The 53809-nt window shown below is 43.7% G+C and overlaps 2 protein-coding genes across 12 annotated transcripts; one reads left to right on the top strand and one right to left on the bottom strand.

The window, feature by feature from the left end:
• Window positions 1-712: 712 nt before the first annotated feature.
• Window positions 713-10837, top strand: LOC139368673 (bile acid receptor-like). 5 transcript variants are annotated; one of them, XM_071107858.1, is made up of 12 exons: window positions 717-758; window positions 3678-3741; window positions 3888-4029; window positions 5636-6004; window positions 6199-6339; window positions 6642-6772; window positions 7687-7785; window positions 7900-7999; window positions 8413-8529; window positions 9547-9639; window positions 10007-10120; window positions 10334-10837. In XM_071107858.1, exons 3-12 carry the CDS (start codon window positions 3933-3935, stop codon window positions 10549-10551), a joined length of 1479 nt encoding a protein of 492 aa, XP_070963959.1. In that variant the 5' UTR covers window positions 717-758; window positions 3678-3741; window positions 3888-3932; the 3' UTR covers window positions 10552-10837. The 5 variants fall into 5 exon arrangements, with proteins under 5 accessions (XP_070963957.1, XP_070963959.1, XP_070963956.1 ...); XM_071107855.1 differs by having other exon boundaries at window positions 723-758; window positions 3672-3741; XM_071107859.1 differs by having other exon boundaries at window positions 723-758; window positions 3672-3741; window positions 10337-10837.
• An 870-nt stretch (window positions 10838-11707) lies between these two features.
• On the bottom strand, window positions 11708-52170 carry LOC139368672 (plasma membrane calcium-transporting ATPase 3-like). Of its 7 annotated transcripts, none has more exons than XM_071107847.1 (23): window positions 51734-52170; window positions 48989-49639; window positions 47160-47357; window positions 46590-46847; window positions 46172-46297; window positions 41586-41717; window positions 38782-38832; window positions 38431-38469; window positions 37865-38026; window positions 37465-37679; window positions 36909-37151; window positions 36336-36577; window positions 35661-35895; window positions 34917-35096; window positions 34678-34765; window positions 34468-34574; window positions 33962-34153; window positions 27464-27677; window positions 23911-24122; window positions 23402-23509; window positions 22444-22626; window positions 19548-19634; window positions 12393-12951 (listed from the first exon to the last, which is right to left on the bottom strand). In XM_071107847.1, the coding sequence occupies exons 2-23, from the start codon at window positions 49203-49205 to the stop codon at window positions 12520-12522; spliced, it is 3921 nt and encodes a 1306-aa protein (XP_070963948.1). In that variant the 5' UTR covers window positions 49206-49639; window positions 51734-52170; the 3' UTR covers window positions 12393-12519. The 7 variants fall into 7 exon arrangements, with proteins under 7 accessions (XP_070963949.1, XP_070963948.1, XP_070963951.1 ...); XM_071107853.1 differs by having other exon boundaries at window positions 12783-12951; window positions 19493-19634; XM_071107852.1 differs by having other exon boundaries at window positions 12783-12951; window positions 19481-19634.
• Window positions 52171-53809: the final 1639 nt, after the last annotated feature.

Here is a 53809-nt window from a genome sequence, read left to right on the forward strand (position 1 = left end):
TAGTTTAACATAATGCAATTCATTGAGGGATGTATCAACTATTGTTTAAGATTTCACCTTATGGAGTAGGCCAAAGCAAGGTGTGCATTTTCTCAGGAAAGTGATGCTTTCACTTGAGCTAAATTGTAAGGTTTGCCTACTGTGACCTTTGAAGAAGTGCATAGTGGTAGTTGCGTATATATTTTTTCAGGCATTACTCCTTTCTATAAATAATTGCATACATTACACAGTTTAATAATAACCTTTTGCCATTTAGCAGACTCTTTTATCCAAAGCGAAATTTTACGTATGAATGGTCCCGGGAATCAAACCCACTACCCTGCCGTTACAAGTGCCATGCTCTACCAACTGAGCTACAAAGGACCATTATAATAACATATTGCATAGATACCTGTGCAAAATCTACTTTGAGTGCCCCTTGTCTTCTTGAAAGACATCCATGGTATCTAAAATCCTTATCCACCTCATACAATGTTTCTGATATTGGGTCCTAAGCAAGGTAATGTGCATAAATGAGTGACTGTCTCTTGATTGAGAGAGAAAGTTTGTGTGTGTGTATGTGTGTGTGTGTGTGTGTGTGTGTGTGTGTGTGTGTGTGTGTGTGTGGGCCCGCGCGCGCGCGGGTGCGTGATTGTGATTGTGTACGAGTGCGTGTTTGGCAAGTGTAGAGGCTGAACTACAGTCAACATTACAAATGTAAGTGGAGGAAAAATCAGGAGGCTATCAGAAGTCAGCACACGAGGAGAAGACCACCACTGGTGAGCTCATATCACTCTTTTTAATACATTTTAGTCGATGAAGAGTATATTTATAATTTTATTTCAATTTGATCCGTTATTCAAACTCTACTATGGACTGTGTATTTGAAAACCGGAGTTTTACTATCATGTTCCTTGTTGATTGTTGCTGTGAAGTTGTCTTGTTGATGTGAAGAGGCTTAGCTGTCCTACTTCTCCTGAGGAACCTGCTACCTGATAGATGAAGTGCCAAGGTGCCATAGTGCATCTTATCTTACAGACTTACAGAGAGATTTAAGAAGTTTTAACAGTGTGCTTTGGAAGGGTAATTTACTCCAACTAAGTCTTAATTTAAAAAAAGACATTATTGATGCACGCATTAAGGAACTGACATTGGATAGGTTCGAGAGGTTTGGTGCTTACACTTGGACTTTTACAAATATTCTTGCCACAATGTCGAGCCAGTGTTTTGACTTGACTCTGTGTCCGTTTAGTCATGACAACAGTATCCTAACTCGTTTGTAAATGTTTTTAAGACCTGCTGTTACAAACAAGTAATGGATAAGGAAAATTAAGTTGGTAGGCTTGCATCTACAGTACAGTAGGGGGGAAAAACAAAAATCTTGATTCTATGGAATCCATTTGAGAGAGAAACATTTTCTGAAAACTGCATTTGTACTACGCTCAAGCGTTCTAAAGCAACAACAGATAAGCTGAAATCAAAGACTTTCATTGTGTATATTATGTTAGTATGTTCAGTAGGTTCAGAGTTCCGGCGCCGACAGAGATGGCCGCCTCGCTTCGCGTTCCTAGAATGTATTTCTAAAACAGATTATAAACTGTTTGGATCTAGTTAGGGCGATAACTTCAAGAGGTGAAAATGTGATGTACTAAGCAAGCATTTATGTTCCTTTTCACATTTCACAACAACGGTCTAGTCAATTCGCATTAACTGTAGTAACATTTAGAGTATTTACAAGTATTTACAAATCATGTGATCTATTTTAGCACTGGACTTTAACCACAAATCCAGCCCCTGGCCCTCCCTGCAAGGCCACTCTAATCTAAGCGTCAGTTTCCTGTTTAAATCAGTAAACACTGTGCTATCTGAGTCAGGCTACCAGCAAACAGTGTGCAGTGATAAAGAGCCAAGCTGGGAAGACGTACTAGAGGTTTAGAGAAAGAGAGATATTTATTGTGTGCTTACAGCCTTCAGTCCAAACGTTGAGTGAATCAAGGGTCATGTGTTTATCCCACCCTTACCCTCCTCCTCCAGAATGATTCCCTTGGGGATGTACATGCTCAGGCCCTTGTCCAACAGTGACAACTGGGCCACACTAGAAGATCCATGGCCACATGTATACACTCCAAGAAATTGTCCCCATCACTCATTATGAAAAGGGAAATGAATGAATGCGCAGCCACATCCACTGTAGTGTATGCGTTCCCTCCGTTATCATGCTCTCTCACTCTCTTGGAGAGTACAGTATAAGGGGTAGCAAGCTTTGTGAAGACATGACTAATGCAACAGTACACGTGACAGGGGAATATGACAACAGAAGCCTCTCCTGGGATTTGTTAAGGTACAATGACAAAGAAATTCAAACAAATGTAATAATGACATTAGTGTATTTGGGATTTCTTTCAATCGGGGACCTACCTAGTTGTGCCTAGGTACCAGATGGAGTGAGATTAGTTGGATCCAAAGACGACACAATGTTAATTTGAGGTTGGAATGACCCATTAGAGATGAACAGAGGACTGCATGTCCGATCATGAATTAATGGTTTTAAATATTTGTGGGCCTTCCTGGCTTGGAATGGCCCATTAGAGATGAACAGAGGACTGCATGTCCGATCATGAATTAATGAAACATAACTAAATAGTCACCATAACTATTATCACTGTTAATACTCAATGTTATGCATGTGTGATACTGTAAGCATCCTACCTACGGTGTACCTTCTCCTTTGCACTGCTTGCTCAGCACAGACGCTCAGCACGTGGGGTAGATCATTGAATGAAATGCTGCTCGTTGGTCGGCTTGGTTCACAGACAGGCCAGTGTAATTTGACAGTTGAGGAATGGGGTCAGGGTGGGAAGGACACCATTAGTTTGCTAGAATCATGCTACATGTCAAACCCCATCAGGGAGAGGTTAGGGCAAATCTAGGGTCTTCTCTCTTTCGTCAGGGCTCGACATGACCCAGTCAACTTTGGAGGGGGGGGGGCGAGTTTCCTAAACTCAAAACCTGACTAGTGTCAAATATTAACTGCAACACAAACAGAGCAAACAGAATCCGAGTAAACACTCCCTGGGGGCCGCAAAGATGAGCTTTCACATACACTCTTACAACACACATTCTTACAACACACACACATACACATGTACACACATATCCACGTACATTTACTCTCAGACACATACACAACACACTCAGTCATTCACATGAACGCATACACACTATTGTGTTCACATGCACACACGTACAACAAGCATGCAAACGACCGTGCATGCACACCCACACACACACTACTTACCCAGGAAGAGTAACTACAGCATACTAATAGTATATAGTGTAGATGGGGAAGAGTATTAAAGGTATCAAGATGTTTCTGGAAAAAATAATAAATATTTTAAAGATTGACCACTGGTCATGTCCAGTTATGTTGGTACAGAGACAAGATTGGGGTGAGTTGCCAGCTCCAGCTAACTCATTGATCCCACTCTGTGAACTCCTGGTCCGTGGTGGGGTGGGATCCATCCACCCATGCCAAACCTAAGCTCCCCACCAGGGACAGGCCCCCATATGACATGACCTCTCTCTTTCCTCTGAACTCCAAGCCAGGACAGCTGTTTGGACTTGAGTCCAATCTCTCTCTTCTTCTCACACTCTCCTCTCTGTCCCTCGTCTCCCCCTGATGCCTCCCAAAGGAGCAGAGATCCATCGCACTGCCACAGACTTCAGCTGCACGCCTTCACTGTGGACAACAGTAACCTTTAGGTTTGCATCTCAGAGCGCAGCTTAAAATAGGCAATGATATCACAGCTAGGAGACTGAGGAGACCTGTCGTCAAGCATTGATATAAAGAAATGTTTGGAGAGTTGCAGATTCCTCAGGTGTGTGGTTCCCCGTATGTGTGTTGATAGATTAAGCGGGTGTTCCCAGAGACTGACTGTGGATCAGCTGTCCAGATGAGAGAGTGGAGTGAGTCGGAGATGACCATGTCTGCCGGTGGTTACCTCTCTGCCTCTGATGGGTATGGCATCACCGAGCCTCTGCAGTACTACGGTGAGGGACTCTTTTTATCTGGACTCTGCAATTATACTAAAGCAATCTAGTCCGATTTGATGGTGTGCTTATCCAAACACAATGTATCCTGATACATACTTTGTAATTGTGTGGTGATGACCTAATCAAATCAAAATGTCATGATTATACATTTATATTTCATTTATAATATATGTTTATGCTGTTATCATTTTCTGTTATCATCATTTGTAGTGCCATATGCCTGTAGATTCGAGGGGGAGACTTGCAAGAATACATAAAGTCTGGGCGTAACCTTATACATTTAGAAACAACTGTTTTTATTAAATAAATCTGAATGGAAAATACTTACAGGATAGCCTGCCACATTTCCAGTACACAGGATGTTAGCTAACAAAGAATTTGCATTGGATCTAGGGCCTATTTATAATGGTTGCAGTGGAGTGTTGTGACCTAACCCTAATTATGTGGCTTCTTCACATTGTGGTCCTCTCCTCTCCTGGCTGAGGGGTGGATATGATATGGCTAAATAATGGGGGGTAGCGTTAGTGTGCGTGGGACAGAGGGAGGGAGGCCTGGGTGTTTACATAGTGCTGAAACGGTTTACAAACAGAGATCACCACAGCGTTGTCACGCAAGCACATACTCAATACTGGCCTCCATCCTCGCCAGGACAGGAAACATCTGTGAGACGTAGAGGAAAGACGGGATGCGTGAGGAAAGTGGTGATGAAGACAAAGAGAGAGAGAAGGATAGAGGGGAGGAAAAATAGAGAGAGTCATGGTTCTAAAAGAGAAGGGGTGAGGCGGGTTGTGGCTGAGGATAGGGTGAGTGTTGTTGTTCAGAAAGGAAGGGTCATAGGTTGGATTCTAGAGGTCACTGTGGTGTTCAGTACATGTCAGGACATCTTATAAGAGCTCATAGCTATGGATGAATATCCAGGCTGATATGGTATGAAGACACTTGATGTGCACCTGAGTACAATGTAACTTATACATCCAGTAGTATTGATGCATTTTGAGAAGGGATGGACATTAATCATTCCATTTTTTTTGTGCTTAAAAGAAATAACCTCTCATTATTTAAGTTCTTATCTGAACTAATAAAACGCTAAGAGACTCAACTTATGGAAGTGGATCCTTCTGATCAGAGTGACTGATTTAGGGCTGATCTGTGACCAGTGGTGACACATGTTCCCTCTGTGGAGACGGGACTTGAATTTGCTAAATGCTTCACAGCTCCACCGCCCCTCCCCCCGCTACGCTCATAAGACATCATCAGACACCGATCTACGCGGCAATAAAATACTGAATAAAACTCTATAAAAATATGTAAATGGTAAAATGCCCCTGTAACCTCTCAGCTGCATCCTGTTTCCACAGTCCAAACTGGTTCACAAGGTCTCGCTCTGACGTTGTTTTATTAAGTCCCATAGGACCAATAAAATACATTAAGTCATGCATGAATCCCGTAAGATGGTGGACAACGATCACATTCTTGTGATGCACTTTGACTTGAAACCAGTGTGACTGGTTTCAAGTTTAAGTGCCCCTGTGGGCACTTAACCGGTGGGTTCAGGATGAAAGCACCAAATCCATTTATTTTGTGTCATTTCCTCATCACACAGATGTGCTGGGGGACCCTTTGGGCTACCCTTTCCAGGAGCCAGACCTACAGGGTCTAGCCTTCAGCCAGCAGCAGTACAGCCCCATCAATGTGCAGTTCTCTGTCTACGGACCGCCGTCCTCCCAGCCCTTCCACCCACCTTCCACCCACGCCTACAGCCCCCACTGCCTGGACACTCCCTGTGAGCCCAGCCCGGAGCCCCAGTGTGGAAGCCTGGGGAAGGGGCGAGGTGGGGGAGGTTTGTCCCTGGTCAAGAGGACCAGGCTGGGTCCAGGAGGAAGGGTGAGGGGCCAGGATGAGCTGTGTGTGGTGTGTGGGGACAAAGCCTCTGGCTACCACTACAACGCCCTCACCTGTGAAGGCTGCAAAGGTAGGGGAGGCAGTGTTTTCGTCAATGTTTACAACAACATTTGGGTGGTCAACCTGAAAGTTTATCATAGAGCCCGTCACTTCCGGTATCTGTCTGAATATGGGGTTTGAATTTAAATGAAAAAACGTCTTTATCTGGATTGACTTGAATTGAAATGGACCCCAACTAGAGGTGGTGATACTCCTGTGTTTCAGGTTTCTTCCGAAGGAGTGTGACGAAGAAAGCAGTGTACCGGTGTAAAAGTGGCGGAGGCTGTGAGATGGACATGTACATGCGGAGAAAGTGCCAGGACTGCCGCCTGCAGAAATGTCGTGCTGTGGGCATGCTGGCTGAATGTGAGGGGAACATACCATATCAAAAAGGCTGTAGGGATATTTGAAACTGTATTTAGCTGAAAGCAATGTCAATCATTTGAAGAGAGGCAGAATAAGCTAACAATAATATCTTGAATCTTGAATCTTCATATCTCCAATTTATAGCCAGGCGGACATAATTTAATTGCGAAGACAACCAAAATACCTTGTACAGGGATCCCTTGGAAAAATGTGTATGATCTCAATACCCTTGTGTAAATAAACAATAAGTAAATAAAATATATTTGCCTATGTGAGTCTGACAGAGGCAATTGTGTTGCCAGGTCTGCTGACGGAGGTGCAGTGCCAGTCCAAGAGGCTGAGGAAGGGGACCAAACACAGAGGAGGAGGGCCTGAGGAGGAGGAGAACATGGGGAGCAGGAGAGTCAGCTCCACCAGCAGGCTATCAGGACAGGTACATCACTTTCTCTTTTCCTCCTACATTCAAACCTTCTCATCTAGTTTTCTGACCTTTCGCCATTGTGTTACATTTCTTGGATATTCTGAACGGCAAGGACATTGTAGCTTGACACTTTTTGAAAGATACCCCAAGATCAAATATCGAAGGGTCTAGATAGTTACAGACCCTTGGATGATCATCTTGTCAGATGGATTGTATCAATGGAGAACCACAGATCTGTTCCTTACTTTTGTTCAAAGGTGGCCCTCTCCCAGATCACTTTCTTAGATTTCCTGTTTAAGTTCTGGGACCGTCAGGGGGATGTCCCAGATCAATTTATTTTAACATTGCATAGGTCTTTGGAATGGCCTCTTAATAGTAGGATGGACCAGCAACCTGTAACACTTTTGACTGATTTCTAATTGGGGTGCCCTGTAATACGACGCTGCTTATACTCCAAGTCTGTGTCAGAATGGTCCCACTGGACAAACAATGGTTGAATCAAGGTTGTTTTTTCTTAATTTCAACCAAAACATTCAATGTGATGATGATAAATCAGCGTGGAAAACTGGGGCATATTTATTACGGAAACAGTTTACCGTTAAGAACCCAACAGAAGCCAATAGAGCAAAACAAGAGTTTATATTAGACAATTCAGGTAGGTCCCTCTCCGTTTCGTTCCTTTTGCTTCTGTTTAAGAAACGTTTTGCAACAGACTCGGCATAATGTATACGCCCCAGATTGGATTTGCCAAAGTTCCTCAGCGTAAGGGAATTTCCTAAATCCAATGACATGGTGACGTATTTTTTTTTACAACTCATCCAAATGTAAATCAAAACTAGACGTTGAACTAACGTCTGTGCCCCGTGTGTTGTAATTTCACTCAGCCATCAAATGATCTGTTTGTAATGAATTTTTTCCTGTAACAGGTAGTGTCTGCAAATTTGTCAGTAGAACAGAAGCATGTGCTGGACAGGATGGTGGAGGCTCATCTGCAGTACAGTGCGCAGGACACTACACACTGTAGGGTGGGTCGCTGATAAGAATAGTAATTCTGTTGTCTGGTGATTGAGATTTTAAAGATATGTTGTAATTTTTCTACTAATCTCATTCAGAGCTTATTCAGGCAGTTTTTTCTGCAGGTGTTTGAGTGGACTTGTACGGAGGTTGGTGGAGACAGACTAACAGACATGGCATGCCCTCCCTCTCAGAGGCTGCTGCAGTTCGCCAAGAGTGTACCTGGTGAGTTGGGCCACACCTCATACATAAGCTTTCTCTCCTTTCTTGTTTCTGCAGTGATATGGAAAGCATATACCTGCTAAGCTTACACCATGTTGCTGCACCAAAACCAAAATCAGAAGGGTTCCCGAGTGGCGTGGCGGTCTAAGGCACTGCAGCTCAGTGCTAGAGTCGTCACTACAGACCCTGGTTCAATTCCAGGCTGTGTCACAACCGGCAGTGATAGGGAGTCCCATAGGGCGGTGCACAATTTGACCAGCGTTGTTAGGGTTTGGCCGAGGTAGGCCGTCATTGTAAATAAGAATTTGTTCATAACTGACTGGCCTAATTAAATAAATAAAAAATTAATTCTCTCTCTGAGGCCACTCTGATACCTCCTGATGTGTAAACTAATCTAGTGTCTGGTGTCCATGTAGGCTTTGAGCTCTTGGACTGCTCGGACCAGACCACCCTCCTCTCTAGTTCATCTGTGGAAGTCATGTTTCTGCTATCAGCTCAGCAGTTCACCCAGAACCCAGCAGCCTCTAGCCCAGGTATTGACACCACCACACCAACGTGAGGCTTGTGGGTGTCTGACTCATTTGTCCTGGCTCCATTTCAGCACGCTACACAGTACAATTACAAGAGTTCATTTAACTCCCATTCAACACCATTTGGGGGTTAATGGGTCCAACCAGATTTTTTGTTAAAACCAACCTGGTCATGGGGTAGATTACATTTTTTTTTGTACATATCCACTAAATAGAGTACATATCCAATCACATTAAACTCTCAGAGTTGATTAAATGTAACTACATGCCATTTCACACTTTTATGTGTTTTAAATTAACAATCAACTCCATCAGAGTACATTACTCTAGCAGTTCACTACCTTTTACTGTAGGGTGTAAAGCCTTATTTGCATATTTCCCAGTGTGCCTTTTGAGTAAATGATTACGTTATGCTGGCTTGCTAAGTGATGTCTAGTGATCTCTAGGGAGGCTATCCAACAATTTGATATTTTCATCACCCGCAACCTGCATTCAGAATGATTATCAGAGTAAAGACTGAGTATATTGAGAACACCTACATCACCTAAACTGGAATAACCATCTCAGTAACCTCTTACGGATTAGATTTGTTTAGAAAAATGTAAGTTAAATATCTTTGTGTAGCATAAGATCAATAACAATCAAAGTACATGTGAAAACACAGATATTGAAACAAATAATTCTAAAAATCCCCCCCTGTGAGAGTTAAAACTTTAACACAGTGAATAAAGCACTTCTTGCACTGTACTCCGAAGCAATGTAAGGGGGCTGTGGATCCTCCATAGATATCAATCCATCTCTCTGGTTACTCTTAAGGAAGTTAAAAGTACACATCCAAATGAACACCAGTTATCACTCCAGGGAGCCAAATCACTCTGTTGAGGGTTAAGATAACTCCAGTGAACACTATGATTCCAACTCTCCTTGATTTACTGTGTACTGAAAAGGTAGGAGCTAGGGAAAGAAATGGAACCGGGCCGATTATGCCAGAGAGCTCATTGTTTTATTTTATTTTACAAGCACTACAACCTTTCAACATCTCAACTCATCCTTGGATGAAAACCTTAGAGTCCAAGGAAAACATTCATAGTGGGACCGGCCCTGTAAACTCAGGTAAGGCACACTGTCCTTCTAAATAGTGTACTCACCACCATAGTATCCCATCTTATGAGCTTTATTTACAGTACTATTTGAAGAGAGGTTCAAGTTAAAGGGATAGTTTATTTGACATGTTATCTTATTTTCCACTAGTATTGTTACAGGCTTTAAAAATCCTAGTCCGAGAATCTGGACTTTGATAAATAACAGGCAAAAAAACTAAAAACTGTTTGGATAAAACCACAACACCCCAGGTGTGTCGAAAATATGCTAAAACTTCAAAATAGTGAACTATCCCTTTAAAGATATTAAAATGAAGCAAGCGTACAGTGAAAAATAAGGGAAATTGGGTTTTGTACTGTTTCCATGCATCTGTGTGCAGGAGTCAATGAGGACTTGCTAGGACCGGTGCTCAACTTCTTCCACAGCATGGCTGCATTGGGGGTGACGGAGGCTGAATATGCCCTGCTCACTGCTACAGCACTGCTATGCTCAGGTGACTGGCTCTCTATGCCTGACACACTACTGTATGAAAGGCTAAATGTATTTGTTAATTTATTTTGAAATACTATAACACAAGATGTTTAGTTGATAAAGACACACTCTTTATTGACTTATCATTTTCCTCCAAGCGTGTCTGAATATCTCCTCTAGCTTGGCCAGATAGTGACGACCAACTCTATGTCGTTCTGTCATCTGGATCTGTTAGCAGACGAAGCGTCGCTGCGGGCGGTGGTGTGTGTGGAGAGCTTACAGGAGCTGACCATGGAGCTGCTGTCCAGGGTGTGCGGAGCCCGGTATGGAGCCCAGGGCCCTCAGGGAGCCCAGCGCTTCGCTCGCCTGCTGGGGAGACTCACAGAGCTGCGCACGCTACGACACAACCACCTCACCCTGCTCCGACAGCAGCTCTGGGACAGTCAGCCTTGAGACAGACACTGAGTACGAAGAACAGAGATAGAACAGAGAGACAGAGACACAAACAAATGGTTTAAATAATCTACATTTTGCTTAATGTTCAATGATTTATCAAGTTTGTACCAAACAATTTAAGGTAACAAACACTATGTTATGTTTATAAGGAAAAATACCAATACCATTCTTCTAAGTGATTGGTTTCTACTGTAAAGTTTGAATCACCGACCGGTGTTAAACCAAAGTGAGTTTTGTTATATGGAGAACACAGATTAAGGTATTAAAAAAGTATTTTATCATACCTTGGCAGTCATCCTATTTGTGTTGTTTTCATGGTGAAGCGGAATCAACCACCTGGTCATTATACTGCCACACAGTGCTCTGGTAGGTCTGTTACACAGTGTTCTCTTGGAGTTTAAAGAGGAAGTTTGTTCAAATATAAATGTTTATGATTTTACACTTACCTGGGATGTTTCGGGTTGGCAGTAGTAGCTTGGCAGATTAGTGCAAAACAGCATTGGTATCAATTGTGGCTCACATCAGATTTTTTTTTAATACACCTTCGATACCTCAGTTGTCCAACTTCTATTGTAACCACATCACTCCCTACGAACATACACTGTGATATAAGGAATTATTTCTCATGGTTGCTGAAATATAAACTTTCAGACGGCTTTAATAAGTGCTCCACAAAGCTGGGAGACATCCTATTTGCAACATTCAAAAAACTAAAATGTTCTTAAAACGATGTAGTGTAGAAGCGTAAGTGAAGCGTAAAGGTAAAGATGTCAATTCAATGTCATTCAATGGATATTGGTCTGATATCTATCTGTGCCCCTGTGAAAAAGCTGTCACTACTGATCACAGTTGACAGCAGTAAAGCATAGTCGAGTAGAAATGCATAAAACATACACACTGATGTTGTTTGATAGATTCTAAAGTGCATAAAGTAATCATTTCCTTTTCATTTTGTGTTATGAAAAACAAAAATAAAGAGAATGAACAGGGATTAATAAAATAATCACTTAAATAAATTCCTTTAATCTTTATGCGCAACTTAAAATATTTTGAATACTCAGTTAAGTTGTCCCCTCTGTTCATGGTAGTGTCCAAATGAATAACTTAATTCAAGACATATCTACATGAAGAGAAGAACCAAAACCATGAGTACTACTTTTAATTTGTGACTTTGTTTTAATAGCAGATGTACTATATTGTTACCTTTTTGTGTTTTGAAGTTGTTGTATGTGTTTATAAATGTATTTCTATAGTTATATTTCTTTTTTTCTTTTTCAAGACATACACAACACATGTAAACACAGAAAAGGAAAAGAAGGACATGACCAGAAGGAGTATATAAAAACAGAAACACAAGGAGACAAATACAGCAGTTAAGCAAACAAACAATACATACAAACATACATCATACATACATACATGGATAGATAAAGCTAATCAATGAAGCGTCATTAACTGGAATATAATAATTGTAGTAGTAATTGCAGTAGTAATAACAACAGTAATAATTTGGACAATAATATTTTTAAAAAGCCGAATGAATTAACCCCATTCCACTTTCCATTGAGTCTTTCATCATTTCAACCAAAAGGAAAATAATCAATTCCAGTTCATTCTTGTCTCTACTACACCAATCACTCCTCTATTGCGTGCCTAGATATACATTTCAAAAGTGTCTTTATCAGAGTCTGGTGGGGTTAGCATCGTTGGACTGTGGAGCTTTTTGAGAGGATTTGAGAGTGCTTTGAAGCAGAGAGTGAGGCTAAAAGCAGTGGCTGTGGGGGGAAAGGTCGGGCAATGAAACAATCCATAAAACCATTGGTCTATACAATGTCATTTCCAGGTAATACTTTCTCTTTCCGTGTCCAGTTCATCTTCATTCCCTCTTTGTTGGGTTACATCCATGTCCATCAAAGTCATTGGTGTTTCCTCTCCCTTCTTATCAACCATGTCCCCAGATTGTAGTTATAAACAGGTCTCCACGTTGTGCAATGGGCTGGCGGGGCGGCAGAGAGAAGCAGCTGGTAGTCTTGCATCTTTTGGGGTCAGATGATCTCCGTTCTCAGCAGCAGCAGTGGCGTTGTTGTTGCAGTTGAGTGTAACGGGGAGGCTCTGCTGGCGGTAGGGGGCAGGGCGGGAGGCAGAGCGGTGGCGAGAGGGTGGCTGAGGGGGCTTGGCAAGGGGAGGAGCTTGGCGAAGAGCCAGGCGAACGTTGTTGCAGTCTGAGCGCTCTGATTCTTCGGTTTCAATGTCTGTCTCGTCAATCAAGGGGATGTTGTGGACCGAGTCATTGATGAGAAATTCCGGGTGTGCCATGAAGTCGTGGATGGAGTTCTTGGATTCCGGCTTCTCAATGCCATCATAAAGTGGACTACGGAATGCTTTCACCACTTGGATCTATGTTGAGTTTGGTATAATAATGGTCATACAAGGGGGAAAATGCGGAACGGAAAAGGGAATAGATGGGACAAACAAGTGGAGAGAGATTTAGTATTTAAAAAGCGTCACAGTGGCAGATGTATCTGACTAAACTTACCTGAAAAAGTTGTTATGAAAAGATACAACTTTTGATTCTTCTGAAAACTCCACTTAATGTTAGTTAAATTCTTAGTCAAAAGTTGTATTGTTGTAGGTTTGCCTGGGTGTGGGCAGGTGTGCTTCTTTCTGTCCATTGAGGTAATTCCTAGATATTATTTTTGTCCATTTAGGGCAAAACTCGGTCCCTCCCCCCAGGACCCTCCCCCCAGGACCGAGTTTGGGAAACCCTGATTTATGGAATCCCTTTTGTTCAGGAGCATGCCCAGAGGCAACATTTCTGTACAGTCTCTTTAAAGGCAATCAATTACCTATGAATTGAAATGCCTCACTGACCGGATTAATCCTACTGTATTTGTACAATATGTACATGTCCGTCTGGGAATGCTCTGTAACTTTAAAGCAATTTAGGGGAAGTAAAACAAATGAAAAGGTAACTTAAATAATGAAAGATCAAAGTTGCTGTTGTCAGTTCAATATAAGACATTTTAAATGTATCAAATACTCATTGATGGATGTACAACATTGTCTGACACACTCACACGCACACGCGCACGCGCACACACATATATAGAAACCTTTTTGTACAGAGCTATAAAACGTACATACGGGACAGGTGAAACAACTAGAACACAGAGCATGGGATTGAGACCAGTTTGCAAACCAAACAACCACTGACATGCTGACAGGCTGATCATGTGAGAGCCTCATTTACTGCCATGCTGTACAAAAAAAAAACACATTCAATGTGGTCGTGCATGAGATTGTCTTGATGCAGAAGAAAATGCTTATGGGCGCAGTTGGATGAGCTACTGTATCTACTGACTGTTGCAATGTCCAATGAGCCATAATGCTGCTTGCCACCAGTAAATCAAAGGGAAAATCATCCACAATACAGACCAGCCACAGTAATAACAGTGTATGTGAATTAATCAGTTCAACTTTTTAAAATAATTGTCGTAAGTGAATTGTACCTTTCTATTGAATATCTTGAGCATGTACTTTGTAAGTTGTTTTGGGTATATCTCAAGTCGGGTGTTTTAGATTTAAGGACATCAATACAGTCAACCAGATCAGTACAAACATGTCAATATAGTAGACAATGGTTGTATTTCATAAGGCACAATAGTCACCACACTGGAATTGCAAGTGTTGTACAACAAACCATTACCTCCAATGTCAGAACAAATGTATCAAAACTTTTCCTCATAGTCACATAATAAGCATGTGAAACATGTATGATATACCACCAGTTTTTCTGTGTCCAGCCACAACTTACACTCTTAGAAAAAACATCGCTATCTAGAACCTGAAAGGGTTCTTCGGCTGTCCTCATAGGAGAACCATTTGAATAACCCATTTTGGTTCCAGGTAGAACCCTTTTAGTTCCAAGTAGAACCCTTTCCACGGAGGGCTCTACAAGGAACCCAAAAGAGTTTGACCTGGAACCAAAAAGGGTTCTCCTATGGGGACAGCCAAATAACTCTTTTGGAACCCTTGTTTCTAAGTGTGCACCCCTGTCCCTGTACAAAAATAATAACAAATGACGGGTTATTCATCCACTCAAAGTCAGGACCCATTGACACAGAACTCAACATAGGTCTTAAAGGCATTATGGTGAAGTTGACTTTAATGAAGGAAAACATAAATAAGGTGTTCCTGCAATTGCTATGACTGGTCCTAAATTGTAAAGAGATGTGCATATTGTGAAGTATAATCAAATCATAATAGTACATTCATTCCCACTGAGAATTTGATGTAGAGCAAGTAAGTATGTGAACATGAATGCGATCATATTATGTTGCGATGGACACTTCGGGCTGAATCCTAACTTGATACACTACATGACCAAAAGTATGTGGACACCTGCTCGTCGAACATCTCATTCCAAAATCATGGGCATTAATATGGAGTTGACGCCCCTTTGCTGCTGTAACAGCCTCCACTCTTCTGGGAAAGCTTTCCATTAGATGTTGGAACATTGCTACAGTGACTTGCTTCCATTCAGCCAGAAGAGCATCAGTGAGGTCGGGCACTGATGTTGGCCGATTAAGTCTGGCTTGCAGTCCAATTCATTCCAAAGGTGTTCGATGGGGTTGAGGTTAAGGCTCTGTGCAGGCCAGTCAAGTTCTACCACACCGATCTCAACAAACTATTTCTGTATGGACCTTGCTTTGGGCATGGGGGCATTGTCATGCTGAAACAGGAAAGAGCCTTCCCCAAACTGTTGCCACAAAGTTGAAACCACAGAATCATCTAGAATGTCATTGTATGCTGTAGTGTAAAGATTCCCTTCACTAGAACTAAGGGGCCTGAACCATGAAACCATGAAAAAAAGCCCAGACCATTGTTCCTCCTCCAACAAACTTTACAGCTGGTACTATGCATTGGGGCGGGTAGCATTCTCCTGGCATACGGCAAACACAAATTAGTCCATCGGACTGACAGATGGCGAAGGCGTGATTCATCACTCCAGAGAATGTGTTTCTAATGCTCCAGAGTCCAATGGCGGCAAGCTTTATACCACTCCAGCCGACGCTTGGCATTGTGCATGATGATCTTAGGCTTGCATGCGGCTGCTCGGCCATGGAAACCCATTTTATGAAGCTCCCGATGAACAGTTCTTGTGCTGAATTTGCTTCCAGAGGAAGTTTGGAACTCGGTACTGACTATTTTAACCAAGGACAGACAATTTGTATGCGCTACGCGATTCAGCACTTGGTGGTGACATTCTGTGAGTTTGCGTGGCCTATAATTTCGCTGAGCCGTTGTTGCTCCTAGACATTTCCACTTCACAATAACGGCACTTACAGGTGACCGGGGCAGCTCCAGCAGGGCATAAATGGGACGAACTGACTTGCTGGAAAAGTGGCATCCTATGACGGTGCTACTTTGAAAGTCACTGAGCTCTTCATTAAGGCCATTCTACTGCCAATGTTTGTCTATGGAGATTGCATGGCTGTGTGCTTGCTGTTATACACGTCAGCAACGGGTGTGGCTGAAATAGCCAAATCCACTAATTTGAAGGGGTGTCCACATATTTTTGTATATATAGTGTACATGCAAGTAACCCTTGTTTAAATCATACGCTGATTTAAAAAGAGGGATTCGCGCGAAAGTCAGAGTTATGGATGAGCATTAGGAATTCTGTGTGCTCAGTGTACTGTACTTCAGCATGCACAAACAATAAGATTTGTTTGTTTATTCCCCCAGCAAGCACATCCAAAAAGGCCAACTTTTGTAGCAAGCACAACCAAAAAAATACCCATTCTACCTCTGAAAATGACCACAAAGATCTTGGACAAGAAGCGACATGACCCAATAACCATGTTGTGAAGAGGGAGTGAGGCAACACAGAGACAATGTTAAGGTTGACTTGTGCTAATTCTTTTTCTCTCCTAAGAGCTGTTTGTTTCCATTAAGTAAATGATTTAGAAAAACACATCATTCTTAGGTACCCTCTGAATGAATGTCCCCTTGCGGAAGTTGTAAACTTTCGAGTATAGGTCCCACAATGGTCAATACCAAACAGCTGTTGAAAATGAAATATTATTCAAGTCAATGTATTCACTTGGTTTCTTTGAAATGGGCCACCTAACTTTGAGAAGAAAATGAGAATGCCTGTTTTTTTGCGGTGGAGGTTGAATCCCATGGACGCTCCAGACGTATTGAATGACACTAGACAAAGGAAGAGAGGATGTTGGAGGGGAGGACAGATGGGTATTAATGATAGTCAAGGTTGTGCTCAATTAATTTCCACTCGGTCAATTCAGGGAACAAAGAGGAAATTAAATTAATGAATTGGTAAAACAATTCTCAGTGAAGATAATGGACCATCCATCAATGTACATCAATGTACATTCCATTCCTGAATTGAATTCAGTTGAAATGATCCCAACCCTGACACAAAATTTAGGATTTTCTTCACGAGTCCTTTTTCTAAACCAAGACATTTAGCTAGTGATCAGATTAATTTGAGTGTGATTCATAGTCTTCATAAAGCCATGAGAAACATAGAACAGGTGAGTGTGATTCATAGTCTTCATAAAGCCATGAGAAACATAGGACAGGTGAGTGTGATTCATAGTCTTCATAAAGCCATGAGAAACTTAGGACAGGGGTAAAAACATAGAAACAGAAACATAGGACAAGGAAAACAGACATTGTGGTAATAAACATATAGGTCAGACTCCTAATTTGGGAAGTGTGTTTGGAGTGTTGCACACGTATGGATCTCAAATTAGGATTCAGCCCATAGAGAGCTACATATGATCACTAAACTGACAACCATACTGTCTGGAAAGTAGAGAACATTAAGGGGAAATGATACGTACCTATAAAGCTGAAGAGCAAAATAATAAGTAAAAGACCTTGCTTGGATCAACGAAAATTCCTTCTATAGTTAGAGTTAGAAGTTAGAGTTCCTACATTCAGATGTCTACTAATCTTCCTTATAGACAAGGTAATCTGGAGCTGTTTATAAATGAGACGAATAAATAAAGAAGTCCTTAATGGAAATGAGGCAAAATGCTGAAAACTTGAGGGACTGTTTTTTTTATGTGGGTTGGTTGGATGAATGCATGGATATTGCATTATACCAATTACACCACATGCATCCAAATGAACCTCCTTCAAAGTCAACAGATCAAAGGAAAGAAAAACCTCCAGATCACACCTTTTACACCCAAATACAGTCTAGTCTGATGTGTAATCCTGTCTCTTGCATGGTTTACACCTTTCACTAACATGTGGGTTTTGTGACCTGATCAATAGGATCCAATCACTATCTGATCAATGTTTGTCGTGTCTATACATGGTGAAAAATGTGTCTCTTATCCATCAACTGTGTCCACAATTTGACCAGATTTCCTGGTGCCTCCCTGTATGCTAATTATTTGACAAACATTCTTTCACAATAATATGAATTAATGTATTTTTTAAGATGATTACTGATGCTATAAGTCAATGGTGCTAGCGGTCAATAATTTTAGTGGCCGATATAATGATGATTTAAATGGTTTGACCATCCAGATCTGTTTACACTTGATTAATATCCAGATACAATGGGTCCTTGACTACCACCGGAGGTGGTCAGGAAGATCTAATCACAATCAAATCACAATTAGTCTTTTAATCATCTACACCTGACAAAAAAAACACACAAAAAAGTAGGCATGTGTTAGGAAATAGAAAGGAAATAAAAACGTCTTCCATCACGAGATGCAGAACCTACAACAAGAGAGAACAAAAGAAACCAAGTAAAATGAGGGTAGTTATTTGTACAAAGCAACACTGCAGATCCTGATTTGGCAGTCTGATCGAACCTAGGGACAGAGAAATTGTTTTATTGGTAAGGTGACCAAAAACAGATATCTCAGATATGTCACTGTTGCAGGTTATACTCGAAGGTTTACAACTTTCCAGAAGCGCACACACTGGAAAATAAATGTAACTATTTTTTTTTGTGTGTCCCTTTTTACCTTGGTTTGTCATCTCAGAAATTGGCTGCGTCATTGTAATGCTCTGAATAAAATGTTGATCTCATTGAAAATAAGGAGCAGACAGACCGTCTTCTCTGGGCAGTTTGAAACACAATTGATCACAGACTGTGTCAAGCCAAACAAAGCAGCAAGATAAAGAAATAGATTACGGACAGGATTAAATCAGATTAAGGGTAACCCGTGTTAGCCGACAAACGCATGGCTCTTGTTCAGGCGGTTTTGGAGGTATAACTGGGAAATGAGCCACCCCTTCTTTCCCTACCACATTAGTAGTTCAAAATGGTGATTTCATGTGTCGACTATATCAATGATAAAAATAATGACACTCAAATTAAAATCATTCAAAGAAATTCATAGCCTACATTCTCCTTATTTGTGCATTAGAAGAGCATAAATTAGAAAACATTCAGGACTATAATATCTTCACACAAAAAATATAACAAAAAACAATTATATTCTTTATGCATTCATTAAATACTGCTGGCCAGATAATGATCATGTTTGAAGAAGTGAAGTAGTCTATACTGAATTACGAAGACAAACGAGTATGCAGCCTGACACTCGAACAAGAGTCATGCGGTTGTCGGCTAGCACGGTTCTGATTGAATCCTGGACTAAGATCATGAGGTAGTAGTGAAAAGGATGTAAAGAAATATTAAATTAACAACTAATACAACAACAAAAGTCAAATGAAAAGGTCAGTGGGTCAGGCGCCTCAGTGTTGGCTCCCCCACTCCCCAACACACAAACACGGACATAGACAAACACACGTATCTTTGATGCTTAATTGTATTTCTGGGCAGGCAAAGGTGCATTTCAACATGCTCATTTTGATGATGGTGAGTGGACTGTTTTTTGTTGTGTGCCGTTAATGGATGGCAGAAACTCACTCCCAGGCGCACCAGTTGCATTGGCAGTGGAGAGAACTACGTGAGTGGGAGTAGAAATATTGGTTACGTCATGGAGTTGGCTGAGAACTGAGGAGCGACGTCTCGCAGCACCCTGAAAGGAACCACTTCTCTTGAAGGTACTCACTACCTCCATCTGTTGGAGAAGAGAGAGAGGATATTAAAGAGAGGACATGACAGTCATGCAGTAACTCATGTCAGTTGGTAGGGGGCCCCGTGATGCATATCGGAGGGAACCAGCACACAGAATGAATCACGTTTAAAGGGATGGTATAGTGGAACTTGTAGTTTTGTAGAGGTCATGTTCCACTATGGAGGTATCAAAAGCATGTATTAGATACAAAAAGGCATTTTAATAGACAAACCTAATCCAATTTAGACCTCTGTTTTTAATCAATGATGTTGCCCTCAAAATATGGACCGGTAATTTTTTTCTATGTCTCATCTAGATGTTGGTGTGTGTACAAGAAAGGCAACAATTACAACACTTGTAAAATATTTCATATACTTGTTTTTAGGATTGATTAACAATGAACAAAGGGTGCATACAAAATAATGACAGAATCTGTAATAATAGCAATGACATGAGGAAGGAGAAAAAGTATTTTAGTGAGAAATCTGAACATGCAATGGAATCAAAATGACTCATCGGTTACAACAATATACAGAACTATGTTTGTCCTATTGATAAATACACTGCCTTCAGTAAGTATTCACACCTATCGATAAATACACTGCCTTCAGTAAGTATTCACACCTATCGATAAATACACTGCCTTCAGTAAGTATTCACACCTATCGATAAATACACTGCCTTCAGTAAGTATTCACACCTATCGATAAATACACTGCCTTCAGTAAGTATTCACACCTATCGATAAATACACTGCCTTCAGTAAGTATTCACACCTATCGATAAATACACTGCCTTCAGTAAGTATTCACACCTATCGATAAATACACTGCCTTCAGTAAGTATTCACACCCCTTGAAACTTTGTAACACAACACATTCTGTCGTGTTACAAAGTGGGATTAAAATGAATTTGATTGTAATGTTTTGTTTTCAATCTACACAAAATATTCTGTAATGTTAAAAGAGGAAGAAAAATGTGAACATTTATACAAAATAAAACACTGAGTCAAGACATGTTAGAAACAACTTTGGCAGCAATTACAGCTGTGAGTCTTTTTGGGCAAGTCTTCAAGAGCATTGCACACCGGGATTGTACAATATTTGCCCATTATTCTTAAAGCTATCTTAAGTTGGCTGTTGATAATTGCTAGACAGACATTTTAAGTCTTGCCATAGATTTTCAAGCCGATTTAAGTCAAAACTGTAACTTGGCCACTCAACATTCAGACTTGGTTAGCAAGTCTCTTGGTTAGATTTGGCCTTGTGATTTAGGTTATTGTCCTGTTGAAAGGTGAATTTGTCTCCCAGTGTTCATTGTGTCCATTGGAAAGCAGACTGAACCACGTTTTTCTATAGGATTTTGCCTGTGCTTAGCTGTTAGCTATTTTTATTTTCAGGACAAAAAGTTTATTTCTTTGCCACATTTACTTAAGTGTCTTGTTGCAAACATGATGCATGTTATGGAATATTTTTTATTCTATACAGGATTCCTTCTTTTCCCTCTGTCAATTAGGTTAATATTGTGGCGTAACTACAATGTTGTTGATCTATCCTCAGTTTTCTCATATCACAACCATTAAACTCTGTAACTGGCCTTATGGTGAAATTCCTGCACGGTTTTCTTCCTCTCCTGCAACTGGAAGGAAGGTTAGGAAGGATGCCTGTATCTTTGTAGTGACTGGGTGCCCTTCTTTGCAAGGCATTGGAAAACCTCCCTAGTCTTTGTGGTTGAATCTGTTCTTGAAAAATCATTACTTGATTGAGGGACCTTACAGATAATTGTACAGTATGTGTGGGTTACAGAGCTGGGGTGTCACACCCTGACCATAGTTTGCTTTGTATGTTTCTATGTTTTGGTTGGTCAGGGTGTGATCTGAGTGGGCATTCTATGTTGGATGTCTTGTTTGTCTATTTCTATGTCTGGCCTGATATGGTTCTCAATCAGAGGCAGGTGTTAGTTATTGTCTCTGATTGGGAACCATATTTAGGTAGCCTGGGTTTCACTGTGTGTTTGTGGGTGATTGTTCCTGTCCCTGTGTTTTGCACCAGATAGGGCTGTTTTTTTTTTTTGGTTTTCCACGTTTATTGTTTTGTAGTGTTCATCTGTTTTTATTAAACATGAATCAATATAACCACAATGCATTTTGGTCCGCCTCTATTTCACCACAGGAAAACCCTTACATGGGGGTAGTCATACAAAATCATGTTAACCACTATTATTGAACATAATTGACTTATGTGATTTGTTAAGTACAATGTTACTGTTGAATTTATTTAGGCTTTGAATACTTAGAGTCAAGATATTTCAGCTTTTCATTTTTAATTAATACAAAAATATATATAAAACCAAAATTCCACTTTGACTTTATGTGTGTAGGGCAGATACACAAAATTCAAGCTGTAACACAACAAAACGTGGAAAAAGTAAAGGGGTGTGAATATTTTCTGAAGGCATTGTATAGGAAAAGGTCTTTGGTATCTGACAGAATGATCCAAACCCATTGTATTTTAAATAAGATTTCATAAAATATAACTTTTTTGAATGAGAATATTACGTGCATGTTTTACTCTGTTCACATCACTGTGTTCATATCATATAAAAAAACAAGGAATTAATTGTGGTGAAATGAATTAAGGCATCAAAAGGTGAATAAAGAGAGACACAAATCAACAGAGATGAGTCGAGCAAGCAAAAAAGCCTCCTCTTCATAGGACAGTACAGTACATACTACAGTACAGTACATACTACAGTACAGCCCTTGTTGGAGAAAGACAAGGGACAGGGAATTGTGGAGCCCAATGAACTGTACCTGAGTTTGAATGCGATTGAGGCCCCTGAACCAGAGGATCTGCCCTCGACGCAGCTCCCTCTCGGCATGGTCAATCTCTTGCTCATCATCTGCCATGTCATCATCAATCATCTCCTCCTTACCGAGCGCATGACCAGCCTCCTTCAGACAGGGCAGGCGGCTGGTGGGTACCGTGGTGATGAGCTGTTTGGGTCAGGGTCAGTGTTAGTTGACAAGGAGAAGAACACAACTTGTAAAACAAAGGGTTTCGGTCTGGTGGGTCTTACATGCTGACCAAATATCTGCGTACGCCATCGTGCGCATGTTGATTTTGTCCACCCACACCAGACATGATCAGGACACGCAGGTTGAAATATCAAAACGAACTCTGAACCAACGATATTAATTTGGAGACAGGTTGAAAACCATTAAACATTTATGGCAATTTAGCTAGCTTGCTTGCTTTTGCTAGCTAATTTGTCCTGGGATATAAACATTGGGTTGTTATTTTACCTGAAATGCACAAGGTCCTCTACTCCAACAATTAATCTATAGATGAAAGGGTAAACCGAGTTCATTTCTAGGAATCTCTCCTCCTTCAGGCTTCTTATTCTTTGGAATTTATATGGCGGTTGGCAACCAAATTTAAGGTACATTACCACTACCAACTGGACTGGAGTGGGAACCTCAGTTCGTCTTTCAATCACCCACATGGGTATAGGCTCCTAAAAACCAATTAGGAGACGGGAGAGGCAGGACTTGCGTGTCCTGATCGCGTCTGGTGTGGGTGGACAAAATCAACATGCATGCAGTCTGGTCAGAATGTTAGGCAGTCCTTCTTGTGTAAAAGCCAACTAAAGACTAGGTTATGGATATGTGGGTTTGTCTGTGTCAAAGACCTTAATTAGTTCTTGACACAAAACCACTGTAGAACCACAGTTTGGGTAACACATTTACACATGAACTCCAGCATAAGTACCTGTCCCCACAGCAGCTCTCCTACTCCCACGAGCAGACACCACAGCCACTGCTCCACATTGAGTGGTGTGCAGCTGAAAGGTTTCCCCCCAAACTGCACAATCACAAACTGTACAGAACAAGACACAGGATGAGAGAGATTTGATCCCAAAAAGTGGTTGCCATTGGTTAGCACAACATATCCTGTGCGACAATAATTAAGTAGTAATGATTATTAGGTACAGTATATGACATGGTTGAATAACATTACTAGTATTGCTATAATGTAAAGCAAGGATGGGCAACTGGCTGCTAGTGGGCCGCATGCTCCCCTTTCAAAGCCCTCGGTACTCATGAGGGGTCTGAATTTACTGTTGCGAGTTAGAATAGCAGAGGGGTATGGATGTGGGCACGTAGACCTGTGAGCAACTACAGCCCCTCATGATGAGTTCAGATTTTTTGTGGTCCTCACCCCCATCAAAGTTGCCCATCCCTGAACGTATAAGAAGGAAACGCTTATGGTCCTCTTACCTGCATTAAAAAAGTCCCCAGCACAATACTGCAGAAAATAGGGTTGTGGAATATGCCGTCAAAAACGTTCCTTTCACCGTGGATCTTACGGGCATTGATCTCGTTGAACAGTTGCATGAGCACAAAGGTGTTGAAGATGATCGTGTAGTGCTCGGAGGGGGGAGAGTGCAAAGGGGCGTTGCGTCCACTATCAATGTTGAAGATCTTCTCTCCTGAGATGGAGAGGAACAGAAAACAGATAAATGGACAATAGAGTCACATGTAGTTAAAGATATACTTCCTACTTCCAAGCAAAGGTATACTAAATGATCATGTAAAACGCTACAAGCTAAATAGAGCACTACAGTTCCATGACTGCTTTTCCTCAACCTTTTTGTCCCTCACTATTGCCTTTTCTTATACACCCTCCCTTCCTCTTCCCCCACCTCCAGCCTCCGTCCCTCCTCCCATCTCCAGCCTCCGTCCCTCCTCCCATCTCCAGCCTCCGTCTCTCCTCCCATCTCCAGCCTCCGTCCCTCCTCCCATCTCCAGCCTCCGTCCCTCCTCCCATCTCCAGCCTCCATCCCTCCTCCCATCTCCAGCCTCTGTCCCTCCTCCCATCTCCAGCCTCTGTCCCTCCTCCCATCCCCAGCCTCCATCCCTCCCATCTCCAGTCTCTGTCCCTCCTCCCATCTCCAGTCTCCATTCCTCCTCCCATCTCCAGTCTCCATCCCTCCGCCCATCTCCAGTCTCCGTCCCTCCTCCCATCTCCAGTCCCCGTCCCTCCTCCCATCTCCAGTCTCCGTCCCTCCTCTCATCTCCAGTCTCGGTCCCTCCTCCAGTCTCCGTCACTCCTCCCATCTCCAGCCTCTGTCTCTCCTCCCATCTCCAGTCTCATCCCTCCTCCCATCTCCAGTCTCCGTCCCTCCTCCCATCTCCAGTCTCCATCCCTCCTCCCATCTCCAGTCTCCGTCTCTCCTCCCATCTCCAGCCTCTGTCCCTCCTCCCATCTCCAGCCTCCGTCTCTCCTCCCATCTCCAGTCTCACCCCTCCTCCCATCTCCAGTCTCATCCCACCTCCCATCTCCAGCCTCCATCCCTCCTCCCATCTCCAGTCTCCATCCCTCCTCCCATCTCCAGTCTCCATCCCTCCTCCCATCTCTAGTCTCCGTCCCTCCTCCCATCTCCAGCCTCTGTCCCTCCTCCCATCTCCAGTCTCTGTCCCTCCTCCCATCTCCAGTCTCCATCCCTCCTCCCATCTCCAGTCTCCATCCCTCCTCCAAACTCCAGTCTCCATCTCTCCGCCCATCTCCAGTCTCCGTCCCTCCTCCCATCTCCAGTCCCCGTCCCTCCTCCCATCTCCAGTCTCCGTCCCTCCTCCCATCTCCAGTCTCCGTCCCTCCTCCCATCTCCAGTCTCTGTCCCTCCTCCCATCTCCAGCCTCCGTCTCTCCTCCCATCTCCAGTCTCACCCCTCCTCCCATCTCCAGTCTCATCCCACCTCCCATCTCCAGCCTCCATCCCTCCTCCCATCTCCAGTCTCCATCCCTTCTCCCATCTCCAGTCTCCATCCCTCCTCCCATCTCCAGCCTCTGTCCCTCCTCCCATCTCCAGTCTCCGTCCCTCCCATCTCCAGTCTCTGTCCCTCCTCCTATCTCCAGTCTCTGTCCCTCCTCCATCCCTCCCCCAAACTCAAATCTCCATCCCTCCGCCCATCTCCAGTCTCCGTCCCTCCTCCCATCTCCAGCCTCTGTCCTCCTCCCATCTAAAGTCTCTGTCCCTCCCCCCATCTCCAGCCTCCGTCTCTCCTCCCATCTCCAGTCTCACCACTCCTCCCATCTCCAGTCTCATCCCACCTCCCATCTCCAGTCTCCATTCCTCCGCCCATCTCCAGTCTCCGTCCCTCCTCCCATCTCCAGTCCTCATCCCTCCTCCCATCTCCAGTCTCCATCTCTCCTCCCATCTCCAGCCTCTGTCCCTCCTTCCCTCTCCAGCCTCCGTCTCTCCTCCCATCTCCAGCCTCTGTCCCTCCTTCCATCTCCAGCCTCCGTCTCTCCTCCCATCTCCAGTCTCACCCCTCCTCCCATCTCCAGTCTCCATCCCTCCTCCCATCTCCAGCCTCCATCCCTCCTCCCATCTCCAGTCTCCATTCCTCCTCCCATCTCATCCCTCCTCCTATCTCCAGTCTCCATCCCTCCTCCCATCTCCATCCTCCATCCCTCCTCCCATCTCCAGTCTCATCCCTCCTCCCATCTCCAGTCTCATCCCTTCTCCCATATCCAGTCTCCATCCCTCCTCCCATATCCAGTCTCCATCCCTCCTCCCATCTCCAGTCTCAGTTTCTCCTCCCATCTCCAGTCTCCGTCCCTCCTCCCATCTCCAGCCTCTGTCCTCCTCCCATCTAAAGTCTCCGTCCATGCTCCCATCTCCAGTCTCATCCCTCCTCCCATCTCCAGTCTCCATCCCTCCTCCCATATCCAGTCTCCATCCCTCCTCCCATCTCCAGTCTCCATCCCTCCTCCCATCTCCAGTCTCCGTCCCTCCTCCCATCTCCAGCATCTGTCCTCCTCCCATCTAAAGTCTCTGTCCCTGCTCCCATCTCGAGTCTCCATCCCTCTTCCCATCTCCAGTCTCCACCCCTCTTCCCATATCCAGTCTCCATCCCTCCTCCCATCTCCAGTCTCCGTTTCCATCCCATCTCCAGTCTCCGTCCCTCCTCCCATCTCCAGCCTCTGTCCTCCTCCCATCTCCAGTCTCCGTCCCTCCTCCCATCTACAGTCTCCGTCCCTCCTCCCATCTCCAGTCTCATCCCTACTCCCATCTCCAGTCTCATCCCTTCTCCCATCTCCAGTCTCCATCCCTCCTCCCATATCCAGTCTCCATCCCTCCTCCCATCTCCAGCCTCTGTCCTCCTCCCATCTAAAGTCTCCGTCCATGCTCCCATCTCCAGTCTCATCCCTCCTCCCATCTCCAGTCTCAATCCTCCTCCCATATCCAGTCTCCATCCCTCCTCCCATCTCCAGTCTCCATCCCTCTTCCCATCTCCAGTCTCCACCCCTCCTCCCATATCCAGTCTCCATCCCTCCTCCCATCTCCAGTCTCCGTTTCTCCTCCCATCTCCAGTCTCTGTCCCTCCTCCCATCTCCAGCCTCTGTCCTCCTCCCATCTAAAGTCTCCGTCCCTGCTCCCATCTCCAGTCTCCAATCCTCCTCCCATATCCGGTCTCCGTCCCTGCTCCCATCTCCAGTCTCCATCCCTCCTCCCATATCCAGTCTCATCCCTCCTCCCATCTCCAGTCTCCGTCCCTCCTCCCATCTAAAGTCTCCATCCCTCCTCCCATATCCAGTCTCCATCCCTCCTCCCATCTCCAGTCTCCATCCCTCCTCCCATATCCAGTCTCCATCCCTCCTCCCATCTCCAGTCTCCGTTTCTCCTCCCATCTCCAGCCTCTGTCCTCCTCCCATCTAAAGTCTCCGTCCCTGCTCCCATCTCCAGTCTCCTTCCCCCACCCCCACCTGTAGGCCCCTACCCTCCCCCTAGTCTCCAGTCTCCCACCTCCTCCTCCCCTGTGTGTACCTGCGAACAGCAGGGTGAAGATGATGGTGAGCTGGTAGATGGCGTGGCCCAGGATGTTCTTCATCATGGTCCGGGAGATGAGGGGGTTGTTGCGGCCGTAAGGCTTCCTCAGGAGCAGGGACTCAGTGGGTGGTTCGGTGGCTAGGGCCAGGGATGCAAAGGTGTCCATGATCAGGTTCACCCATAACATCTGGACAGCCTTCAAGGGAGAGTCCTGGAGGGGGGAGAGAGAGGGAGGGGGTATGGAGAAGAGAGGGAGGTAGAGGGAGAGAAAGAGGCAGAGAGAGGGGAGGAGGCAGGCAGAGAGAGGGAGGTAACAAGGAGAGAGGCAGAGAGGTAGGGAGAGATCATTTAGCTTTAAAGCTTGTTTGGAATGTCCGTAGACCGTTACCTACACTACCGTTCAAAAGTTTGGGGTCATCGCAAAACACCAGTCTCAACGTCAACAGTGAAGAGGATGCTGGCCTTCTAGGTAGAGTTCCTCTGTCCAGTGTCTGTGTTCTTTTGCCCATCTTAATATTTTATTTTTATTGGCCAGCCTGAGATATGGATTTTTCTTTGAAACTCTCCCTAGAAGGCCAGCATCCTGGAGTCGCCTCTTCACTGTTGACGTTGAGACTGGTGTTTTGCGGGTACTATTTATTGAAGCTGCCAGTTGAGCATTTGTGAGGCATCTGTTTCTCAAATTAGACACTCTAATATACTTGTCCTCTTGCTCAGTTGTGCACTGGGGCCTCCCACTCCTCTTCTATTCTGGTTAGAGCCAGTTTGCGCTGTCCTTTGAAAGAAGTAGTACACAGCGTTGTATGAGATCTTCAGTTTCTTGGCAATTCCTCGCATGGAATAGCCTTCATTTCTCAGAACAAGAATAGACTGACGAGTTTCAGAAGAAAGGTGTTACGGTGCGTGAATGAGGACCCAAAAGCGAATCAACTTAAACAGAGCTTCTTTAATTACCAAACATAGGTAGGCTCAGATGGACCGGCAGATTCCGACAGGACAGGACAAGGTTATAGCAAACATGACGACAGTCTGGTTCAGGCATGAATGACACAAACAAACAAGAATCCGACAAGGACAGGAACAAAAACAGAGAGAGATATAGGGACCTAATCAGAGGGAAAAAGGGAACAGGTGGGAAACGGGGTGACGAGGTGGTTAGGAGGAGACAAGGCACAGCTGGTGGAAATTGGGGGAGAAAAGGTAACCTAACAACGACCAGCAGAGGGAGACAGGGTGAAGGGAAAGGACAGAGACAAGACAACATGACAGTACATGACAGTACCCCCCCACTCACCGAGCGCCTCCTGGCGCACTCGAGGAGGAAACCTGGCGGCAACGGAGGAAATCATCAATCAGCGCACGGTCCAGCACGTCCCGAGAGGGAACCCAACTCCTCTCCTCAGGACCGTACCCCTCCCAGTCAACTAGGTACTGATGACCACGGCCCCGAGGACGCATGTCCAAGATTTTACGGACCCTGTAGATAGGTGCGCCCTCGACAAGGATGGGGGGGGGGGGGGGGGGAAGACGAGCGGGGGCGCGAAGAACGGGCTTAACACAGGAGACATGGAAGACCGGGTGGACGCGACGAAGATATCGCGGAAGAAGAAGTCGCACTGCGACAGGATTAATGACCTGAGAGATACGGAATGGACCAATGAACCGCGGGGTCAACTTGCGAGAAGCCGTCTTAAGGGGAAGGTTCTGAGTGGAGAGCCAAACTCTCTGACCGCGACAATATCTAGGGCTCTTAGTTCTACGCTTATTAGCAGCTCTCACAGTCTGCGCCCTATAACGGCAAAGTGCAGACCTGACCCTCTTCCAGGTGCGCTCGCAACGTTGGACAAAAGCCTGAGCGGAGGGGACGCTGGACTCGGCGAACTGAGATGAGAACAACGGAGGCTGGTACCCGAGGCTACTCTGAAAAGGAGATAGCCCGGTCGCAGACGAAGGAAGCGAGTTGTGGGCGTATTCTGCCCAGGGGAGCTGTTCTGACCAAGACGCAGGGTTGCGAAACGAAAGACTGCGTAAGATGCGACCAATAGTCTGATTGGCCCGTTCTGCTTGACCGTTAGACTGGGGGTGAAAGCCGGAAGAGAGACTGACGGAAGCCCCAATCAAACGGCAAAACTCCCTCCAAAATTGAGACGTGAATTGCGGACCTCTGTCCGAAACGACGTCTGACGGAAGGCCATGAATTCTGAAAACATTCTCGATGATGATTTGTGCCGTCTCTTTAGCAGAAGGAAGCTTAGCAAGGGGAATGAAATGAGCCGCCTTAGAGAACCTATCGACAACCGTAAGAATAACAGTCTTCCCCGCTGACGAAGGCAGTCCGGTGACAAAATCTAAGGCGATGTGAGACCACGGTCGAGAGGGAATAGGAAGCGGCCTGAGACGGCCGGCAGGAGGAGAGTTACCGGACTTAGTCTGCGCGCAGACCGAACAAGCAGCCACGAAACGACGCGTGTCATGCTCCCGGGTGGGCCACCAGAAACGCTGGCGAATGGAAGCAAGCGTACCCCGAACGCCAGGGTGGCCGGCTAACTTGGCAGAGTGAGCCCACTGAAGAACGGCCAGACGAGTAGGAACGGGAACGAAAAGAAGGTTCCTAGGACAAGCGCGCGGCGACGGAGTTTGAGTGAGTGCTTGCTTTACCTGCCTCTCAATTCCCCAGACAGTCAACCCGACAACACGCCCCTCAGGGAGAATCCCCTCGGGGTCAGTGGAGGCTACTGAAGAACTGAAGAGACGAGACAAAGCATCAGGCTTGGTGTTCTTAGAGCCCGGACGATAAGAAATCACGAACTCGAAACGAGCGAAAAACAGCGCCCAACGCGCCTGACGCGCATTAAGTCGTTTGGCAGAACGGATGTACTCAAGGTTCCTATGGTCAGTCCAAACGACAAAAGGAACGGTCGCCCCCTCCAACCACTGTCGCCATTCGCCTAGGGCTAACCGGATGGCGAGCAGTTCGCGGTTACCCACATCATAGTTACGTTCCGACGGCGACAGGCGATGAGAAAAATACGCGCATGGGTGGACCTTGTCGTCCGAGAGGGAGCGCTGAGAAAGGATGGCTCCCACTCCCACCTCTGACGCGTCAACCTCGACAACGAACTGTCTAGAGACGTCAGGTGTAACAAGGATAGGAGCGGATGTAAAACGATTCTTGAGGAGATCAAAAGCTCCCTGGGCGGAAACGGACCACTTAAAGCACGTCTTGACAGAAGTAAGGGCTGTGAGAGGAGCTGCCACCTGACCGAAATTACGGATGAAACGACGATAGAAGTTCGCGAAGCCGAGAAAGCGCTGCAGCTCGACGCGTGACTTAGGGACGGGCCAATCAATGACAGCTTGGACCTTAGCGGGATCCATCTTAATGCCTTCAGCGGAAATAACTGAACCGAGAAATGTGACGGAGGAGGCATGAAAAGTGCACTTCTCAGCCTTCACAAAAAGACAATTCTCTAAAAGGCGCTGGAGGACACGTCGGACGTGCTGAACATGAATCTGGAGTGACGGTGAAAAAATCAGGATATCGTCAAGGTAAACGAAAACAAAGATGTTCAGCATGTCTCTCAGGACATCATTGACTAATGCCTGAAAGACAGCTGGAGCGTTAGCGAGGCCGAAAGGAAGAACCCGGTATTCAAAGTGCCCTAACGGAGTGTTAAACGCCGTCTTCCACTCGTCCCCCTCCCTGATGCGCACGAGATGGTAAGCGTTACGAAGGTCCAACTTAGTGAAAAACCTGGCTCCCTGCAGGATCTCGAAGGCTGAAGACATAAGAGGAAGCGGATAACGATTCTTCACTGTTATGTCATTCAGCCCTCGATAATCTATGCAGGGGCGCAGAGACCCGTCCTTCTTCTTGACAAAAAAAAACCCCGCTCCGGCGGGAGAGGAGGAGGGGACTATGGTACCGGCGTCAAGAGCTACAGACAAATAATCTTCGAGAGCCTTACGTTCGGGAGCCGACAGAGAGTATAGTCTACCCCGGGGGGGGGTGGTTCCCGGAAGGAGATCAATACTACAATCATACGACCGGTGTGGAGGAAGAGAGGTGGCCCTGGACCGACTGAACACCGTGCGCAGATCGTGATATTCCTCCGGCACCCCTGTCAAATCACCAGGCTCCTCCTGTGAAGAAGAGACAGAGGAAACAGGAGGGATAGCAGACATTAAACATTTCACATGACAAGAGACGTTCCAGGAGAGGATAGAATTACTAGACCAATTAATGGAAGGATTATGACAAACTAGCCAGGGATGGCCCAAAACAACAGGTGTAAAAGGTGAACGAAAAATCAAAAAAGAAATGGTTTCACTATGATTACCAGAAACAGTGAGGGTTAAAGGTAGCGTCTCACGCTGAATCCTGGGGAGAGGACTACCATCCAGGGCGAACAAGGCCGTGGGCTCCTTTAACTGTCTGAGAGGAATGTCATGTTCCCGAGCCCAGGTCTCGTCCATAAAACAGCCCTCCGCCCCAGAGTCTATTAAGGCACTGCAGGAAGCTGACGAACCGGTCCAGCGTAGATGGACCGACAAGGTAGTGCAGGATCTTGAAGGAGAGACAGGAGTAGTAGCGCTCACCAGTAGCCCTCCGCTTACTGATGAGCTCTGGCTTTTACTGGACATGAAGTGACAAAATGACCAGCAGAACCGCAATAGAGACAGAGGCGGTTGGTGATTCTCCGTTCCCTCTCCTTAGTCGAGATGCGGATACCTCCCAGCTGCATAGGCTCAGCTCCCGAGCCGGCAGAGGAAGATGGTAGTGATGCGGAGAGGGGGGCATCGGAGAGCGCGAGCTCCTTTCCACGAGCTCGGTGACGAAGATCAACCCGTCGCTCAATGCGAATAGCGAGTTCAATCAAGGAATCCACGCTGGAAGGAACCTCCCGGGAGAGAATCTCATCCTTTACCTCTGCGCGGAGACCCTCCAGAAGACGAGCGAGCAAGGCCGGCTCGTTCCAGCCACTGGAGGCAGCAAGAGTGCGAAACTCAATAGAGTAGTCAGTTATGGATCGATTGCCTTGACATAGGGACGACAGGGCCCTGGAAGCCTCCTCCCCAAAAACAGATCGATCAAAAACCCGTATCATCTCCTCCTTAAAGTCCTGATACTGGTTAGTACACTCAGCCCTTGCCCCCCAGATTGCCGTGCCCCACTCACGAGCCCGTCCAATAAGGAGAGATATGACGTAGGCGACACGAGCAGTGCTCCTGGAGAAAGTGTAGGGCTGGAGAGAAAACACAATATCACACTGGGTGAGGAACGAGCGGCATTCAGTGGGCTCCCCAGAGTAACACGGCGGGTTATTGATTCTGGGCTCCGGAGATTCGAAAGCCCTGGAAGTGGCCGGTGGATCGAGGCGGAGATGGTGAACCTGTTCTGTGAGGTTGGAGACTTGGGTGGCCAGGGTCTCAACGGCATGTCGAGCAGCAGACAATTCCTGCTCGTGTCTGCCTAGCATCGCTCCCTGGATCCCGACGGCTGAGTGGAGAGGATCCGAAGTCGCTGGGTCCATTCTTGGTCGGATTCTTCTGTTACGGTGCGTGAATGAGGACCCAAAAGCGAATCAACTTAAACAGAGCTTCTTTAATTACCAAACATAGGTAGGCTCAGATGGACCGGCAGATTCCGACAGGACAGGACAAGGTTATAGCAAACATGACGACAGTCTGGTTCAGGCATGAATGACACAAACAAACAAGAATCCGACAAGGACAGGAACAAAAACAGAGAGAGATATAGGGACCTAATCAGAGGGAAAAAGGGAACAGGTGGGAAACGGGGTGACGAGGTGGTTAGGAGGAGACAAGGCACAGCTGGTGGAAATTGGGGGAGAAAAGGTAACCTAACAACGACCAGCAGAGGGAGACAGGGTGAAGGGAAAGGACAGAGACAAGACAACATGACAGTACATGACAAAAGGTCTTTGTTTCTCTTCATTTTGAGCCTGTAATCAAACCCACAAATGCTGATGCTCCAGATACTCAACTAGTCTAAAAAAGGCCAGTTGTATTGCTTATTTAATCAGAACAACACTTTTCAGCTGTGCTAACATAATTGCAAAAGGGTTTGCTAATGATCAATTAGCCTTTTAAAATGATAAACTTGGATTAGCTAACACAATGTGCCATGTAAACACATTGTGTTACACAGGGATGGTTGCTGATAATGGGCCTCTGTACGCCTACGTAGATATTCCATTAAAAATCTGCCGTTTCCAGCTACAATAGTCATTTACAACATTAACAATGTCTACACTGTATTTTTGATCAATTTGATGTTATTTTAATGGACAAAAAATTAGCTTTTCTTTCAAAAACAAGGAAATGTATAAGTGACCCCAAACTTTTGAACAGTAGTGTATATCTTTGACCATTTCCTAGTGAGTTACTTACAGTAAGTGGTCCATTTGTAATTTACACAACAGTGAATTGTGGTGTGGTGTGGAGTGCGAGAGTCAGAGATGGAGTGAGTACCTGTGTGATACAGGCGCCGGTGAAGGCCACGATGACAGCCACCACATTGACAGTGAGCTGGAACTGGAGGAACTTGGAGATGCTGTCATAGACGTTGCGGCCCCACATGACCGCCTTCACAATGCTAGAGAAGTTGTCATCAGTCAGAATGATGTCAGAGGCTTCCTTGGCTACGTCAGTACCAGCGATGCCCTACACAGAGCCACAAAAAAGAGCCACTTTAAATGTACACTGCTTTGAAAAGTATTCACAGGTCTCACATTAAAAAACAATACATGTCAGTAATACCTACTTATGTGTATGATAGTTACATAGTAGTAGTGTACTGTAAGTACTAATGTAACAATACTAAAGTACATACCATGCCTATGTAACTATATTGTAAATACATAGGGTACATTTAGTGAACTGTAGCGTTAAGTATGGGATTTAATATCTCCCCAAATGTACTAAAATTACTACAGATGTGTGTCATCATCATCATCATCATCATTTACATGACTCACCATGGCAAAGCCAACATCGGCCTTCTTCAGGGCAGGTCCGTCGTTTGTCCCGTCCCCTGTCACTGCCACTACCTGCCGCTGCTCCAGTACAGTGCTGTCTATGATGCCTGCAGGAAGAGAAAGTTATCATTGGAAATTATACAGCTGCATGGTTTACCATCTGTTTACAAAAATACTTCTGTAGCTTTGAGTGGAGTGTCTCTGACCCACCTTTGACCAGTGTATGTTTGTCTGTAGGTGAAGACCTAGCCAGAACTCTTAGTTTGGGCCAAACCTTATCAATGCGCTCCTGCTCAACCTGTAAGAAATAAAGATTGTATTATAGGGGTATCCACAGAAACTGTTGAGTCTTGTAACACTGAGTTATTGAAGCTAATGCATTGAGTCAGGGCACTTGCATTTTTTGTCAGTAAAAGAGTATCAAACAACACATGAATGATGAACTCTACCTCTCCTTTCTCATTTCTGATTCGTCGGTTGAATTCCTTCCCGTCTATACACAGGAAGTCATCCCCAGGCTGGATGATGCCACACTTGGCAGCGATGGCGCGTGCTGTGTTGATGTTGTCACCTGTCACCATACGCACGGTGATACCTGCCCGCTGGCATTTCTTGATAGCATCTGGGACCTGGTTAGAAAAGACACCATAGTTTTGCTAAAGCTTTGGCACACCCTCTTACTCGCTGATGTACATGATACTACAGATAAATTATTGAATATTTACTAAACCTACAACTATAACAAAACCTATCATTTGGAAACCCAGAATTAAAATCTTGCAACATTGTGATTTGTCAAAATGATCAGTGACAAAAAATCAAGGTACTGGAACAATGTTCCTTGTTAGTTGTCGCATTCCAGTCTGTTGACAGACGCTACGGTGCCATTTATGTTATGTGCGTCTGTCCATGAGAGATTACAATACCTATAACTATATGCCTACAGTATAACAAAACCTGTTGTGTCATCCTACTGTGCCAACCCTTCCATAAGGGCAAGCTTCTCCCCACTCTAATCCTAGGTTTTTACAAGTTCTTATTTAGACATTTTTCAACAGAATTATCCACTTGAAATGAAGAGCAAGTAACAGGCAATTGTCATCCCTGTGGAAAAACTCCACTCCAAATCTACCTACATCTGTGAAAACAAATGCACCCCAATAGAGAATCCCTCTGCGTAAGGTCTTGGTTACCTCTGGGCGGACAGGGTCCTCGATGCCCACCACTGTGATACAGATGAGGTCACTGACGATGCCAGCCTCGTTCTCCCAGTCGGGCTCAGGGCTGGCCGGCAGGTCCTTGTAGGCCACGCAGATGGTGCGCAGGCCGTCGCAGGCCATGGGCTCGATCACTTTCTTCACCATCTCGTCCCTGTCCCGCGGGCGGAAACCCCGTGGATCACCACCACCAGCCATGATAGAGGAGCATCTGACAGACAGAGAGTCAGGACACAGATGCTCTGTATGTTAGGGCACAATATTCATGTTTGTCATTTTGTTTTGATCATCAATTCTCATTCAAGGCCCACTTTATCTTGAGGCCCCTACCACCCCTTTCTCTATCAAAGCTGTAGCCTCTATCAAATCCAACTTTGGGCTTTATTCAATCCGTATTGCAGAAGTTCCGCATTACAGCCTGATTTCAATTTAAAGGCAATGTTCTCACGTTAGAGACTGCATTCACGGTAAATGCTGCATATGTTGGGCTCAATCGGAATCTACCTTTACAATTCTATCATGCTTCAGCAATAGGGATTGAATAGAGCCCTTTATTTGCATGTGTGATTCACAGGGAAACTACTTTTCCTACTTGTCATGACAAGGCAGGCACACAAGGCAGGCCGTCTCCAGCCTGAAAGTCAGACTCACTTCTTGAGCAGGATCTCAGAGGCCCCCTTGCTGTAGAGGCGGAAGGATCCATCAGGCAGCTGCACCACCGTGCTCATGGACTTGCGCACAGAGTTGAAGGTGTAGACCTTGTAGAGCTTCTCCTCAGGGATCTGTTCCCTCACAGGGGCATAGTCCCTCTTCAGGTCCAGGATGAAGCCAAGTAGGGCACACTCTGTCTTGTTGCCCACCTGCTTGGGTAGGCCTCCCTCCTTATCCGGGGGCTAAGGGATAAAAGATGAAGATACCATGTTTTTGCTCAATACGTGTGGAGGAAAAAGACAGAATAGGAGACTGGGAAAAATGTAAATTTGTCTGTAACTTCTGAATTCTATGAATGGTTTATATATGTTGGGTTAACATGAACAAAATACATTTCCATCCAAATGGCCAATAAAGATGTAAATGTCTTTGCAAGTTAACCAGAAAATAACCAGAAAAGATAAAGTTGTGTCCCTTTACCATTCCGCATTGCAGACATTATCCACAATAAAAATGTGGGAGCATTCAACAATGTGCAAGTATCTATCGATCTTTCCTAATCCACCCTCTCACCATAATCTTGGAGGTGTAGGCGCTGTTGACAGCTATGGCATTGACGAGTGTGTCCAGCACTTTAGGATTCATCTGGTCAGGGTGTGGGACCTTGTGGAAGTGCTGGTCGCCCGCGTAGGCCTGCACCACGGTCATTCGGTTGGTAGTGAGGGTGCCTGTCTTGTCGGAGCAGATGGCCGTGGCATTGCCCATGGTCTCACAGGCATCCAGGTGGCGCACCAAGTTATTGTCCTTCATCATTTTCTACAGGGAAGGAGAAGGAAACAGACGGAGATGGATCTTACTGTTAGGCCTCCACCTGAGAAACTACAATACAATTCAGCTGCATGTACAATATATAGTAAAGTGTAATCGTGCCTTGATTTTGCCATATGGGGGATATTCGAGCAAAAACACGATTTAACATGATCGTCACATAATGTCTACAGCAGCGCGCACGCAGACAAGCACTTACGCACACACACACACACACACACACACACACACACACACACACACACACACACACACACACACACACACACACACACACACACACACAGTTTATTACCCTTACCTTGACAGAGTAGGCCAGTGATATAGTAACAGCCAGTGGCAGCCCCTCAGGCACAGCCACCACCAGCACTGTGACGCCGATGATGAAGAACTTGACAAAGTACTGCACATAGACGGGGGTACACTCAGTGAGCCACTCCCGGCCCTGCACCACAAAGGTCTCAATCACAAAGTACATCACCAGGATGATCACTGTGATGGCTGACATGACCAGACCTGAGGAAGAGGACAGACAGACACACAGACATGGCTACTTAGATCAAAGAACAATGTGAAGAGTTTGTCGGTAGTAGAGTATGCACTGCTAGCCAACCTTGTGCATACACAGGTCAAGTCAGAGTGAACAAGCAGGCCAGCAAAAAATTTATTATGAATGCTGAACGTTTAGAATCAGCCCTCACCTGCCTTCCCGATCTGCACGGCCAGTTTAGTGAGTTTGCCCTGGAGCACAGACTTCTCTTTTTTAGGCACGTTGCCCTTTTTCTTCTCCGCTTCCACCTCCCCACCTTCAGCGCTCTTCAGGGGCTGCATCTCCATGGCAACAGCCTCATCCTGTTTCTTGGCTAAGGTTGGGGGTTGTCACAAAGTTAAGGAGTGGTTAGGACGGTTAGAGAAAAGCCAAGAGGTCTAGTGGGCGTTATCGGCACAAAATGGCTGCCATGCTTCCCCCAGGTGGGTTCTACAGCTACAGTGTGCAACTGTAACAGGATGTAAAGCACTTATGATACCTAATGAAAAGGGCTGTAAACATACAACCCATTATTATCAAACGTACAGGTAATATGTTTTCAACATAAATCAAGATATTGTTTCCATCTTATTTGAGAAGTAACATTTTTAAAATATTTTGTATAAATTATTACCTCATGCCATCTGTTGTTTGCATAGTTCCCCAAAGGATTTACATGAAGTAGCCTACTTGAAATTATGGATGATTCCTCTGCTTTGGAATCCCCCTGTTTCTTACCTTTGTTCTGATTGTTTTCCAGTGTCCCGTCTTGCTTGCCTGAGATTAGGCGAGAGAGAGAGAAATATCTAGACTGATACATCTGAATGTGACAGACATATTGCTGCATGGGAGGCAAACATTGCTCCCATTTGAACCCCCCTAAAGGAGTAAAAATCGAATGGGAAAATGAATAGACAAAATGAAAGTGACAGAAACGTGTGAAGAAATCGCAACGACTTATATAAACATGTTAAACTTACTTTTAAATTTTTTTTACAGTTTGTTATTTATTTTCCCATGGGAGTCCCATGGAATATCTCTAGCAAACCCCTTCACCAATCTAACTAGTCTAGTAGGGGAAACACCTACCATTCGTGATGCTGATCTGTTTTGCTTCGACTGCAGGGGTATTATTGCCCTCTGATGAGATAGTGGTTTGGGATTTGAGATAGGGACAGGGACAATAAGAGATTTTATCAAATTAAGAGACAAAAACAATCAAAACAGTAAAAAGGATGATGAGCAACAGAAACAACAAACAAGGAATGAAAAAAAATGAATGTATGAGACCTCAGGAGCAGCAAATAAGTAAACCATGTCTCTCTGTGGTCTTCATTGTGAAGCTTCGTCCTAACCAGAGGCTTCCCCCCTCTGTGTAACCCTATCCCCATCTTGCTCTCCCTCTTTCCATTCAAGTATTGATTGCTTTGCAGACTGCTATGCTTTTAGATATAATTATTAAGCAGCTAGCTACCACTCTTCATATCAAGGAGAGGGAGACAGGGAGAAAAGTATCTGCCCATGTACTGTAAATGCACACTGTAAAGTTCAGAGATGCTCTGCTCTCTCTTTCTCATAAGCAGAAGGAACATCAGGCCTTGAATGACACAGCTTAATGTAGCATCTCTTCAATACACATATTGAAACTGCCAATGCATGATACTTATATACATATGTCTGTGTATATATAGTATAAGAAACAGACATTGTGAGTCAATCATATGTAAATACATCCATGTATATATGAAAAGTTCATTTCCAAAACGTTATATGCACACATTTTTTACATTTGTATTTTTTCATCAGAAGTGAATGCTTATGGGTGTGTAAAATATCACTGGTCTCATATTTTGGTTCATATATTTTAGATGTGTATTAAAATTAGTTTTGTTACAAAACGATATACAGTTGAAGTTGGAAGTTTACATACACTTAGGTTGGAGTCATCAAAACTTGTTTTTCAACCACTCCACAAATTTCTTGTTAACAAACTATAGTTTTGGCAAGTCAGTTAGGACATCTACTTTCTACAAAAAATTGTGGACCTCCACAAGTCTCTTTCATCCTTGGGAGCAATTTCCAAATGCCTGAAGGTACCACGTTCATCTGTACAAACAATAGTACGCAAGTATAAACACCATGGGACCACGCAGCCGTCATACCGCTCGAGAAGGAGATGCGTTCTGTCTTCTAGAGATGAACGTACTTTTGTGCAAAAAGTGCAAATCAATCCCAGAACAACAGCAAAGGACCTTGTGAAGATGCTGGAGATAACAGGTTCAAAAGTATCTATATCCACAGTAAAACGAGTCTTATATCGACATTACCAGAAAGGCCGCTCAGCAAGGAAGAAGCCACTGCTCCAAAACCGCCATAAAAAAGCCAGACTACAGTTTGCAACTGCACATGGGGACAAAGATTATACTTTTTGGAGAAATGTCCTCTGGTCCGATGAAAAAAAACTGTTTGGCCATAATGACAATCGTGATGTTTGGAGGAAAAAGGGGGAGGCTTGCAAGCCGAAGAACACCATCCCAACCGTGAAGCACGGGGGTGGCAGCATCATGTTGTGCGGGTGCTTTGCTGCAGGAGGGACTGGTGCACTTCACAAAATAGATGGCATTATGAGACTGGAAAATTATGTGGCTATATTGAAGAAACATCTCAAGACAGTCAGGAAGTTAAAGCTTGGTCGGAAATGGGTCTTCCAAATGGACAATGACCTCAAGCATACTTCCAAAGTTGTGGCAAAATGGCTTAAAGCCAACAAAGTCAAGGTATTGGAGTGGCCATCACAAAGCCCTAACCTCAATCCTTTAGATATTTTGTGGGCAGAACTGAAAAAGCGTGTGCGAGCAAGGAGGCCTGCAAACCTGACTCAGTTACACCAGCTCTGTCAAGAGGAATGGGCCAAAATTTGCCTAACTTATTGTGGGAAGCTTGTGGAAGGCTACCCGAAACGTTTGACCCAAGTTAAGCAATTGAAAGGCAATGCTACCAAATACTAATTGAGTGTATGTAAACTTCTGACCCACTGGGAATGTGATGAAAGAAATAAAAGCTGTAAGAAATAATTCTCTCTACTATTATTCTGACATTTCACATTCTTAAAATAAAGTGGTGATTCTAACTGACCTAAGACAGGGAATTATTACTAGGATTAAATATCAGGAATTGTAAAAAAAAAAAAAAAACGGAGTTTAAATGTATTTGGCTAAGGTGTATTTAAACTTCCGACTTCAACTGTATATCCATTGTTTAGCTGGAATGGATTGTTCATATCCTGTATAATTAACATATAAATTCAACTCATCATAAATCTAGCCTGAGGCTATAGTCTTTGGTTAGAGTTAGGCCTCGTCCAAAATGGCACCCTATTCCCTATATAGCGCACTACTTTTGACAAGATCACAGATCTCATATTACTGTATTGATACAGTTTAAAAGATATAACAAAAAATGTATGTCACAAATGTATCATTTGTACAGTTGTAATTATTGTCACATTTGACTGTGTAAAACCTTGCACTGCTACTTTTGTCTCTAAGAGAGAGGAGGATATATCTAATTTTGCAACAAAATGTGATTGTCTCTCTGAAATAAAACCATCAATTGATAGATTTTTAACAAATAGCTGTCTGTCATTGAACATGTCATGATTAGATATGGAAAAAAACACACCAATCACTTTCAATAAGTTCTTAAAAAAAGCTAATTTACTAACATTTCTGAAAATGGATATATAGCGTTTTGGAACGAAACTCTTCATATCCATTTTAAGCATCCCTGGTATATGTATTGTGTTTCAAAAATACTATATTTGCTTCATACTCACAAAAATTATACCGAACGTCTTAATGACATTACACCTTCAGCCTGTCTTATTATCTTACCTTTCTTGTCTTTCTTCTCATCCTCCCCCTCCCCCTCTCCAGCCCCCAGTAGAGTGAAGATGATTCCAGTTTGAGAGTTGATTCCCACAGCAGTAACTAGCATCTTTCCTGAGCCTTCCATCACATGAGTTCCTAAAGGGATACAAAGATGAAATTCCTAAATAGACATGGGAATAACCCTTCACTTTTCCCACATGTTTTTACGTTGCAGCCTTATTATAAAATTGATTAAATTATTTGTTTGTTTTTCCCTCTGCAATCTACACTATAATGAGAAAGCAAAAACAGGTTTTTAGAAATTTGTGCCAATTTTTGAAAAAAAACACAAAAAAATTAAACATCACATTTACATAAGCATTCAGAACCTTTACTCAGTACTTTTTTGAAGGACCTTTGCCAGCGATTACAGCCTCAAGTCTTCTTCGGTATGACGCTACAAGCTTGGCACACCTGTATTTGGGGAGTTTCTCCCATTCTTCTCTGCAGATCCTCTCAAGCTCTGTCAGGTTGGATGGGGAGCATCGCTGCACAGCTATTTTCAGGTCTCTCCAGAGATGTTTGATCGGGTTCAAGTCTGGGCTCTGGCTGGGCCACTCAAGGACATTCAGAGACTTGTCTGAAGTCACTCCTGCGTTGTCTTGGCTATGTGCTTAGGGCCGTTGTCCTTCACCCCAGTCTGAGGTCCTGAGTGCTCTGGAGTAGGTTTTCATCAAGGATCTCTGTACTCTGCCCCGTTCATCTTTCCCTTGATCCTGACTAGTCTTGCAGTCCCTGCCACTGAACCCCCCCCCCCCCCCCCCCCCCCCCACACACACACACACACACACACAGCTTGATGCTTCCACCACCATGCTTCACCGTAGGGATGGTGCCTGGTTTTCTCCAGATGTGACGCTTGGCATTCAGGCCAAAGTGTTCAATCTTGGTTTCATCAGAACAGAGAATATTGTTTCTGAGAGTATTTAGGTGCCTATTGGCAAACTCCAAGTGGGCTGTCATGTGCCTTTTACTGAAGAGGCTTCCGTCTTCCGTTGCTTAGTTTGGCCGGGGCGGACAGCTCTAGGAAGAGTCTTGATGGTTCCAAACTTCTTCCATTTAAGAATGATGGAGGCCACTGTGTTCTTGGGGACTTTCAATGCTGCAGAAATTGTTTGTACCCTTCCCCAGATCTGTGCCTTTATTACAATCCTGTCTCGGAGCTCTACGGACAATTCCTTTGACCTCGTGGCTTGGTTTTTGCTCTGACATGCACTATCAACTGTGGGACCTCATGTTCAATCAAATGAATTTACCACAGGTGGACTCCAATGAAGACGTAGAAACATCTCAAGGATAATCAATGGAAACAGGATGCAACTGAGCTCAATTTCGAGACTCATAGCAAAGGGTCTGAATACTTATTTAAATAAGGTACTTCTGTTTTTATTTTGAATAAATTTGCTTTGTCATTATGGGTTATTGTGCTTAGATTGATGAGGGGAAAAAATGATTTAATACATTTTAGAATAAGGCTGTAACATAACAAAATGTGTAAAAAGTGAAGAGGTCTGAATACTTCCGAATGCACTGTATTAATCATGTCGCACCTCAAACAGAAGGGAGAATTTCCATTAATATTGTTTGCAATCAATATGCTGTTCAAAGAAGGTTATTGTGGAAAAATCTGTGTTTATTTCTATGATGTAGACATAATTGACTGCTAAGTTCACATTACACAGTGACGTCATCTTCGCTGAGACCTAAAAGCCAGTTCTCATTCCTGGAGTGACAAGCTCGACTCTTGTTCTAGAGTTTTGCATGGTTGGCTTGAGTGTGGTGTGAAGTTGGGAAGGCAGGTTGGAATCCAGAGGCAACGCAGAATTACACTCACCAATTACACTCTGGAGCTACTGTAGTTTGTGTTTTTAATCACTGAGTAAGGTCACTTTCCTCTGTTTCGCCTACTGACCGGTGATCTAATTACTTTTGTACAGCAGAGCTCCATTATGTTCCCATTAATTAAAATACTTTATCACAAAAGACCAGGAGTTGTTCAATAACAGTGTTCACACTGCCTAATACCAGGTAGTGGAATAGTTCTGAATACTGCTAAATATGTTTGATGTTGATGATTGCTTACATATGTAATGGCTTGGGACTGTTATGAACTTGTGCACTAAACCACAGCATGAAAATGGTTATAACAAGTAAATGTAATATATTTTAACTGGAACTGATACATTCTTATCGGCAGACTTCGCAGCATTGGTTTCTCTAATGACTGCCTCGCCTGGTTCACTAACTACTTCTCAGATAGAGTTCAGTGTGTCAAATTGGAGGGCCTGTTGTCCGGACCTCTGGCAGTCTCTATGGGGGTGCCACAGGGTTCAATTCTCGGTCCGACTCTTTTCTCTGTATACATCAATGATGTCGCTCTTGCTGCTAGTGATTTTTTGATCCACCTCTACACAGACGACACCATTCGTATACCTCTGGCCCTTCTTTGGACACTGTGTTAACAAACCTCCAGACGAGCTTCAGCGCCATAAAACACTCCTTCCGTGGCCTCCAACTGCTCTTAAATGCTAGTAAAACTAAATGCCTGCTCTTCAACCGATCGCTGTCCGCACCCGCCTGCCCAACTTGCATCACTACTCTGGACGGTTCTGACTTAGAATATGTGGACAACTATAAATACCTAGGTGTCTGGCTAGACTGTAAACTCTCCTTCCAGACTCACATTAAGCATCTCCAATCCAAAGTTAAATCTAGAATCGGCTTCCTATTTCGCAAACAAAGCCTCCTTCACTCATGCTGCCAAACTTACCCTCGTAAAACTGACTATCCTACCGATCCTTGACTTTGGCGATGTCATTTACAAATTATCCTCCAACAATCTACTCAGTAAATTGGATCACAGTGCCATCCGTTTTGTCATCAAAGCCCCATATATTACCCACCACTGCGGCCTGTATGCTCTCGTTGGCTGGTCCTCGCTACATATTTGTTGCCAAACCCACTGGCTCCAGGTCATCTATAAGTCTTTGCTAGGTATAGCTCCGCCTTATCTCAGCTCACTGGTCACCATAACAACACCCACCCGTAGCACACGCTCCAGTAAGTATATTTCACTGGTAAGGCCCCAAAGCCAAGACCTAAGTTGTCCGCCTTTCCTTCCAGTTCTCTGCTGCCAATGACTGGAAAGAATTGCAAAAATCACTGCAGTTGGAGACTTATATCTCCCTCACTAACTTTACGTGTCAGCTGTTAGAGCAGCATACCGATCACTGCAGCTGTACACAGCCCATCTGTAAATAGCCCATCCAACCAAATACCTACCTCATCCCCAAATGTATTTGTATTTTTCTGCTCTTTTGCACACCAGTATTTCTACTTGCACATCATCATCTGCACATATATCACTCCAGTGTAAATTGCTAAACTGTAATTACTTTGCCACTCTTAGCCTATTTATTGCCTTACCTCCTTACTTTATTTGCACACACTGTATATAGATTTTTCTATTGCGTTATTGACTGTACGTTTGTTTATCCCATGTGTAACTCTGTGTTGTTGTTTTTGTTGCACTTCTTTGCTTTATCTTGGCCAGGTTGCAGTTGTAAATGAGAACTTGTTCTCAACTGGCCTACCTGGTTAAATAAAGGTGAAATAAATCAAATAAAAAAATTAAAAATTCCACAGCATTTACAGAATTTGCATTCATCCAATGTGTGGTGGCCTAAACATCAAGTGATGTATGAGCACCTCGAGAGGTAAGTGTGACAGATACTGGGGAAAAAACAATCAATGGTAAGAAAAGGGAATTGTGTACATTGATTGATAAAATCACAATACATATTGCTGAACCTGCAGCTGAATTCTTTCAATATTTGATCTTCTGCACCATCACCAATGTGGATTAGGCTGCTACATCACCATCACAACAACATGATTAATTTAGATCTCTGCATAGACCTAGCCTGGTGGACCTATGGAGTGAGTAGCAGAGTCCAGTTCCGAGTATCATTATTGGGTAGAGGATGAGTGAGGGTCCCCTGTGGGTCTAATGGATTCATGACCCGGTGCTCAGGATGCTGACCAGGGGCTACAATCCGATTAGCCCTGTCAGGCTCCAGGGAACAGGGAGGAGTCGCTCTCTCACTTGGAGAGGCAATGAGATTTCCCCTCTCGGCACTGCAGCCAGCACACAGAGACACAAAGTCGCCCTCCCCCGCTCCTCTGCCCACTGACAGCACTCATCCTGCAGGCAGAAGCTACTGGCGCCCAACGGTAGTGTAAGTAGTGGCTCTGTTTTGAGTTGCATGTGTCATATCACAGCCAGTAAAAGGGAAGGTTTCAATTTGATAGTATGCTTATTAAGAGGCAGGTGTCAGCAGCACAACAAACTCCAATCACGGGTCAAAGACTAGTTAGATTGTTTCAACAGCATAGCTAACTAGCTAGCTAGCTTACTAGCTGGTTTACATAATCTACTATCTCTGTGATCAGAGACACACACAATCATACTGCACAGATGCAAACACCTCTGGCATGGCCTCTTTCGCCCAACTGTAACATGACTACTGTATTATATGCAAACAACTCACCAGACAGCAACATGGGGTCCTTGTCAACAGACTTTTTTACATGGTCAGACTCTCCGGTCAACGAGCTCTCATCGATCTTCAGGTCGTTGCCCTGTATCAGTATCCCATCAGCAGGCAGGAGATCACCTGTGTGGGAGTGGAAGCAGGAGGAGACAAGGGACCGGAGACATAAGGATCTATAAGGAATTATAAGGATCCAAACATTGTTATGACTGCTTAATAGGAATCTACACAAAACCAGATATGTTTAATGTATTATTTATGCATTTATGGTTGAGCTGTTATGAATGTTTGATTCTTAATAGACCTTCGGTAAGATACAGTCAAAGGAACTACAAATGCATTATACACAGGTAGCTACATAGATAGTCCAACCAGGTATACTACATCAGGGGACTTCTCCTGATCCTGGACTGACCGTATTTGATTTGGGCCACATCCCCAACCACCATTTCAGCCACAGGGATCTGGATGACGGTGCCATTCCGCACCACGGCAAATCGCTGCTCCTGCTCAATGCGGCTCTGCAGCCCCCGGAACTGCTTCTCCTTGCTCCAGTCGTTAAAGGCCGTCACCAGCACTACGCAGACGACAGACAGCAAGATGGCCGCGCCCTCAATCCAGCCAGCCTCCGCCTCGCCCTCGTCCTCTGCACCGGATGCCACATTCCCACACGCTGCAGAGAGAGAGAGAAATAGGAAGAAAGATAGAGCAGAGAGAGAAAGAAAGAGGTGAGAGAGAGAGAGAGAGAGAGAGAGAGAGAGAGAGAGAGAGAGAGAGAGAGAGAGAGAGAGAGAGAGAGATAGGGCAGAGAAGTGAGGGAAGAGGGGACTCCGCTCACCTGATGAGTTACCTTAACTGAGAGAACTGAAAACCTGTGTTAACTCCCATAGCTAATGCCTAGGCTTTAGCTCAGAGGGCTAATTAATGAGTTATTAAGGCATGCGGAAGGCCAAAGTCTGATACCTGGACAGTCAGTCACACCTACCTTCGCTCTCCTCTCCAGGCGGTTGGTAGAAGGACAGTGCGAGGGAGATGATGGCAGCTATCTCCAGGATGATGAGAGTTACATCCTGTAGGGCCTCCCAGACCAGCTCCAGGAACGACTTGGCCTTCTTAGGAGGGATAAAGTTCTGGCCAAACACCTGGCCACGCTTCTCTAGGTCTGACGGATTGTCCGATAGGCCTAGAGAGGACAGGGAATGCTGCTACTGAACATGGTGCATGGCATCCCTTCATCCACCTCACTGGATTTAATTTAAAACACTATTCAAGGGTATCAGAGTCTTGTGTGAATTCAGTAGGTAAGTGGGTAGTTAAGGAACTGTTGAAGATTACTGTAGAGTGAAACGTTATTTGGATGTTTTATCAGGATGCCTACATACGACCAAACATTTGTCAAATTGCAGGTCTCTGCCATGAATCGGAATCCGTTTCAACAAATCATGCTTTAGAAAATTAGTCTGTAACACTTCATAATAGGGTTCATATTAGAAACTGGCCATAAAAAATACTGTTGTCATAAACAGTCATTACATTATATAGGACATGGTCATAGAACTTGAGATAGTTACAGTTTAGGCCATGTTTCTTACAGCCTTGTGTAGGCATTATGACAGAGCATTAAAATAACATGCTTTCAAAATGTCTCCATTAGAGCAGACAAAACACAGCATAACCATCTTTCAATTACTTCTGTAAATACATTGCAATAGACTCACTCACATGAATCATATAACAGACATATAAATGTTTGAGTGTTGACACTGGGTGCTGGGTGCTCTTTTAGTAGAATGAGATAGATGGGGTGGGAATGGCACAGATGGCTAAGTCAGTGTGTGTCTGCTTCTCTGTGGGGTGTGTGCTCTGGCACACCCACCTCATGTCCTCCCCTGCCAAACATCACCTGCTGCTACTGTCAACCCAGCCATCTCTCTCTCTCTCTCTCTCTGTCTTTTTTTCACCCAATCCCATTTGGGGGGGTAGTCAAAATGTAGTCGCACTATAACCGAATTCAGAAATGATGTGTGAAACAGTCTGGTGATAAAAAGACACGTGAGTAGGAACATTTCAGGGCGATGAGATATGCAAATTAATAATTAATCTGACTCTCTGTGAAAAGTCACATTTTACTCATTCAGACAATATTCTCACAGTTGCCATGGTAATGAAAGGTTCATGAACAAATTCCCCTTCATCTCTCTAACTGAAACAGCATACATTTATCTCTACTGAATTATAAAAATAGTTTTGTAATCATCATAAAAGTGTGCCGATATTAGAAGTTTGTTGAATCATAGGCGCTTGTATAATTTAACATAATCTAAAAAGTGACAAATTACATAATTTTAAACTATAATGGTGAAAATAAAGCAATACGCTGAAAACATTAACGGCTCATATAGTGGTTTGAACATCTCTCCTCAGGACTATTTTATGTTTGCTGCAGGAGGCCATGATGAATGAGAGGAGGTGTCTGTCTCTCTGCCTCACACCCACCAGATTGCTGATGCTTTTGTAGCTTAGCAACATAACATGAAAGCCTGTTCGGGCAGACTGAGTTGGGAATGCACAAATACAGATAGAAAACCAGGCGGATGAGGACAGTACAAATGAGGACATCTGGTAGAAACCATCTATGCAAACAAGATGGCAGTGGCGCTATAGCATAAAATATCATCAACTGGTTGTTCATAAAAAATCCAGTTGATTTGACCTATTGGTTTGAATTGTATTAGTAAGGTAGATAATAAAGTGCATTGTATGTTTCCAGTGAAGTATTTCACTGAGAGTGGTGTGTCTGAGTGAGACTCTCACCATCGGCTGGGGAGGTCTTCAGTCTCTGACAGAGGCCCTCTGTGTCCGTGTAGTTCTCCTGGATCTTCTGAATGGCCTCTGCACCTCTCAGCTCCATAAGGTCCCGCAGGTCCTCCAGGGTGGCCCCAAAGTCCCCTGCATGGTTGACCTCTGTTCCCCCTCCACTACCTCGCTTCTTGGGTTTGAACTCCACCGAACTATTGGCTAAGTCCCCCATGATAATGTGTGGTAATAGAAGTGTATTGATTCTTCAAAAAACAATGATTCTCTGATGGACTTCTTTGAAAAGGGCCAGGGTAGGCCAGGATAGGCCAGGGTAGGAAATGCTTGACTATGTGATTTTTAGATTAATGTTCCCCCATGCCACTCCCTCCTTTGCCCCTTCTATGATTCTCCATATCAGGGCATGTGTGGAAGAACATTTGGAAATGTTTTTGTTGTGTGATTTGTTGGTGGTTTATTCCACCAAAGACTTTAATCTGGTCTGTCTCACAACCCCAGAAGAGAAAAGAGAATCAAACAAAATGATAAGGGGGATATCAATCCATAGAAACAGATATTTGTAAGGAGAGAAACAGAAAGAAGGGCTCAAGCGTTTGGAGGTGAAGAGAAAGATGCTTTGGCAGGTCCTGTGTAGGATTCGCCTAAAGGCTGGAGAAGATGGAGAAGATATGTTTTGTAGGGAATATTCTTACATCATTAAACCCTATCTAGATGTTGAGTTGTCAACATTTGCTATAATAAACCCAAGTCTGAAAAGAACTCTCAGGTTGTAAGGATTTCAGCCTCTTGACAGTATTTCACTCTATCATAAAAATGTGGTCTATAATTTGCACCAAAGAGAATTATTAATGAGACAATAGGAGTTCCTGCAATCCCACCCCCTCCCTCACTGGGACACAAATCAAACGAAACAAAAAAACAGATATAATTTATTTATAAAAAGTCTATTGATTTTTAGTTTATTGATTTAGGATGTTATGGCCTCTCTAACTGCTTAGTAGCGGGTTGGCTCTCTGATCAGGGAGACATATTTAACCACAATGAATGTTCATACTAAAAATTGGAGGAGAAAGGCACTGGGATGAAAACCCACGCAAATATACAATATCTTCATAATGTTATTTATCTATGACTCTAAGTTACATCCTTGAATCTTGGCATCAAATTGTAATCACGATCATGATCATGATTTTATACGTTTTAGGACCTATTCAATGTTTTAGAGGCATTCGCAAATAATCTAAAGGTGTGCATGGAATTATCTGATTATTTTGTCTCCTCATGAATTTTACAAGCCTTTAGGTAATGCATCAGACCTACACTATTCTGAGTATTGTATAATGACCTTCGCATAATAACCCCTCTCCTCCTCATCTTCAAACAGTGAATTGCATTCCCTTTATGCTATTCCACCCATACTTGCTATATGGGCCCAGGAATCATCAAAATCCCAACAACATGTTTAAGGTTAAACACATTTCCAGAAAATATTTGTTATCACAGTACAGTCTCCTAAACGAGCGTCGTGACGCTCGTATGGAAATAGCCAATCCATGTCTAGAATGGGCTTTACCAAGGCGACGCGCACAGCCATGATGCTCAGCGATCTGGGATACAGAGGATACTCTCCTCCGAGTGATGCGAGGCGAAAATTGCCTCCATCGTGGCACGAAGGAGTAGGCTTTATTAAGATGTTTTTATATTTCCACAGTATCAAAAAGTGAATGGAAACATATGTGTTTATATATCAGTACTTTAAAAAATCCTCAATTTCCCTTGCAAGACGGAGCATGTTTTAGTACATTGTCAAAATCCACCATGCCCTTTACTTGTAACCTTCAGATATCCGTGTTAACCTTGGTCTGCACAAATTCTCTCTTATGTCAGCGATATCCATCCCTTGCGATAGAAATGCACACTAAAGTAGGGAAATAACAACTTTCCTTATATTCACAATTTTTATAATTGTTTTTCCAGAGGTGAATGGGGATATAATGGGCCTAATATGAATGAGAACATATTTTCGAGGCAACAGATTTCAGAGGAATTGCAGCTCATGGAAAAATACGATTGGAACATAGTGTGTTTCTTTATGGTGGGAAAATTATAAAATTTTGCCCGAGTGAATGTGCTACATTTAATCTGTGAGCTGGCCTACTACAAGGTTATAACCATGTTGACTGGCTCATTTGCGGACTAATTTATATCTGTGCACGGATTTGACTCATTCAGATATAAAATAACGGCATACTCATAAAAATCATAGAAGTGACCCGTAGGCCTATACCCTATTCCCAGAATACGCAAAATCGGGATTTTATATATTCCAGATGGCAATGCTGCCCTACTATGAATAATAATATATTCTTGTTGCACACAACATTAATGTAGCCTACCTAGTCTACTCGGTAATAAATTATAATTGCCTGTAATAACTGACAAATAAATGTTTAATAGCATGTCGTATTGATAAAGGTTACGTAGCCAATTCACTATATTGGATTCATGAATACATTTTATCTCATAGCTTACCTGCACCATAATATTTTGGATGACTGCTATCAATACTAGTGTTCTACCGAGAAAGGTATAGGCTATAATAATAGGCCTAGGTCTAATAAATGGTGCAAATATTCGCCATTTTCACAGGTCACTCCAATATCATGAGGCATTTTGATGCCATATTATCCTTAGTCCACCATAATGATAGACCACCATTGAACTGAGATAAAAAATACTCACCCGGCCATGTCCAAGGACGTCAAAGGAGAGTTTCGAAAAACAGGAAATCCAATGTTCTTTACTTTTAAATTCGCTTCATATCCGACAGACAAAAACGTTTGAAGGATGTAGACTGTACCGACGTGATGTTCCATCTGTTGTTTCTGGTCAGGAGATAAATGTATAGCACGGAATTGTGCAGACGTCTATGTGGAATTCCTCTAATGCGGAATAAAATTATATGATGGAAGGCAGATATTAGCGTGTTTGCATAAATTAACGGTTAAGGACCGCAGGTAGCTATTTGATATTATTACTGTTATTCTGGTCGTTGGTCCCAATTATTCTCGTTCCTGTAATTTTTTCGTCTAATTGATAATACAGCATAAGCTCCAATTGGTGAGCAAGAATTTGGGTCTACATGCTGAAACGATTCCTCGCTTACCGCACTCGTCCTATGATGATGGCAACATTAAAATGGGCTGTTCTATGCGACGGGTAGGAGTGGGAGGGGTGGATGGATGCTGCGACTGCCGAGCTGACGCTCCTAGCTACCCCTCCCCTTGCTCACCCAGACTTTACAACCACGTTAGTCCAGAATATTGGTACTAATATCCCTGTATAGACTGTCTGAGCTTTAGACAGCCATTGGTAAAACAAAATGTCAATATAATAAAAAATAATAATCAAATCATCATACAATAAATAATAATCAGAATGACTTTCATCAATTAATGGAGGTAGATAGGCCTATATAAGCTACTTGATAGCCCTACATTCAAAACGGCTCTGTAACATGTTTATGTTGCCTCATCACAATTAAATATTGTTTATTATCATCATAATAATTAGCTAAGCATTTTGTCTACAGAACATGTAATAAACAATCAGAGCATATAGTGTTACGTAGTTTATTACACATAGACAAAATGACAGGTTGTTTCTCTGGTCTCATTGATATGCACTGTCCATTCATCATAATCAGATTTCTCCTGTCCTTCTCCCCAGAACACATAGCCTTCTAATGCTAAACTACATTAATTATAGAGGTAGCCATGTAGCCAGCGACTTCCCCATTAATAAAACATAGCCCAGTGCCAACACAGGAGTGGGGTGAGGAAGAAGGAAGAGGAAGAAGGAAGGAAGTTATTGAGTCCATGACCTTCACCTGCATGAGTCTGGCATACACTTGGTCTGTTCATCCCTCTATAAAAAGAGACCATCTTTTTCTTAAGTAAAGCCCAATCAACAATTTACACAATCAATTAATTAATTTGAAATCCTTTAAATGTCCTATCAGAATTGTAGCAGATGTGAATTGAGATCTGCCGGCTCTAGCACACCACAACTGGACTGTATCCCTCTTCTGGCATAAAATGGAATTGCCTGATTGCATATTCAGAATCTAAATAGAGATTATTAAGGCTCACCCTGTGAAATGAGCTGAGTTGCTGGGCCTCTTTCATGTCATAAATGTGATTGTCTGACTAATGTTAATTCATTGAACAGCAGTGCACCTCCCATAAGCCTAACGTGACAATGTGAAACCATTATGGTGATTGTGGGTGAGAAATGGGAGGACAATAAGAATGTAAAATGAAAAATATATTCCTATTGATATTTTGGGAAAAGTCTAATGTTCAAGTTAGCCTATATTGTAAATCTTAATTAGATACCTTGATCATCTAATAATTACCTATTGTTGCTCTCTATTGATGGAGTGGATGGAGAGGAATTTAGCAGGTGAACTTACTCTTGCAACTTTGTGAATATATGGGTAAAATCCCAAAGAAAATAAAGAAATGGTAAATACCTTGGAAGAACAATAAGGTATTCATTACTTTAATTTAATCCAAGATAGAGTCAATTATAATAATTCACAGTACACTAGCCTGGTAATATGACTCAAGGTCCTGTTACTTGTAGAAAGCAAACTATGGGACATAACAAATACAATGTTTAGTAGAAATAGAAAAATGTCAACACAAACTAAATATCATGTAATGAATTTAAATTAAAACCATGAATAAAAAATGGCCCATTATTTTCTCTGATGATATTTTGGAATTGTATTTCAGTTCACTTCCTGATTGAAGT

Source organism: Oncorhynchus clarkii, chromosome 16, assembly GCF_045791955.1.
Source record: "Oncorhynchus clarkii lewisi isolate Uvic-CL-2024 chromosome 16, UVic_Ocla_1.0, whole genome shotgun sequence".
NCBI classification, from domain to species: Eukaryota; Metazoa; Chordata; class Actinopteri; order Salmoniformes; family Salmonidae; genus Oncorhynchus; species Oncorhynchus clarkii.

Excerpts from the sequence above, each read along its gene's own strand:
- LOC139368672 (XM_071107847.1), bottom strand. The coding sequence starts at position 49,205 with ATGGGGGACTTAGCCAATAGTTCGGTGGAGTTCAAACCCAAGAAGCGA. Across the intron at positions 38,470-38,781 it reads ACAGATCAGCATCACGAATG|GCAAGCAAGACGGGACACTG; the intron begins GTAGGTGTTTCC and ends GCCTAATCTCAG. Across the intron at positions 38,027-38,430 it reads GGAAAACAATCAGAACAAAG|CCAAGAAACAGGATGAGGCT; the intron begins GTAAGAAACAGG and ends CCCCAACCTTAG.
- LOC139368673 (XM_071107856.1), top strand. The coding sequence starts at position 3,933 with ATGAGAGAGTGGAGTGAGTCGGAGATGACCATGTCTGCCGGTGGTTAC. Across the intron at positions 4,030-5,635 it reads CGAGCCTCTGCAGTACTACG|ATGTGCTGGGGGACCCTTTG; the intron begins GTGAGGGACTCT and ends CTCATCACACAG. Across the intron at positions 10,121-10,333 it reads TACAGCACTGCTATGCTCAG|CAGACGAAGCGTCGCTGCGG; the intron begins GTGACTGGCTCT and ends TGGATCTGTTAG.